The sequence below is a fragment of the Haliotis cracherodii genome, unplaced genomic scaffold (genome assembly GCF_022045235.1).
Source record: "Haliotis cracherodii isolate W230 unplaced genomic scaffold, xgHalCrac1.p SCAF_4, whole genome shotgun sequence".
In the NCBI taxonomy this organism is placed as follows: Eukaryota; Metazoa; Mollusca; class Gastropoda; order Lepetellida; family Haliotidae; genus Haliotis; species Haliotis cracherodii.
Genome location: NW_027266297.1, coordinates 23,449,590 through 23,521,678, shown reverse-complemented (window position 1 = coordinate 23,521,678; position 72,089 = coordinate 23,449,590). Strand labels below are relative to the sequence as shown.

General features: G+C 38.8%; 2 protein-coding genes across 2 annotated transcripts; both read left to right on the top strand.

Moving 5' to 3' along the window:
• The first annotated feature begins 887 nt into the window (after positions 1-887).
• Positions 888-20,167, top strand: LOC139480359 (organic solute transporter subunit alpha-like). The gene is made up of 9 exons (XM_071263421.1): positions 888-935; positions 11,664-11,750; positions 13,347-13,399; positions 13,982-14,136; positions 14,777-14,850; positions 17,862-18,020; positions 18,224-18,335; positions 18,851-19,103; positions 19,867-20,167. Exons 2-9 carry the CDS (start codon positions 11,728-11,730, stop codon positions 20,082-20,084), a joined length of 1,047 nt encoding a protein of 348 aa, XP_071119522.1. The 5' UTR covers positions 888-935; positions 11,664-11,727; the 3' UTR covers positions 20,085-20,167.
• A 23,524-nt stretch (positions 20,168-43,691) lies between these two features.
• LOC139480382 (organic solute transporter subunit alpha-like) lies at positions 43,692-54,503 on the top strand. The gene is made up of 8 exons (XM_071263447.1): positions 43,692-43,747; positions 46,120-46,175; positions 46,435-46,589; positions 49,484-49,557; positions 51,626-51,784; positions 52,223-52,334; positions 53,274-53,526; positions 54,274-54,503. The coding sequence occupies exons 1-8, from the start codon at positions 43,725-43,727 to the stop codon at positions 54,501-54,503; spliced, it is 1,062 nt and encodes a 353-aa protein (XP_071119548.1). The 5' UTR covers positions 43,692-43,724.
• Positions 54,504-72,089: the final 17,586 nt, after the last annotated feature.

Sequence of the window (72,089 nt, the reverse complement as noted above, 5' to 3'; positions counted from 1 at the left end):
GGTTTCTCGCCCACAGGTGTGTAAGAAACAGGAAGGTAGTGCGCTGTTGCATAGACTCTCTTCCCAACGCTGACGACCTCTACGGTCAAGTGGATAGAGCGCCTGACAGGAGAGCGGAAGGTCAGGGTTCGATCCCAGGGCGCGTCATACCAAAAAACGTTAAAGGATGGTACTTGATGTTACCTTTCTGGCGCTCGGTTTTGAGGGGCTAAACAAGGACTGGTCGGCTCAGCTTCCGTATACTGTGTATGAGTGGGGCATGGCTTCTCAGTGGGCAAGCACTATAAAATCGGCATTAGTCCGGACTAGTACAAGCACACACGCACGGACGCACACGCCCTTGTATAAGCGTAATAATCTTTAATATAAGGGTTACGCTATTTTTCAGGGCATTATCATTTGCAGAAGCCCGAGGTCTTCCATTAACTGCCCGACGAAGGAGGGCAGTTGAAAAGACCGAGGGCTTCTGCAAAAGATAATGCCCTGAAAAATAGCGTTACCGTTATTATAGCTAAAATGGATGGAATTTGTTATCAAATAAAAAGAAACAACAATGTCGATTTTGAAACATTTACTGCAATCAACACGAATGTCACTGACCCACTTTTACAAATATGGAAACGTCATAGAACAAACCAGATGACGTCACTATTGAACGTTACGTCACCTATCCCTATCCTATGACGTCACCTAACAACGGGCGTGATAATGGCCCGTCGTCAAGTAATATGAGGGCATTATCAAGTTACAGTGGCCCGCTCATTTCTGATAACATGCGGGCGTTTTTATGATAATTCTGTCCATTTTAGCTATAATGCTATGTAAAATCCTATCCCACCTCACCTTAGCGTTACCTATCACTATTCCCAGGTGCTGGCTCAGACAACGCGGCCCAGGTCAAGTTGCCCTCAGCTTAATATATTTCAGTCCAGACGGTAAGTTGTAATACGTAAATTTGTTTTGTAACAGAATGCCTACATGGTTTAGATTCAATACTTATAACTAGATGGTTTATTTACTTATGTAGTCCAAACACACACACACACACACACACACACACACACACACACACACACATTCTTTAACCGCGGTTAACTAGGAGATAAACATACTGTTGCAATGTAGGGCTAGGTTGCCTGTGGATTTAACTGCGCTAAATTGAATTTGGAACCGAAAGCGGTTAAATCTATAAGTAACCTAGCTCTAAACTGAAAACACAGTATGTTTATCTCCATTCTGACATGACAAAATAGAACTCATTAGTGTTAACAAATATATTGAATGAAGCGGCATGGGTTGAGTCCAGTGTTTTCAGTGGCTTGTCGATCTGAATTACGGAATCACCGACAACAGCATTTAATGGCGCTGTATATGCTCAAGCAGTTTGTTTACACCGAAATAATTAACTCGAACATATGACAGGCATTGAAAACATACAAGCACAGCAACTTGATTTGCTAAGATTAGGTGAGCACCCCTAAAGAAAACTAAGCAAAGCTTTTGTTCTTCACCGCGCGTCAGCATTTTGACGTCATATCGCTAATTGTGACGCAAAAGATAGGACCTCACAGTCATATATAGAAAAGCGCCAAATTGCAAGCTATCTATTGTCCCCAAACTTGAGATACATACACGAAGAATCATGTCACATAATAGATCCCACCAACCTCGCTCTTCCCTCAATCGCTAACATTTACCAATCATAATAGGAGGGCGTGGTTTGATTAACGTGAAGGCTCTTCATGATAGAATTGTATTGTGCACCTTTGCACACATTTATTTGTCTGATGATCCTTTTGTGAAGCATGTCAAGACTTATGATGAAAACAAGGCATTCCACAGTTTTCTTAAACGAACGAAGTATCCAGGACATAATCTCAATGTCAATGTTGATGGTGATGTACTGCTGGACAGTACAGAATTGAGTGTGAACCAAGCGAAATGCCAAATCAAATCGGCCCAGACTCCCAGTTTTCCAAGGAGAGGCTATCTGAACGACCACTGCATCGAGTTATGTGCAGTGTGTTGAGAAGTTCAGCAGCCCCGCAGAGTTCTTCGCTTGGATGATGTCGGCTGGCCTGAAAAGTGAAATGGATGGCTTTCTGTTTGCTGCTCAGGACCAGTCACCTCCTACTCGAAACCGTCATGTTTGATTTTGCATCAAAATGTAAATATGAAATGTAGATTATGCAATGGATTTAATGAGACTGTCCAACACATGTCAGTGGATGCCCAGCTTTAGCACAAACACAGTATCTTAAGCGACATAATGGTATGGCTCGATCATTTTATTACCGATTTCGCAATGCTTGTTGTTTTGACACACAGGTCCATCCATGCTACGACCCAGAATATGTAAAGGGCGTCATGCTTAATGATAAATCCAAAATTCTTTGGAATAGACCCGTATACAGCCTCAGACGTATCCAGGCCAACAAACCTGATCTGGTCCTTTTTGATAAAGCCAATGAAATCATTTATAGATCATTGAATTTTTTGTCCCTTTTGACACTAATGTGATTGACAAGATTGAGGAAAAACATGGCAAATATGCGGACCTCGCTTTCGAAATGTCACGCTTGCATCCCAAGTACCAAGTTGTCCGACTCCCCATTGTTCAGGTTTGGTAACTCCCAATCTGTTGGCTGACATTGGGAGAGTACCCTGGTTTGCTATCAGGAATACAGCCCTTCTGACAATCTGAGTAATGCAGATGGCTGTAGTGTTGGGGAGTCTTCACATTCTCCGAAAAATTCTGGATGGGTTTGACTAGGCAGTGCTTTCTGGGCGAAGTCCCATTCGCTGTCTGGGCTGCGTGTAGTGGGGGCAAGGGCCCTGAGCTGATGATGAGCCTGACTACCAGGATCACCCAAACACTCGTTGCTGCATTTTTTTTTCTATCTGAAAATAATAATAATAATTTGGATCATTATACCTATAATGTCGGGAACAAGCAAAACTAAGTATGTCGAAATATCATCGCCTTGTCTACAACCTCTAGAGTTAAGTAAAAAGTCTGAAAGATGTCCACTTTGGATAACACAGGAAGTGGCATATTTAGTTACGAGAGAAATCCATTTTATCATGATCGGGACGAATTCAAATTAGCTTAACGTTAAGCTGAGAAATTGTTTTGATACTGTTTCAAAAGCCTTCTCAAAATCTACCAACAGCAAGAGACCTTGTTTTATTTTATTTTCAACAGATTGTTTGATATAGCTAAAAATCCATGTTCCCAAATCATTTCCGATGACCTTGAAGAACTCACAAGAGACTCGTCAATACTTGGACTTTTGTTATTTTTCATTGACTTTCCAGGAAATTTCATCCATACTGATTGTTTTGTCTACTTTTTTTCATGATAGAATTTGATGGTTTGGGGGTAATCATTTCACACCAGGTATTTAATAGTGATTCATAAACACATGATATAGTCGGAATTGTACAATCGACTCTGTTTGGGGCAGATATGAGTATCGAAAGGGTTTTGTCACTTTTATTCTCAATATTTATTCTCACTTTCACCATCACTCGTATTATTACGAGAGTATAAGTTTTGATAAAATTATTTTTGTTTATCTGATATCAGCTTTCCGTCAGTGATAATATCCCCAATTTCAAAAATAAAAACAAATTTATTTTCCAAAATGACAACAATATTTAGATGTTTCTTCTCCTTACTCATACCTTAGGATTCAAGTTCTTATCTGTATTCCTCTTCTCTCGTCCTTTTTATTCATTTTCATGCGTCGACAAGTCTCCGAGAACCAGTGAAGATTCCGGGAGAGAATAGGTCTTCAGCAACCCATGCTTGCCGTAAAAGGTGAATATGCTTGTCATAAAAGGCGACTAACGGGACCGGGTGGTCAGGCTTGCTGACTTGGTTGATGCATGTCATCGATCCCAATTGCGTGGATCGATGCTCATGAAATTAATCACTGGATTGTCTGGTCCAGACTAGATTATTTACAGACCGCCGTCATATAGCTGGAATATTGCTGAGTGAGGTGTTAAACAACAAACCAACCAACCAACCCAGAAGCAGTTCATCAATATTCTGTAAGTTACTGTGAACTGTATCTTCTATATCCCCTTTGTTCCTCTAAAAGGTCGATCGTCTTCCTTCTTCATGGGTTTCCCAGATGTTCTACTGTTGAGTAAGTGGGTCAAATATATTATGCTATTCACCTTTGCACATCAGATTCTGTTTACTGTAGGACTTGTAACATTCAACATAGATGATGTTGTGAGTGTTGTACCAGGGTCTATGTCAATAATGCGTGTGTGTACACTGACAAGAGGTTTTCAGATTTTTGTTGTGTTGAGTAAGTTATGCTATTCACCATTACACAGCAGATTGTATATACTGTAGGACTTGTAACATGAAACATGATGTTGTGAATGTTGTATCATTACAAAAAATGTGTGAACACTGATAGGGGATTATAAGATTTTGTTACTCTTACGTAAGTGGGTATTCTTTTTATTCCCTAGTATTGCTATTATATCATGACACAGCAAAATCTATTTACTGTAGGACTTATAACAGCAAATATAGATAATGTTGCAAGCAATAATATTAGGTATTTTTCTGGAACATATAAACCAAAAAGTTGTAACATACACATGTAGTCATGAAAATGGTAACATTGGGACACAAATAAATAAATACGCGTTTTCCCATTACAAAATTGGGATCTACGGGTTTGTGCAGATATACATTTGAAGTGAAAAGAACTCAATGATACAATTTCTATTTCTTCATCTCCAAATTTCCAACATTTACATTTTTTCAGAGGTCCATATTTTCTAGGACAACTATTTTAGTTTGATCAATATTGACCGATAATTTCCATTTATCACAATATGATTGTTGAGTATTCAATTATTCTGAAATCCAAAAACGGTGTCAGAGAAAAGTACCGTATCATCTTCAAATAGTAATATCATCAACTCTATAACATCTGGGTAAAGCTGCGTTCCCCAATCACCTTTTATATTCAATTCGTTTACTAGTTCATTATTATAAAGGGAAAATAACAACGGACTGAGGATACAGCCCTGTCTTAAACAAGCTGTACAATCAATTAGTTCATAAAATAAATTATTTATTTTAACTTTACATTTTACACTGTCGTAAACTGAACGTAGAGCATGAAGTATTCTACCAGAAAGACAAAGTTTTTCAAGTAAAAGAACGAGGCGTTATCTATCAACTGATTCGAATCTTTTTTTTATAATCAATAAAGGCCACGTAAAATCTTCCTCTGCGTTTAGATCATTGCATTTAACACAGCTGTTGTGTGTTGTAGAGTAACCTGATCCTAATCCAGCTTACTCCCCAGATATATTTTTATATTCTCTAGCCCATGTTTTGTTTGTTTGTTTGTTTGTTGTTTAACGCCGCACTCAGCAATATTCAAGCTATATGACGGCGGTCTGTAAATAATCGAGTCTCGACCAGACAATCCAGTGATTGGCATCATGAGCATCGATCCATGCAATCTCGCCCATGTAGATAACCAATCATTACAACTTAAGTATATAGCTTACTCATAACACTCATCAGTGTAATGCCTCTATAATAATCAGGATTATTTCTATCTCCAGTTTTATATATTGGAAGAATTATAAAAAGCGTCCATTGCTGTGGGAATATCCCATTTCAAAAAATGTAGTTGAACGATGTGTACAGGTAAATACGGTTTTCCTGCCTTAAACAAATTCACTTATAGGTTTGTCATGCCCTGGTGCCTTTCCTACTTTCAGTTTATCAATTGTCTTTGTAATTTTCTCAACAGTAATATCATCATTATTTCGTGTACTATTCATGTACTGTCGAAAATGTATCCTTAATATCCTCATTATCTTGATTTTCTGAGTAAAGTGCACTGAAATGAGTGAACTATGACTGAACAAAACATTTAACTAACTTCGCGGATTTTCCGAAGTTTTCACCAAAACGTTGTTAAATCTTCACTGAGACGTTTATCTAAATATGCAGCTGTTTTGGGTTTTTAAACTTCTTTTTATTCTTCTCAATGCATTTTATCTATTTCTAACGTTATCATAGATTCAATAATTTTCTAGTGATCTGTTACTTCTAAGTCTACTTAATGCACGCCTCTCCCTCCTTTTAGCCACTCTGCAGTCATTATCAAACCATTTACCCCGGTATTTACGTGTCTTAATACTGAAATCAAAATGTTTTCGCAAACAATACCCAGCTTCTATAACTGTATCGCAAAACATTTTTACAGATTTATTTATATTTTCACTAATCATATCCTTCGCAATTTTTAGTTTTCCCGAAGTCTCAATAGAAACATGACAGAAAGACATCTTTCTTTTCCACATCCCAAACTAATTTATCAAAAGAAAAACTATTTGTAATGAAGTTGCAGTTTGATACTTCAAATGCATCACCTGCAAACAGTAAATGTGATTCGGATCTCCTATCAATCGTGAAACCTTTGATGTATTCTATTAAATTTGTTGATATCAAGCACTAATCAATAAGGCTGGATATCATATTTCCAAAAAAGGTCATTGATCAAATCAATGCATTCGAACCCAAAACGAACCATTTACTCTATAGAAACCAAATGCACTGCATATGTCTGAGAGTGACCCACCTTATCTATTTATCCTGCTATTTTCTATCAAATACAATATCCTCTGTGTTTTCATAGTTATGTCATGGTGACTGATTTACGACACCCATTGTCTGAAGAACATTTGATTGCAAAGGCTCATTACCCTGGAGCCATGACATCTATATGCCTTGAAACACTTAATAGCTGTTATTTATTAGATGCTAATCCTATTTGTTAATCCCCATTTTTGTGTACATCGACCGTCTGCCATCCTGAACAGGATGTGCAAGTATGTCACTGATGATTTACTGTTTACATTTATATTTATTACTTACTAAATGTCAGGTGACCTTGGCTATATAAGCCTTGGTCCGGAGAGAAGAAAAGGAGAAAAAAAGGTCTTACCCTTAGCCTAGCTAGGGTTAGGCTGGGTGCTCCGGGGCACCTCGACAACAACCACTACCACTATGTGCTGACCAGGCACATACTGTCTTTTGTATGTATATATCAACATGTATAAAGTAGAACTGTATATTCCACAAGCCATCGTCTCCAAGTTGTCACTTCCTACAGGAACCATACGTTGGTCCCTTGAATATACGAGTATGCAAATTGTTCATTAATCAACGCCGGACCCACACGCGTTGTTAATTTGGTGGAGCTATCGGGTATGACAGACTTCTTAGTCTGTCCTTTCCTGTACCTCTTTGCAGCAAGTCATATGGTTCACAAAACTGTAGGAAGTGACAGTCTCTTATTAAAAGGATATACTACCTTCCTGGAGGCCAATCACCAAGAACGAAGAAATGGCCTTTAACAAGATTGAAGAAAGAACAAGAACCTCTCCGATCAAGAACAAGTTCTCCGATCCCAAACCTTCCCTGCTCGAATATCTTAGCAACACTGCTAAGACTTCCCCTTCAAGACATCGTTCCTGCACATGACCTAAGAAAAGAAGTATACACGCGTATTCCACAGAGATCCGACCACAGCCATCTTCATGCAGACCCTGCACAATACAGAAACCGCCTCACGGGCACCTACAAGATGGACACTGTGTAAAGATATCCCATTGGGACTGACAAATTTGTGTTTACTTACATGGACTCAATCAAGGATATTTATTGTGTGACTGTTGAATAGTGCAACCAGGTATGTTTAATCAAAGCCAGTATTATGAATGCCAAAATGTGTCTTTCAAAATTCAGTTTTGTATATGTGCAATATACTCCAAATTACATCTTTAGTCAAGCTAGATCTTTGAAGTTGTTGTGTAGGGAATCTTTGAAATGTCTCCAGGCCACGCCAGACATATAGTTGCAGCTAGGGCCCAGACAAACCTAAGCTGTAGGGTTATCGAGTCACACCTTAAAGCTCGACTCGTAATTTCAAAAATCTAAACGACAAAATTTGTCATTTGTTACAAGTAATTAATGTGCACATTTTGGTACAAAATTGAATGTATTGTCTAGGACTTTGAATTCAGATTAGGGATATTCTTGGGTGAGCCATCCCTACACATATGTTTATTGTATGTCAGTATTAAGTAATTAACAGCACAGCAGTATTCAGCATTTCAGAGTTTTGATGTCGGAATTAAGGATTTTTTTTCTTGGGCATCGCACCCACAATATCTGGGCAAGCTCCGTCAAAGACACGGGAAGAGCACCCATTGTTCTTAAAAGGGCAATAGTACCCACACGTACCGTTTGAGTCACGCGGTAAAGCTAGACTCCTGGTGTCAAATTTCTTTATGCGAAATATTTGCTGAGATGTTTAATTTGTACTTTTTATGACATTACTCATCATTATTTGGTACTGAGTCGCACCGCCAAGCCACTAAAACAATTTACTAAAACAATTTCTTACAAGCACTGCAATGCCACCTGAGTAACACCTTTTGAGAAAAGGGTTCTGTAATTACTAAAGTAGCTATAAATATAAAAGTCATCGCCCAAGTTTATTGATATTGTCCATAAAATCAGTATCATCGATTTTATGTAGGAGTCTTTCTATATCCCAAAAGGCAGAAGTTTTTTTTTACTCTTCACGGTGGCCGGACCGAAACCCTATGTAAGTCCGTTTGGCTCCAAATGAGAATGATGATTTGCAAAATCGAGAAAGTCTATTTTGAAATGCCAATACAGTACATGGTAATGAATACCCTGTACCCAACAATATCTGTTGTTTGTTATTTTTATTACAAATACTGAAAACAAATGTTTAAGAAACTATCATGTTGACATCCTGAACGGAGGGGGCACAACGGTAGGAGAAACAGCGCAAACACGTACTGAACGTGCTACATAGTATACGTCGTTGTTGACTGAGAACATGCGCTACTCAGTTTATGAGAAAGTTGATTTTTAAGGTGTATGATTTGTCTCAGTATGAAGCAGAAAGGGGAAACCCATTTTAAGCCATTAATAAGAAAGTGGAAGGTGCTTCTAAAGCCCTTGGTATGTCTCCTGAAAACAAGCTGAAAACTGTTGTCCGTCGACGGAACTCAAGCAATCAGGGAAGCAATTATGTAGGGGGGATAAATTAGACAGTTTCAGAAAAATCAAGTCCGACGTGCAATTGTTAAACTGCATTCAGAAATAAAGTACATGTCACATAGACTCTTGAAAAAATGCCTTGAAATTGAACATGATTTCATTGACACAAAATACAAGTTGTAGTAACTTTTGCACACATTTGGAAACAGATATAAAATGATGAGAGGTGTAAATAGGGCTGTGTTATGTGAACGATCTGACATCTTTCGTCTCTGTAATCATTATCTTCGAACTATCAATCAGAAACGTGAAGAAGGATATGAGCCTGTTTTCCGAGATGATATGTGGGTAAATGACTCTCACAGCAGTCAGTGGGTACCCGGTTGGGACTTAAGAAGCCTGGGAGTAAATTATCAAAGGGAAATGTTGAAAGGCATATCGTTCTCCATGCTGGCTGTGCTAGTCAGGGTTTTGTCCCAGGCTGTGACCTCTTCTTTCGAACCAATGTCAAGGATAACAGGGACTACCATATAGAAATGAACGGAAAGGTATTTCGGAGTGGTTGAAAAATAAATTGGTCTCCGCATTGCCTGCCAAGTCCCTTATTACCACGGACAATGCACCATATCACAGTATTCAGGATCCAGACAGTAAGGCCCGGACGTCTAATAGCCTGAAAGGAGATATAGTGGTGACTTGGCTGCAACGGATATACATGACCATTCCTTCCAGGGCTACAAAACCACAACTCTATGAGGACATCAAATCTAATAAAAGCCCGTGTATATGGTTGACAATTACATCAAAAGTCAAGGTCACGACTTCTCCCTTTCCACTGCGATCTGAACCCAATGGATTTGATATGGGGTATCGTCAAAGGTGACTTTGGACGATTGAATGTTGAAATGTTGGATGTTGAAATCCTAGTAAATGAATCCTTTGGCCGGGGAACAGAGGAGACATGGCAACTGGTTACGTGATGGACTTCAGCAAGCCACAGTCCCACCTACAGATGTGGCCATTAGCAGTGACACAAGCAATTCCGACGACGAATAGTTTTGGTCATACGCAGCACAGCATTGTTTCAACATTGATTCAACATTGTTGTATGTACTTGAATAAGTTGACTATCTCGACCGATTGAGCTGTCATGTAATTTGTTTGTGTTGTCACCAGCTGGTGAGAGACGAAATGTTTGTGTATATCTACACAGTGACTGTGCATTCAACAGCTGATAGCGCAATCGTCATGAGGGTTACACGAGTGTTGGATTACAAAGTTATAACACTTCGTCATTTTCGAGTGGACCATCAACCTCTATGTGCAGTATACGTTTACCCAATTTCATATTGCATTGATGGTTCAAGATATGATTTCAATTTATTGTATGGCCTGCTTTTAACATTTTTTTGTTTGTCATCTCAACAAAGTTTGATTTATCTCTAAATAAACCCCCACACAATTATTTCAACGTGCAAACAGTACGTATGAAGGCACTTTACTGTGTAAATACGCAGATCCAAAACATTCAGGCAGCAAATTTGTAAGCGTGTACTGTGTGATAACTGTCCATGAGTAGTTTAAACACATATTTACTTAATATTTCAATTCATAATAGTCATACTATTATTATTGTTTAGTACTATTATTAGCATTGTAGTCCAGCCAATATGTAATTGGACCATAAACTATCGAAATAAGATTTACAGATTTTCCGTGCAACTTTTCGGATATTTTTGTTCGGCGAGGGACGTAACCCTCCATGCTGTCCTTGTCAACAACGTAACGTCGAGACATCGCGGCACTGGTAATGATGCATTTGACCATACTTTCCAGTCTCTTGTATAGGTACTATCCAATGTACAGCTCATAACATATCTGAATCCACTGTTTTTACATTTTACCAAAAAAGATATCAATCATGCCATTTGACATAATATTCATTGTGTGTGCAATGAAAACGGCTGACGGCAGAGGTCAGATAAAACATAGTTTGAAATCTAAGGAAAATTGGTATCCAAGCTATGCTAATGGAACAATTTTAATACTTTATTGTATATAAATTATCATGAATATGTCAAAATCACGCGAAAGTGATCAATTTATGCACTTGAGTCTAACAAATAAAAAATCTATGGAAGATCATACTCGACACAATCTCTAATTTGTTCATGTGATAAGTAATTGCTTGTTTCAAAACCCTAAACGTGCAGATGCTGTTTTCCTATAATCGGAGGTAATGTAACTTTGTATTTGATGCAGTCATGTAAACCTCTATATCAGCCTGTTATTGCTGAACTGCACATCATCTCTACAAAGCCATAACACTAGTTATATTTATAACAACATTATTCGGGATATTTTACTTCCAATTTGGTTTTGCTGACATTTGCTGAATATCGGCCTTTGGACAGGCCTGGATAACTCCCTGATTTGATTGTGGTTATTGTGGGTAGATTAGTGGTTTCCTCATCTCTATAATTTAAAAAGAAAACTGCCTTAACCTCTTTTAAGAGATACTTTGTGTGATTACCTGTTCAGTGAAAAACCTTTGTATCCTGAATTCCAGTCACTGTTTTCCATAAGGACCAGGTGGTGCAACTGTAACAAGTTCTGCGACTTGAGACTCAAATATGGGATCTGAAGCCCCAAACACGTAAGTAAAGTGACAATTTCATATACCGTTGTCCAGATATCTAATTGGAATCAAAATATTCCTGACTGTCTCTTTACATGATTTTTAACTGGATTAAAAAAAAAGTTATTAATATGAAATGTCTATGATAGACAATAACATGTCCAGACTAAACAGAGTAAAATTTGGCATAAGGGGCAAAATAGCTGTGAAAATTATATGAATTGACCAGCGAAAATCAGTCATGACACCAGGTGTTCGCGAAAAGGGTAAGCATGTCCTGCCCTACAGGTAGCACCCACCATTCACACATTTTAAAAAATGAGAGTCAGCTACCATATATAACGCGTATGTCCCCCGTTGGAATCGATAGCGGCCTGACATCTCCTGCCCATGGAAGAGACGAGTATGCGCATAACATCCTGGGGAATGGTAGCCCACTCGGCTTGCGACGCAAAAACCAACTGCTTCAACGTCTGGCGTTGTGGTTGACGTCAGCGTAGCCGTCTATCCAATTCATCCCACGGGTGCTCTATCGGGTTCAAATCCGGGGATCTGGAGGGCCAGGGGAGAACATCAACGTTGTTATTGTGTAGACAGGCTCTGATCCGTGCTGTATGCGGTCGAGTGTTGTCCTGCTGGAACACACCGTTGCCGTTGGCTGCATTTGGGAGGACGTGTGGGAGGAGAATTTCGTTGATGTATCGTTGAGCCGTAAGACTGCCCTGGATCTATACCAAACCTGTCCAGCCATGATGAGAGATATCCGCCAACATCATAACGCTGCCCCCAAACCTGTACACTCCCTGTACGCAGGTTCCGGCGTAACGTTCTCCTCGACGTCTGTAGACCCGTGCTCTTCCATCCCCTCGACGGAGGGGAAATCTTGATTCTTCGCTAAACCAGAAATCTCTCCATCGCAGTTGAGGCCATACCCTGTGTTGACGACACCAATGCAGTCGTTGTTGACGATGTTGTCGACGCAATATGACGTATGACGCAATCTTTCTCGTAGACCTGCTGCTCTTAAACGGTTTCGTACGGCCTGGTTGGAGATTCTGCGCAGTCCGGGTATTTGGGATACGGTTGGGGTGGCTGTGGTCGTCCTTTCAAGTAGGTGGCGCTGTCGAATGTAGCGATTTTGGTTGGGGGTGGTTACTCTTGGTCGTCCCAACCTTGGCCGATCACGTGTTGACCCACGCTACATTGAAAATCCTGGCTAAAGCTGATCGGGATTCCCCTGCCTGCAAGCGGCTTGTGACGTTGTTTCTTTGCACTTCTGTTAGTCTTGGCATGTTGTTGAATTATGACTGTTTGATTGACGCAGATGCCAGGCAATCAAAAACCCTGCAATTTAATACGTTCATAGTGCTGCTGCACGTGTGCAGTGCGTACAGCTCAATGGCCCTTTTGTTAGTGCTCTGGGTGCGTTTTTGCGAATCGTACGTGTTTCCCGACAAATGGTTTGCATGTCCTTGTTGTGATCATTTTGATTCAGAAATTTGTCACTGACACTAAAACACATTCTTGGTCCGCTAATTTTGCCTTTATGGCAAAACATATCAGTATTTGCGTTTCATTTTTTGAAGAGTTTATATGGTACATGTATGTTTTCAGTACTATGGCACGCTGTCCTTTTGTTGCACCAATCTCAGAAACCTACTTTGCAGGTAATTAACATCACAAACATTATTGTTACACTGCATGAACTTTTAATTTATCGATTGTATTTAGGAACTGCCGACTCTGATTATATAGTGCAATGCAAGGGACTAAGCCCAAAATATCTACCAGTATTTCTCTAGAATTCATCTTGCCGTTCTTGTTGATTGCAACCTTTTCCTGCCATACAGTATGTCATGTGATTTGAGGATTAACAGGATCATGTCAAAAATACAAATACGTGATGAAAGTATCTTTATTGCTTACAGACATGGGCTTAATTTGAGTGTCGAGTATTCACCTTTCAAATGCAACAGGTCCCTTGCGTTTGTTGTAAGATGCCAAAGTATGTTATATTTAGAAAATAACCAATAAGCGATGAATGGTTAAGGATCACCTACCCCGAGTGAATGAATAGTGTTATTCTCGAGTCTTTGGCGAGGGACATACAGCATTCATTCACCAGGGCGATATCTCCTATGGATTACCGCCTGTACAATCTCTTGGACATTTGTTAGAAGTTCACGACATGATGATTATACCCTTTTTTGTAAACAAAACCGCATGACACTATAATTTGTCTTCTGCAGAAATATCTACCGGGGAAGTGGCGGCACTTGCAGTTGGTGCAGTGATTACTTTAGCTAATGTCGTCATGTTTGTGGAGAGCGCCAGGTTTTTGGTCAAACACTTGCCTGTTCAGAAGGCAAACGCTTTGTCCATATGGTTGACTGGACTACCAACAGTAAGTTAACAAGATGTTTACCTTTCAGATTACCTGAAGTCCTTTGAAGCTTATCTTTATTCGTTATTTGACGCTGCACTCGTCTATATTCCAGCTATAGACAGCGACCTGTACATAATCCAGTCTGGACTCAGCAAACCGGTGACTGATATCAAGATCAACAAAATACTCCATTAAGTCGCCCCTTACGACTAGCATAGGTTTGTGGGGACCAATTCCTTAATTGGTATCTCTGAAAGTTCCTCACAAACTTCTAATCTGAGACTTTTGTTTTGACCTTTATCATGTTAATCTAATACTGCAAATATTCCAGAAAAGATTCAGATTTAGCTACGTAGCCCCAAGGCTCTGTTTTAACAAGTATTTCTCACAAATGTAAACACATTATATCAATCTGCTGATGAAGTACTAATAGTAGTTAGTAGACATTATATTCATGTTGGTAGCATTATATTTGTCGTAAATTTGTTTATATTGGGCACTCAAACCATAGTAAATTGTCACATCAACAACACACACAAGTCCAATATCAGACGGAAAGCTTTCCCAATGTTAATATCTTCATTTCAGGTTAAATGTACTCACTTGATGCGTTTTTGAAGTGTAGGTGTATTTGACTACATGTAATTGCTATCAACAGGTGTTTGCAGTGACATCCTTGGTAGCTGTGTTAGTACCGCGATCTGCCTTGCTGTCGGATCTACTGGCGGCCATGTAAGTTAAATATAGGGATTTACTAAGGTCTTTGTATGCTTTTAGGAGGCAATATTTACATTGACCATACAGATATTGATATGTAGTGTCAGGGCGTATTTTATCACTTAAACAAAAAGTGAGTGAGTGAGTATGGTTTTACGCAGCTTTTAGCAATATTCCAGCAATATCACGGCGGGGGCACACCAGAAATGGACTTTACACATTGTAGCCATGGAAAATCGAGTCCGGGTCTTCGGCGTGACAGAGAAAACCACTGACTACCCGACCGCCCCTTAAACAAAGAAGGGAACAGACATAGCGATTAACTGTAACTCCTTGTGTACATGATTTGATGCAGGATGTTTGGTTGTGAGGTGCGTTGTGTTGTGGTAAAATGGGGTTTAACGTCGCCTTATAGGCTATTGCAAAGTTATGTAGTGATGTACATGCACTTGTGAGATAACATGCCGCTGTTTAACATGGATATCCCACTCAAACACAGTATAATGTTGAGACGACCAGTCCTATCTGGCCGAGTGCCAGGCAGGGTAACAAGTACAATCTGTTAGCGTCTTTTGGCATGACGCCACCGGGGATCGAACCACGGACCTTCCGCTCTCCACGTTTGGTAGTGAGAAGAACTGGAATGAAAATCTAACCTGGAGATACACCTGCTATGTTTTCACTTAAGAGGTTTTGAAGTTAGATTCGATCCCTGTAAGTTCCCTTTGAAACCAAATGCGTCAGCGAGAGGTTTTGAATTTGAAAGGTGTTCAGGCTTCGAACGCTTCGAAATGGTGATTGATGAGGCATCCCCTGGGTCAAATATTTTTAATAGGTCAGGGATCGTTTTTTTTCCACGAATGTTTGCTTTCATTCACTCAAACCACAACCCTCGCCATAATACTTAACTTTGTTCAGTGTGAGCAAATACAAACCTCGAGCGAAGATACCCTGTGAGAATTACTCTGACGATCCTCCCTTTAAAGTATGAGAAAATAAAGCGACCCTTTGCAATGTTTAGTTCCAATGTACACGTCACTGTTATGACATTATACTGTTCTTCAAACAACGGCCCCTAATTACTGTGACGCGGTACACTTGACATCACAGTATGTGACGGAGAAGCCCAAAAGTAAAGCTGTGGTAACGTTATTACTCCCGCCTTTGATATTTATATATATCAAATATAAGAGGATATTTTTGTATATCAATACAAAAATTAATGTAAAAACAATCTTTCGGACATTTGGATAACAGTGTCCCAGAAATTAAACCTATCTGAAACCCTGATGACGCGCTTTGAATTTGATCATAGGTTTATTTGGTTAGGATTGTGTTGATAAGAAAAATCAACAACACGTTGCGCTATTGTAGGCTTTGTGTCAACAGAAAGCGTTCAAATGATCATACTTGGGTCAGTGACCCATATGTCACATGATATACATGGGAGAAAAAGGACGTGGGAAGTATGGGACGTGTATATTATATTGACACAGTTAGTTTTTCTACGCCTGTAGCGGTTCATATGATTTGTTTTTTGGTTGGTTAAAGACGCACTCCCGTTACCAGGGACCTATTCTAAACCGGAATGAACGAGCGATTATTGCTTATGCTATACCAGCAGTCTTGTAGTTATTCACATCATATAATGAGGTCATGTTGGTTCGTTAAAGACGCACTCCCGTTACTGGGGACCTATTCTAAACCGGAATGAATGAGTGATTATTGCTTATGCCATATCAGCAGTCTTGCAGTTATCCACAACATACCATGAGGAAATTGAAGTGAAAACAAACATTGTTTAGTTATAAGTACCTATGTGCGGATATGTTGTGTGTTGTCTGTCATCCTTGGTTAACTTTTGCTTTATATACATCATATCGTAACTACAATGCCTGAAACTTTACAAGAATAATCCCGGCAATTGTGTCTCCAAAATGTGCTCACAAAATTCTGATCCGACTTTAATATGGCTGTCATATTGAAAACGTACTTTTTGCCTAGTTATTTCTGCACGCTTCATGTTGAAATTTAAAAGAGAATTATTCCATGTGGTATGACTGAAAATGTCACTTTAGATTTTGCTGTAACTTGTCACAACTTCAGCATCTGACCTTTGTACACTGCTGATGAACATGTAATTTGGCCTTCTGCATATAAACCAGTTATCTATGTCTCATTTGATACCTTAAGGAACATACATTGAAGATGTCTGTTAAGTAGAGACATCTGTGATTTCTTTAGCTCATCCTTCTTTACTCTTATGTGAACCTTCTGATCTTGTATGATATTTCAGGAAATCTCAGATGAGTTCCAGAGCTCCTTATAGCCTTTTTTCATATTTTTCCTCTTGGCAGCAACAATGGTAAGACATATGTTTGTATTTTGTTCATTCCGACCACCGACAATCTCATTAAAATCAGATCTTAGTACTCGCTACCGCTGAACAAAGATCTGAGGACATCCCATTACGGGTCAAGTCTGAACGACCTTTCGCAGACCTTGACCGACCACTGAAACGACTAACAAGAAGTCGACATCAGTCAATTAGAAAGCAGCTTTCTCGAGCTTTACGTCACTCGTTTCAACCTGGCTTGAAACATAAGTTGACACAATTCTCGATTACAATTTTGAAAATTGAACAAACGAACATTCCGGATTGTCTAATAATGGTTTAGATTGTTTGGCAGTGCTTCCCACGTACTGTGCAACGCCACGGAAGCGAGAGATAGACGATAATTTTGACGGAATCTGTCGTACGGGCCATAACTGTCGTTTGGAATACCTCGTGTTAACATTTTCGAGGTTGCATAATTAGAAAAGACATTCCGACTGTCACTTTCATGATCTGGTAAGCGACGCTTTGATTGGTCGGATGAAAGGTCTTTCTGACGTGACCCGTAACTGGATGTCCTCAGATCATTGTTTAGATCTGATTTTAATGAGATTGGACCACCGACACGGTGGTTTGGAAAAAAGGTCATCTAAAATATTTTTCTGCAATGTGTTTTCTATGCTTTTTTCAGCTACGCATCCTTCTGTGTGTTTATCTTCATCAAACTGCTGATCCACTACTATGGAGGGACGGAAGCCTACATCAACCACATGTCAGGGGAGACAATCAACCTGCGCAGCCCTCCCGTGGCCTGCTGCTGCGTCTGCTGCCCAAAGATAGCTGTCAATGAGTAAGCTGGAATGCTTGTCACTGTCACTATTAATTCAGGATTTTGCATGTGTCAACCTGATTGTAATAGTTCTCACATATCCAATCAATTTTCAAGAGAATTCCGACGTATATATTAATTGAGCTAACACTAAATTTCTTCATCCACAGTGTTTTAAAATAAGACTTTGGCTGGTTTCTGATGAAAGTATTATACTGTTTCAGGAAGAACCTTTTCAGAATCAAGATGTCTGTTTTACAATTTGCCATCATAAGACCGATCATGGTACTTGTGACTATTTCGGTGTGGTCGGATAACAAATATGTGAGGGGATTGGTAAGTAAACAAGTCTGTTTCAAAATACAACTTTCACCTGTCATCTTCCTGTTAGAAAGAACATCTCCTGTCCCCTATTTCGCTATGTTTCTAAATACATCCCATAACCTTGCTGTCGTAAAATACATTTCATTAATGCCATCTTTGCCTGTTTCAAAGAACATATCATACCCTCATCTTTCTCTGATTCAAAGTAATCTCATACCCACCATTTTAATATTTTTCATGTTGATTTGAAAAGAGAAAAAATCATCAGCTCTTAACATAAAATGTTTAACATAATTGGTTGGGTTTTTTGGTCAGATGGGCCCAGTTGACTCGCTGCAATTCGCTGTGAACTGTTGTGTCCTGATTATGTTACTAGGTTTGTCAGCTGCCCATGGGTTTCACCAAAGTGTCAAATGAGAACAGCAGCGCTTTGGGATTTTCCCTAACATCAAGCTGACACGCCTTGATATAACTGACATACTGCATTCAAAGCAGCGTTAAACAAACTCACACTGTCACTCTTTCAGATGATGCCACTTCAGGCCTTCCCGTACCTGAATGTGTTGAATGTTGCGTCCACAATGATAGCCATATATGGCTCAATCCTTTTATTCGGACCGTCTAGAAAACACCTTAAGGCGTTCAACATTGGCCCAAAGTTCCTCTGCTGTCAGCTAGTGCTTGTCCTCAGCGACATCCAGACCGCTGTCTTTGATAATCTGGCACTCAACAACATTCCTCCCTGTACACCAATACTGTCTTCTGCTACACGAGGTGACGGTACGTGTCAAATCTGCTGGGGGAAAGTAGTCCCTAAAGCCAACAATAATCTTCCTCCTTGTACTTCAATAATGTCCTCTACTGCATAAGGCGAAGGTAAGTGTCTCATCTGCTGGGAAAAATAGTCCATCTAGCCAACAATAATCTTCCTCCTTGTGCATTAATACTGTCCTCTACTGCACAAGGCGAAGGTAAGTGTCTCATCTGCTGGGGAAAGCAGTTCCAGTGAAACCCATCCAGACTTATAATCAGAGATGATGTCATACCCATGCTAAGAAAAGTGTTAAACATTAAAGACCTGCATCACTTTGGGCTTTCCTCACACATTTTATTGTTTGAAGCGGCATGAAACTCAACTTTATTTCGAGCACATCAGGATTTGTGACAGATGTCTTTGGAAAATCCAAATCAATTTGGCCAGAACTAGTAAATGTTTTATGGGCTCATCATTTTGATTTTCTTTCCCTGCCATACTGACTCTGTGACAGAACTATCTTTAACAACATAATTTATCAAATTAAGACTGAAGTATCATTTAATTACTGCTATAGTGTTTGGCTTGCAGTATGCAAACTTTGGAGTCAATTTAAATATTCTGCAACACTTCCACCAATATATAGAGCTTTGAAAGGGAGCCTATTCCACATTTTAAAAACTAGTAACGCCGATATTGAAATCAGTATCATCAGTTTGTTTCCTCTGATAAAAGGTAAAAGATGTAAACTGACTTTAAACAGTGTTAAAAAGCTGTTTTCAATTTCAGTTTGGAACCACCTGGTTATGATTGTGGAAATGTTCTTGATAGCTCTGCTTGCCCGGCACCTTTATCGCAGGATAGATGGATCACAGGTCATCTCAGACATTTGCTTAGAAGACAAAAACAAAGTACAGCACGAGAATTCTTCTTTGAAGAATAACACCAACATATTGAAGCACACCAGCAGTGAAAAGGAATCGGAGGACCACACTAATCACATGTAGATGTTGAGTAGAGTGGATACAGGAACTGCCATGTTGCAGATTGATGGAAACAGAGGACTGTGACACAGGGCACAGGACCGTGTTTCACAAAACGACTTGTGTTATTATACTTTACTTAGACACAAACAACATACGATGTATCATAATATCAAGGAATAATTTGAAGAAGTCTAAAGAGATGGGAAAACTGCTTCAGTAGTTAACCAATCAGTTCTATATGGTGTGCAGTTAAGTTGTTAGAAATATTGAATACATTTATTTTTTCTGATGAAGTTCTTTAATACTTAAATACTATTCTTGGCATGTTAATGCTTGGAAAGCTACGTACGTTTTGAAACAGACAAGAATGTCACTTTAGCTTATTGCACCCCTTGTGATCGTGTATGGCAAGCGATCTTTCCACAAAGGAAGTGAGCTCTTTCCTCAGCAAGAGGTAAGTTTGCAAACATTTCAGTGCAGTATTTTCCCAAATTACTCGAGTTATACGCATTTATCCAAAAACCTTGTCAATGCTGTAAAAGATATTAAATGAAGTACACGCAAACAAGTGTGTTCCTTCTTTAGTAAAGACCAAAATTATTTGGTAGTGATGGCAGATAAGTGTATGTTGTTTTTAAAATATCAGCGTGTATAACGTGTAAGAACTCGAGTAAGAAAATGCTGCACTGAAACGATGTTTGCAAACGTCGATACATTGTGGTCATTTACGACACAGGTATTACTACTCTGTACCCAGGTAATCAATATCTTCTTGTACCCAGTCGCACGATTCACATTTTATATGAAGGCTGTTTTGGTGAGATTGCTAAAAGGCCATCCAAAACAGTGTTGGCAATATAACAGCCATACAAACACCGGACATAGTGTCGAGTCTAGATTTGAGTGCACAAGGCTGTACCCGTGTAAATAGTTGTATGACATGTGGTGACAATCCGAATAGACTCACTCACTTGTACTAGTTTGGTATGCCTGTATTTATGTTGCACAATGAGTAACCAGTCACAGAAATAGCAACACAGTTACTCATCTACATGTTTTAATATGTCTGTTTGTAGTTCAATAGTCAGCACTATTCTAGCTAGATGGCAGATGCCAGTAAATAATTGCATCTGGACCAGACAGTCCAGTGATATTTTAAACATGGTATGATGACACATTATGAACCATCTATTTGGTCTCCTCTTACGACCAGCACAGGTTGCTGGGGACCTATTTTAACCCAGAATCCCACGGGTTTTACATAAAGCTTTCACTCAAACATGTCACAGGTATCAAGTCTTTTAAAGTTAGAAAGATATGCTATTAATAACAATATTCCCGCATTATCACTGTATAGTACACAACGTTTCTGTGTTTACGCAGAGACTTAAACATACCAATTCCCAAGTCTGATGTATACATATGCTTTTTGAGTGTTTTACCTAGAGGCCAGAAGACTGGGAACTTATGAAATAAGTATGCATATTGTGTCAATTACTTATGGACACTGATGTCTTTCAATTGGTAAACCATTATGTGAACTAAAAATGTTCGTGGTGATATTATTTTTGTCATACATGTGTATATATTTTTGTCCTCCAATACAAGTGTTATGAACATTAACGGACACAATCATGCTTTTACAGAAATCATATGGGTATTTGAACAAATCACCTCTTTTATAGAGTAATAAAACTTTATACATTCGGTTTTCAGTCTTTTGTAATGACCAAATCAAAAGTCTCATATTAGTATCATTATATTTCAATTTGAATCCTTCAGTGACTGTCAACTGCCTGTGGACAAACACCACTTCATGGATAGTCATCACAGAGTAAACATTGCAATCATATTTCATTTTCAGTAAAGTTGATACAATGACAATGTATATGACATAATACAAAACATATTTCTGATGCCTCTACAGTAAAGTATACACCAAAAGGTTGGCAATTCAGAATTCTTCCATGACATTGAAGATTGCATGATTCTGATTGGTTAAAACAGGTTTAAAAAAGTCTTTTCACACAAAAAACGTGTGTATGAATACTTCGATAGCCTACATATCGATTCATAAACAAATGACTGCCGATCGATCACCCCCATATGAACTGTAAAACGTATCGATATTTCTTCTATTGCACACTGGGTCTCCAATACAAGCCAGGTCTCTAATAAACGTGGGGTCAACAGCTCTCATGAAATTAATAGATGGTCTAGCATCTAATAGAGGGAATGCAGTAGTTTGATATCGGATGTTTTTGCCGATGATATCTTCTTTGCAGTAACCCTGACAGCTTCGATGATGAGATTACAAGACTTTACAAAGGCACATATTTTACATACAAATGAAATGTTTATGAAACTGACTCGAAACAGGCAATTTCCTCATATAAACAAACAACAATGAAAGTAATATATAACATTATAAAAAAAAACGTGTTTGAAGAAACTTTATTCATGACAACATGTTGTTCACAAATTTGGTGATCGATATTCATTGCCATCTCCCTCAACCACCACTGTAAGGATTTGGTAGGAGGGCATTTAAAAGTACATCCGAAAACACTCTTCCATTCGAAAGGCCATGGAAACAATGTCCTAACATAACTGAAGTCAGAGGACAGTCACTGGATCATAACATTTTGCCAAATCTGATGAAATTCAGAACACGCACAATCAATTTTCTTTCACACGCTGGTGTTGAATCCATAAAATTTTGGAATTGACTGGTCAAAATAGCTTGCTCGTCGTCAGCCTAAAAGGCCGCTGTTCAGTCATGCTCAAGTTCCGTTGGCAATCACATTGTACCGTCAGGCTCATTCCCAGTACATTTACAGGTTAATGTTGAACCACATCTTAGACAATGGTGTAAGGTGAGAGTAGATCAAGTTCTGCCACATCCAATTTCGGCGTGGACAGGCATTTATTTACTCGGGGTAATTGCTGACTAACTAATAAGACTTACATATATAAAATAAAAAGTAGAATGTTCATTCATAAAGTTTGTTGGAGAAATATATTCGTTTAGCAATTTAAAACTATTACTCCAACTTGTCACTCCTTCAATGAGAAGTGGCATATTCGATTTCCAAGAAATGACTTGTTGCGCTGATTTCCAAGAAATGACTTTCCAACAGTCCAAACAGTGCACAGCAGGTTGCGATGAAATTGAAACATATATCTTTGGACTGAGTTTAATGACTTATTTGTCAAGTTATATTTAAATAATTATGTGAACACTTTGTATAACTAGTCAAGACTATGGGTATTTTAATGTTGAACTTTAGTAGTATTTGTTACATGCAACCTCTTTTCAGAATGTTCTACGATAGCCTACCTTTGTACTGTGTGTAGTTACGCACTGCAAGAAAGCACCGTTTACAAAGCGCTGTTGCGTCAGGGTAGAATGCAGATTAACCCATTGTGTTTTAAAATTTGATGTAGTCCCACTGTAGAGTAGATACCTAAAGTCCCAAATAAAGATAAGAGGTATTTACTCTACAGTGGTTTTCATCTCCTGATGGTTCCACTAGTGCTGAGTTTAGTGCCACATCAAACATTGTTACAGTTGTGTGGTGCTACAAAAACAAGATGGTGATCATGACTACAGCATATTACTGCACCTTAGACAACTGGGCCATCCATGCCCCATCTACAGATATAATATAGGCACATGTGGAGGATATTTCACATACACAACACTGTTGATGGTTACAATCGTCCTGAACCTCTGAATTTTGTAACAAAGGCCAAATGGACCAGGGAATGAAGATTTTCCTTAATTGGGATTGTGGTGTACAATCAAAATCAAATGTTTTGACAGAATGGAACATGGCTTTTTTTAATAGATTACAAAAAGTCAAGCAAATCCATTAAGTTTTTGAGAATCCACATGGTATTAGTTCCACTTGTCTCAAATACTTTCTGTGAATATAAAGATAGTCCTTCCTTGATTGTATAAAGGGTTATAGGACTTGGTGGTACATTTGCTGGACCCAGCAATGTATCTCTCTGTCTATGGACTTCTATGGAGCTTTGGAATCCAGTACTAAAGAGGAATGGACATGTCTTTAGGTTTTAGAGTCAAGTCAAAAGTTGATAGTAGCGATGCATGGTTTTGGCAGATGTCACCGATGTCTTTCATACCACATAAAGAGCATATTATTATTTTTTTGGGTAGGATAAATTCTTAACAACCTACTCCAATTGACATATAGAATCTAAATTTAAGACAATGACACTAGTGGCATTCTTTCAATTTTGATAAATAACATTCAAAATTTCAAACGATTATTATTTGTTACGCCATTATCTTTAGAGGAATATTTATGATATACGTTTTGTATATCAGTGAAACATTTCATATGTCATTGTAATTATTGATATTTCTCTCGAAATGATTGAGACGATAATAAATGTAGTGCGGACATTTAGGACTATATTATTTTGCTAACACGTATCCAAGTAGTGGTTTGAGTTAGTGCCTCGTAGTAGATTGCAGAACCAACCAATAATCTGCAGGTGGTAAACTACAATTAAAAGTTGAACAATGACTCTCTGTGGATAACTTCATTAAATAGTATAAAGCTCATTTCGTGGTCACAATCCCTGCAATGCATTCTGTCCATCTGTGTCATTACTAAGCACATGCATCTCATTCGGTACAAAGGAAGCCAAGTAGCTGTTCATTTAAATACTCAATACCCCACTCCCCTCAGTCACCACCACCATGTCCTCTCCACTTACGTAATGAATGAGTATCTGAGTACTGGGGTTTGATGTCAAGTTACAAACATTCCCAATAACATCTCATCACGATTGGAATGTGTGTAAATAATACTATTATTCACATCACTTACAAACCTTGTGGACACAGTTGAGGCATTGTCCTTTTCATTTCCATAAATATCAAACTTGTGGAAACAGTTGGGGCATTGTCCTTTTTATTTCCATAAATTTCAAACCTATGAAAAGCATGTGGTGTGGTTTTACGCCACTTTTAGCAATATTCCAGCAACATCACGGCGGGTGTAATATAAAGGCATAGTTGCACATGCCAATATTATTTTCCATAGGTGATGTCGTCTATTGGCATAGAATCTAACAATTCCACACCTTATTCCAAACATGAGGGCATACAATTTCATGCAGTGTAAGATGGACAAAAACATGAAATTCAGATCTTGAATCATTTGTAAAGAAGGCAAGTGTCTCTTTAACTTCGAACATTCCTTCGTCCTTTGGACAGATGGCAGACAAATATGCCCGCAAAGGTTGAAATGTAGAACAAACAAGTCTGTTAAATATTTTATCTATCTCCGGGTCAGACGATAAGTAAGGCGTGCACGTTGATTGTGAAGTATATCTGGGTCGGTGTCTACAGCGTTTTGTCTTTATAAACATCGACCTTATTAAAACACATCCAAGAGGGTAGTTTGAAACCACACGCACTTCATGAAAAACTAATTTGCAGGGGAAAAAGCAAACTTGAACATGGATTTGACCATAACATGTAAATGTTATCAAACCGTTAATAGGCTGAAAACAGTCGCGAAACACTGCAAATATTTAGTAATGTGTAATCGCAAATTCTGCTCCCATTTGGAGCAGTATAACTTTCTTATTATTGTTGGTTCAGTATAAAATGTTTTGTTCCAGTAAAATATAACCGCGGACATGACATACCTGGTTTCGGTCCGGGCATAGTCCAGACTTAGGTGCAGTGAGATCGGGTACACGTTTACATGAGATACATGTACATACCTCCTGGACAAGGTTAAAACAGTAAACAATGGCATCAAGGACTGCATTTAGAGGCTCGGCGTCTATTCTGTTTCATGTTGGCAGTGTGGAAACTCACTATGCCTTACCAAACCCTACATTTGCAGGAAACGGTCATCATTATTCACGCATATTTACAAGCGGTAAAAGTAACTCTGCTTCATATAAAGTAGTGTAAATGTTCTGTCACTGAAAATCACATCGTAATAGCATCGTCATTCGTCTGATCAATGTTTTATCATAAACAATTTAGAGAATAGGTCTTCAGCAACCCATGTTTGCCGTAAGAGGCGACTATGTTTGTCATAAGAGGCCACTAACATGATCGGGTGGTCAGGCTCGCTGACATGGTTGATGCATGCCCAATTGCATAGATCGATGTTCATGATGTTAATCACTGGATTGTCTGGTTAAGGGTCGATTTTTTTACAGACAGCCGTCATATAACTGGAATGTTGCGTTGAGCAACAAACAAATCATCACAAATTCATTGACAAAATCCATACCTGGTAACACGCCCAAAGAGGGTTAGTGTAACAAACTAATTTATCAATGTAAATATCGGTGGTTCTGCTGCTGCCGAATGCGTCGTTTTCATCTCATCCCACACATAATATATGGGTGGGTAGGTGTGTGTGTGTGTGTGTGGGGGGGGGGGGGGGGGGGGTGAGAGAGAGAGAGAGAGAGAGAGAGAGAGAGAGACATCTGGAGAAAGAGACAGACAATTCCCATGACTGTGATGCCACCCCATACCATTACACTTCCACCCCAAACTTTAGCGTCGATAAAACGTTCTCATGGACGCCTGTAGACCCTTCCGCAATATTAGAGCTGTCCACACCTGGAAACATCTGCGAACAGTATACTCTCCCGGTCTCGTCTTCTGAACCTCAGATGCTGCCTTCACCAAGCTAGCCTGTCGGTGACGTGGAAGCATAAATGGGCGTATCGCAGGACGTCAGGGCCGGATGTTGTGCTCCCTCAAGCGTTTTGCGCCATTTCTTTTTGCAGCATATCCACGGCGCGTAGACGTTGATTTTCAGCAAGCCGTGGAATTGCATAAGCTTGATTTACAGTAACAAAAACATGTGTTATGAGCACCTGATAATGGAGATCATGTTTATAATGGAGGAAATACGGTAACCGGAGCCGGTTGTTCGAAAACCTAAAAGTGCATGTGTTGCTACTTTGATACCGCGATAGGTTAAGGGTTAATGCTTGTCGTACTTATTACTTACTTAAGTGCTTCGGACTCTCCGGGACTACATAAACATGACTCAAACATAAGAAACAGGCCAAAACACCAACAGTCGGTTACTGTAGGAGACCTACTTGTACCTTTCACTGCACAGCCTCACAGACCATCTATTTCTATTTTGCTAACAGTTGTTTTATTCAACAAGAGAATGATGTTAAGATTCATTGACTGGTTGAATAAATATGGAGTGAGTATGGTTTTACCCTGCTTTTAGCAACAGTGATATCATGAAGGGGGACACCAGAAATGTGTTTCACAAATTGTACACACAAGAGGAATCGAACCCGGGCTTTGGAGCGACCGCTTTAACCATTAGGATAACCCGTCGGCCCTTGATAAATAGTTTTAACGATTCAAAGTTCATTGACCCCGTGAAGATCCGGGGTAGAATGTGTCCCCGGCGCCCGTTTGTTAGTCGTAGGAGGCGACTAAATGGAGATTCCGTGTAAGAATTAGTCCCAAGCAACCTATGCTGGTGATAAAAGGATAAGGTTGTCAGGCTCAGTGACTTGGTTGATAGTGTATAACGTGTCTTGTCATGTGATGTTATTTAAGACAAAATAGCTAGATTAGGACATCCTCAATACTCATAATGAGCAAATTCTCCAGAAATCAATTAACCATATGCATGTTTCGGCTCATATTTAGAGTTTATCTTTAAATACAACCACCAGGCTTTTTCACTAAATTTAGTCATACTTATGTATTTGATCATGTCATAAGTCTAAAACTTACAGGTGTAAGATGGGGAAAAAGGCTGGTTGTCAGACATTTTAACGTATCTGCTAATTTTGATACCACAGGCTTTCCTGTACATAGATGTGATGGATGTCGCGTCCACACTTGTTACAGTGTACGGCTCAATCCTTGTATTCAGACGGACCAGGAAACACTCGAATGCGATCATCATTGGCCCAAAGTTCCTCTGCATGGATCTGGTGCTTGTTTGCAGTGGCCTCGAGGGCTTTGTCTTCAATACTCTGACCAGCAACAACCTCCCTCCTTGTACACCAATACTGTCTTCTACTGCACGAGGCGATGGTAAGTGTCACATCTGCTGGGTATGTCGTCCATCTGGTCAACGACAACCTTCCTCCCTGTACACCAATACCATCCTCTACCGCACGAGGGAAATACATTAAGTGTCAAATCTGCTGGGAAAGTAGTCCATCTGGCTAACAACAACCTTCTTCCCTGTGTTTGTAGGTATTCGTTAATGACATAAAGCAATATGTTTCTTTTCAGCACATCAAGATTTGTAACAGGTGATTATAGAAAAATACAAATCAATTGATAACAACTGGAAAATTGTTTATGGGTTCATCATTTTTGGGTTCCCGGCAATACTGACTGTGAAAGAACTGCCTATACCAACATATCAAATGAAGTATGAAACATCATTTAACTACTGGTATTCTGTTTGACTTGACGGAGTGAATTGAAATATCCTGCAATACTGCCACCAATATACAGAGCTTTCAAAGGGAGCTTATTCCACCATTACAACAGTAGCAACACTAATATTGAAATTTGTTTCACCTGATAATACTCAATAATATGACACCGTCATACCTTAAAGATCTGGTACCCCACACCTTGGAGCTGCTCATGATATAAGCATGCCTTTATTACTTATAAAGATTTCTGAATCCTGGTGTGCAACGTCCTCAATTAAACTCTGGAATACACTACCCTTTCAACAAAAGATTATTGAAACCTCTCGATTTATAGTCCGCCCGGAGAGCGTGAGGCTCGGGGTTCGATTCTGTGTCATACCAAAAGACGTTACCCTGTCTGGCGCTCGGCATTAAGGGTCTGAAACAAAGACTGGTTGGCTTGGAGGCAGTGTGCTGTGTCCGAATGGGGTATTCATGTTCTACTGCAGCATGGTATTTCAGTGGGCTAGCACTATAAATCGACATCAGTCCGGACTAGTACAAGCAGCCACACACTCGCACACACACGTGCATGCATGTCGCCATGTAAGTGCAATAATCTTGGACGCGACGTTAAACCCCAGTTCACCTCACCTCACCTCGATTTATACATAGTTTTAGAACTTTTACATGAACAGGTCCACCATATGTCTCATGTGGTCTCAGAAAAATTAACATTATACATATAAGATAAGGATTAAAAAGGGGATTTATTTAGAAAGGATTCAAGAAGGGAATCCAAACTACCGATGTTGCGGCCCATGTGAAAACTCACATATTTTGTCATTGAATGTCCGTTTTTTACGTCAGCTAGAAACGAATTGATCCACTCACTGTAGTTAATTGTGAAAGATACTTACGATGTTAATAGAGACTTGATGCGAGGTGACAATGCAGCTTTACCTAATCACGTTCTTTCTGTCATTTAATGTATACTGTAATGAAGTTTTGGGATCATGAATATGTTTGGGATATTTTTATGAAATTGTATGCTCAGTCCTCACCACTTTCTTTTGTATATTGATTTAATAAACATACCATTAGAGAGTGCGTTCTAAGTTGCAGGAACCTGTGCCCAATCCCTTTTATGACAATAAAATATGTTTTAACTAATTTAAATGTTTTGTAGTTGTACAAAGGAATAGGAGTGAATGGATAACATGTCATGTTGGCATATGATAACGATTAGATCTTAAAGATAATAGATAGGCGCATGTACTGTTGTATTGGCATCATAGTACAGGTGTTCAATGTGAGGTTACAATACGACATGTCAATGTATATACAAAGCTGCAAATTTGGAAGTAAAGTTTCTCTCTGTGAATATTTCAAACTCGTTTCATCATTTATGTTTCAACTGGAACACTCTTTCGATGAATACAACGTATGTACCTAACATCGTTTATATGCTCACTTTTGCAAACCCTTGTTAAACACAAGAATGCAAATGTATTCCTGAAACCAGGGCTTTAGAGCTTCAGGCAGTAGGGTTTAATGCCGCCCTAGTCTGTATCCCTGTGTAGGAGGGTTTGTGGGAGGGTTTAAATCTCATAAAAACTCGAGGGGATGTTCTTTATCTACGTTATGAATCGAAAAGAAAACCAAGAAAACATAGTTTATGTTTCAAACATACTTTCCATGACTCTTGGCAAACGGACGTAAAATATATCTTGCTAGCGAACATGTACTTGAAAATTAAGTGATTGTTAAAAGCATTGTGATTTACTCACAAGGCTACGGATAATTAGGTTGCCAGTTCGATCCATTAAAATGTTTAGATAACATTTGTCTTTTGATTTTACATCATTCCACACTTTTCCTTATGAACATTCCCGTACATGAGATTTAAACTGATTGGAGAACAATAGGATGAGGTCACTGGGGTTTATAAGTTGTAATACGGCAGTTTTGAGACGGTTGAATAGTGGACGTGGAGTTCATGCTCTGTATTCGTCAATGCGCCAAGTCCACAGTTCTCATTCCTAATTTCATTACAAAAAGTTAGTTGTCTTGTTCTGCTTAAATACCAATCATAGATTTCCTGATGTTTCTACAGTTTGAGCTGAGTGAGCAGTATTAAAGGGAACGGGAACATTGAGTAAAGTTAACTTATTCAATACATTAATACGTCCTCATTCACTGAATCCTCGATTATCCAATGTGTCATATCACGATTCTATAATGATAAATATCCTTGACCATTTCGCCCCAGTAGCCTCGTTTCTTCTCTCTCTTCTCTCTAACTTTGCACAACATTTCTCTCGCTCTTAAGAGTAATTTGATTGGACGGCTATTTGTTGCGTCATTTCATTCGAATCGGGCTCAGAACGAAGCTATGGTAGACAATGGGTTCCGGAAATTTATCGTAATAGAATTGAGATAGAATACACTGGATAATCGATTATACATGACAAAATTATGACGAATAGTTGCATAGATCCACGTGTACTCTTCGTCAAAGAGTGCGTTTGATATAACACCGCTTTGAACACTATTTCAGTTATTTTACAGTGTGTAAGCTTGATGTGGAAGGACTGATGCAGGCCTTAGCTACGATCGTGGGTTTGGCACTGACAACCCTAGAACCACACAATGAGAGCGAACCGGCACAGATTAAGAGGAGCATGAGTAAGTGAGTGAGTGTGTGAGTGAGTATGGTTTTACACAGCTTTTAGCAATATTCCACCAATAACACGGCGGGGAACACCAGAAATGAGCTTCACATATTGTACCAATGTGGGGAATCGAACCCGGGTCTTCGGCGTGACGAGCGAACGTTTTAACCACAAGACTACTCCGACGCCCCGACGGGTACATGAAGGCACACATAATTACAGCATATACCAGTGTTATCAAAGTTGTTATCACACTTTCAAGACTCAATTGGAGACAGGTAGATTCATTTCAAATCTCCAAGATAAAGAACTCATCAAGACCCTGAGTACACTAAGAATATCTGTGTCAAAACTTTAACAGAAATACATATGTTGCAAAAGGAAATATCATGTAAATGACGGTGTATGTCATAACTGCCAAGATGGTCTAATTCAAAGATGAATATTGTGTCTTCTTTGTCTGTCAAAAAAGTGAGTTGAGTAAATTTACACACATATAGACTTGTTCTTGGTTATTCATGTGTTGCGTCACTTTTATTAAGTGAAAAACTTATTGTTGTTACGACCCATTATCGTGAATCTATTGTTAGCCGTCCATACTGGAATCTCCCTTCCTTAACACCATATATAGTCAGGACAGGGTGTTTAATGACATAGTTTATTGTAAATTAAGAGAAATATGCATTAAACAAGACAGACAAAAGCTTGAAATTACGATCTTGCACCATTCGTAAGCCTAGTGTCTCTTAAACTTCGAACATTCCTTCATCTCTTAGGACGATGACAGACACAAATGCACTCAAAGGTTAAAATGTAGGACAAATAAGTCCGTTGAATAGTTTTTCTATCTAAAACGATAAGTAAGATATATTTGTTATCTGTTCGGCGGGCATGTTGATCATGAACAATATACTCATATATATCTGTGTCAACGCCAAAGAACAACCAGACCCAATCATTAGCCGGGACATATTCCTTTTGGCGGAACAGGCAAACAACAGTGAAAAACACACAAAATGACCTTCGAAAAACAGCGACGATACCAGGCGCCAACGAACCGGGCAAGCACGCCCGCCCCACTTCCAACACAATTTGCATAAAAAGGTAAGTGTATTTCCATTGCAAAACGCCGCACAGCCCTACTCCTGTCATACGACAGTGGCCAGTAAACAATCGACTCATTGACGATAGCACGTTTACTGATTTTGTTGAAACAAGAAACGATATTTTTATTTGAACATATTTCTTAAGATCACCATTTTTAACGTCTCGGCCCGAACATGCATGCACCCATGCAGCCTTAAAGTAGCCTTGCTGAAAATTTCAAACATTATTATTATATGTAATAATGCTTATATTCTGCCATTTCTTTCACCGTCTTCACAGTTTATTACATATGGATCACTGAAAATCAGTGATAATACAGGTGCTCACGAAAAGGGTAAGCGTATCCCGCCACACTGGCACCTGCCACTATTTTCATTAAAAAAACCACGCACTGTATTGGTGATCCGAAAAAGTAATAAGATGTCGATAACCTTGGCATAACGACGCTCTACCTGCACATTTTGTTGAGGCTCCCCATATTTTCATGTTTGTTGCGTGACATGGTGTCTGAAAAAAGGTATTATGCTGCACAGTCTGTTCCACATTTTCAGTCCAAGTCGTGAAGTGTCAGTTTAACTGTGAAACTAAGACATTGTCTCCGATAATGAGGGTTATCGAAAAATACTTGATTGAGTTGATGTTTGTGATGTTTGACTTACTGGAATCAAACTTTGGGACTGCCAATTTTCCCAAGCACAGCCCACCTTTAACAGCCCCCTCTACTGTGACATTCTACACGAAGGACAAGCCCAGGCCGGATCTTCACGGTGCATTAGTGTAAGGCATACCTGGGCTGTGTGATAAGAAACAGCTCACGCACGGTGAATGTGCATTTTCATTCGGCCAAGGGCAACTCCAGAAAGAAGAAGTAAATATGACGCCGCGTGGTTGTTCTCAAAATCGATTGAAACCGGTAGCGCTTGAACATCTGATTTGTAAAGAGCTATTTAATATGTTATGTATAGTTTATGACACATACATATCACGCAAACCTTGATATAATTAATCTGAATTTTACCGGGCGCGAAATAGTGTTTCCGATACGAATAAAAATAAAGAAAGGACACAACTGTTATCCATTGCTAGTATCTCGTGCGACCGCCCCGGGCCGCAATCACTGCTCTGCATCTCCTCGGCACTGACTGGATAAGTGTTCAAACTCTGTCCTGCGGAATTCTGCGTCATTCTGCTTGTGACGCGTCGGCCAGTTGTGGGAGTATCTACGGCGAGTTCTGGCGTTGACGTACGGCCAGGGCAAGGCGTTGACGTTGGCATCATGAAGGTAGTCTACCGTGACACGAGCTGTGTGCGGTGGAGCGTTGTCCTGTCGAAACAGCTCCCTCTGGCGATCAATGAAGGAGGTGAGGTCAAATAATGCTGTGGTGGACGTTGAAGTGGTGTGCAACAGAAGACTGCGATTCCCCTCTTTGGATACGTCCTGTGGTGATGTTCCCATCGGCAGCGCTGAGTCTCGGCAATGTTGACAACTGAATGACAAATTATTGGCTTATGCCTGCTTTTTTATAGCCAATACCACGAGTTACGAATGCAATAACTTGCACGTGCATTTTGCTTTACTGTTTTCCTCCATGACATTTTTGAACAAGTGTGAAAACAATGCAAATCGACAATGGCTGCGTTTTGACGCACCCTTTGTCGAATATCAGGCCAGCAACATTTTCCAATAGCATATATCAAATTTATATACCGGATTTTTTGTGTAGTCAGGTTAATGAACTACATATTACCTGTGCGTTTCTTTTTTTGAAGAGTGTATTTGTTGTTAACAGTTGATAAAACTTTTTATTCAACCAGTAATTGATATTCGGATTCATTGACTGGTTGGATAAATGGTGAGTATATGTGGTTTTACGCCGCGTTTAGCAATAATAGTAATGTCACGAATGGGAACACCAGATATGGGCTTCACACATTGTACACATTGGGGGAAACCAACCCGGACTTTTGTCGTGACGAGCGAACGCGTTAAGCACTAGCCTACCCAATCGCCTCTGAGTAAATAGGTTTCAATTAGTGAATAGTATGGAAGTTCATTGACCCCGTGGGGATCCGGGGTAGAATGCGCCCCCCAGCAACCGGTTGCTGGTCGTTGGAGGCGAAATGGGGATTCCCAGCAATGCTGGTGATACGAGGATTGGGTTGTCAGGCTCAGTGACTTGGTTGATGGTGACTTGGTTGACTTGAATCTTTGCTCATTAAACCAATCAACGAATTGTCTGGTGAAGACTCGGTTATTTGCAGGCAGTCGTCATACAACTGGAATATTGCTAGGTTTTTCACTCTTTGCTCAGCCTTGAATCTAAAATACTGCCTAACACTTAAATGTCAAAAGCATTGAGGAAAGGGTGCGATTTGAGGTTTAATTACTGAAGAAGTATCAAACAAAAGAAATACATGGAGGATTTTTTTAGGTTCTGTTTTTTATGTTAAATATGCGTATCAGATACACCACTGCTGAGTCCCGAATTCCCTCTAAATAGACCCCCGAATTCCTCGTACCAAAAGGGGGTTGGCAGCCTCATTCCTGCGTCATAACATCAACCATGTATTGCTCATATATATTATTAAGTATGATCAAGTATTCCCATGGGTTCAACATGCAACCTATTTATACAACTTTAAACTGGGTGAAGAAAAAAGCTTTGGAAAGAAGCCAGTGTCGTCGGCTTGCAGCCTATGTCACGTGATCTCGGGCAAGCGCTGGTCGGAGATCAAAATATGTTGACGTGTCGCGGAGGGTACTCGAACAGAGTTTCTTTCCCCATTGATTTCCAGTCTCTCTACGGAACTGTGAGTGGCTGATGTTAAGCTCAACAGGGAAATAGCCCGGCTACCGGTCGTTGATAACAGTTTATCACGTTTTAAGCGTACAACACAATACTCACGGCAGCGCTGCTGAGTGAGTGGGCGATTTGTCCCGATTTGAATGATAAAACTTAGCATGACGAGTGAACAATCTATCGTCTATGTTGATGTGAGGTCTTTTTAAGCCTTGGGAAATACCAAGTCTAGCCAGAGTTCATAATATCAGTTACATGTACATCAGTTGACTATGTCGACCGATTGATCTCCCATGTAATATGTGTGTTTTGTCACCAGTTGGTGAGAGACGATTGTTTGTGTAAATCTCCACAGTGACTCTGTATTCAACTACTGATTGCGCAATCATCATGAGGATGTTAGTGTTGGATTACAAAGCTATACCCCTCCATTGTTTTGAGTGTATATTGATTGTAAACCTCTTTCTGCCGTATGTTTACTCAGTGTCGTGTTGCGTTGATGGGTCAAGATGTGATTTTCATTTTTTGAATTGCCTGTTTTTTTGCCATCTTAAGAAAATATGATTTGACGCTAAACAAACCCACACACAATTATTTGAAAGTGTTACAGTCCGGATGAGGCCACCTTTCTCTGTGTATAAACAGTTTCAAAGCTTCATGCAGAATTCTTCTCCTTTCCCTGTTTGTTTGTTTGTTTAATGCCGCACTCGGCAAATATTCCAGCTATATGACGGCAGTCTGTAAATAATCAAGTTTGGACCAGACGATCCAGTGATTGACATCATGAGCATCGATCTACTCAAAAAACACACATAATACACACAAACCTGGACATACACGAGAGAGAGAAAGAGAGAGAGAGAGTGTGTGTGTCCATAAAATCAGTATAATCGATTTTATGTAGGAGTGTGTGAGTGAGTTTGGTTTAACGCCGCTTTTAACAGTATTCCAGTTATATCACGGCGTGTCAACTTAATGAAAATATATCTTGCTAGCGAACATGTACTTGAAAATTAAGTGATTGTTAAAAGCATTGTGATTTACTCACAAGGCTACGGATAATTAGGTTGCCAGTTCGATCCATTAAAATGTTTAGATAACATTTGTCTTTTGATTTTACATCATTCCACACTTTTCCTTATGAACATTCCCGTACATGAGATTTAAACTGATTGGAGAACAATAGGATGAGGTCACTGGGGTTTATAAGTTGTAATACGGCAGTTTTGAGACGGTTGAATAGTGGACGTGGAGTTCATGCTCTGTATTCGTCAATGCGCCAAGTCCACAGTTCTCATTCCTAATTTCATTACAAAAAGTTAGTTGTCTTGTTCTGCTTAAATACCAATCATAGATTTCCTGATGTTTCTACAGTTTGAGCTGAGTGAGCAGTATTAAAGGGAACGGGAACATTGAGTAAAGTTAACTTATTCAATACATTAATACGTCCTCATTCACTGAATCCTCGATTATCCAATGTGTCATATCACGATTCTATAATGATAAATATCCTTGACCATTTCGCCCCAGTAGCCTCGTTTCTTCTCTCTCTTCTCTCTAACTTTGCACAACATTTCTCTCGCTCTTAAGAGTAATTTGATTGGACGGCTATTTGTTGCGTCATTTCATTCGAATCGGGCTCAGAACGAAGCTATGGTAGACAATGGGTTCCGGAAATTTATCGTAATAGAATTGAGATAGAATACACTGGATAATCGATTATACATGACAAAATTATGACGAATAGTTGCATAGATCCACGTGTACTCTTCGTCAAAGAGTGCGTTTGATATAACACCGCTTTGAACACTATTTCAGTTATTTTACAGTGTGTAAGCTTGATGTGGAAGGACTGATGCAGGCCTTAGCTACGATCGTGGGTTTGGCACTGACAACCCTAGAACCACACAATGAGAGCGAACCGGCACAGATTAAGAGGAGCATGAGTAAGTGAGTGAGTGTGTGAGTGAGTATGGTTTTACACAGCTTTTAGCAATATTCCACCAATAACACGGCGGGGAACACCAGAAATGAGCTTCACATATTGTACCAATGTGGGGAATCGAACCCGGGTCTTCGGCTTGACGAGCGAACGTTTTAACCACAAGACTACTCCGACGCCCCGACGGGTACATGAAGGCACACATAATTACAGCATATACCAGTGTTATCAAAGTTGTTATCACACTTTCAAGACTCAATTGGAGACAGGTAGATTCATTTCAAATCTCCAAGATAAAGAACTCATCAAGACCCTGAGTACACTAAGAATATCTGTGTCAAAACTTTAACAGAAATACATATGTTGCAAAAGGAAATATCATGTAAATGACGGTGTATGTCATAACTGCCAAGATGGTCTAATTCAAAGATGAATATTGTGTCTTCTTTGTCTGTCAAAAAAGTGAGTTGAGTAAATTTACACACATATAGACTTGTTCTTGGTTATTCATGTGTTGCGTCACTTTTATTAAGTGAAAAACTTATTGTTGTTACGACCCATTATCGTGAATCTATTGTTAGCCGTCCATACTGGAATCTCCCTTCCTTAACACCATATATAGTCAGGACAGGGTGTTTAATGACATAGTTTATTGTAAATTAAGAGAAATATGCATTAAACAAGACAGACAAAAGCTTGAAATTACGATCTTGCACCATTCGTAAGCCTAGTGTCTCTTAAACTTCGAACATTCCTTCATCTCTTAGGACGATGACAGACACAAATGCACTCAAAGGTTAAAATGTAGGACAAATAAGTCCGTTGAATAGTTTTTCTATCTAAAACGATAAGTAAGATATATTTGTTATCTGTTCGGCGGGCATGTTGATCATGAACAATATACTCATATATATCTGTGTCAACGCCAAAGAACAACCAGACCCAATCATTAGCCGGGACATATTCCTTTTGGCGGAACAGGCAAACAACAGTGAAAAACACACAAAATGACCTTCGAAAAACAGCGACGATACCAGGCGCCAACGAACCGGGCAAGCACGCCCGCCCCACTTCCAACACAATTTGCATAAAAAGGTAAGTGTATTTCCATTGCAAAACGCCGCACAGCCCTACTCCTGTCATACGACAGTGGCCAGTAAACAATCGACTCATTGACGATAGCACGTTTACTGATTTTGTTGAAACAAGAAACGATATTTTTATTTGAACATATTTCTTAAGATCACCATTTTTAACGTCTCGGCCCGAACATGCATGCACCCATGCAGCCTTAAAGTAGCCTTGCTGAAAATTTCAAACATTATTATTATATGTAATAATGCTTATATTCTGCCATTTCTTTCACCGTCTTCACAGTTTATTACATATGGATCACTGAAAATCAGTGATAATACAGGTGCTCACGAAAAGGGTAAGCGTATCCCGCCACACTGGCACCTGCCACTATTTTCATTAAAAAAACCACGCACTGTATTGGTGATCCGAAAAAGTAATAAGATGTCGATAACCTTGGCATAACGACGCTCTACCTGCACATTTTGTTGAGGCTCCCCATATTTTCATGTTTGTTGCGTGACATGGTGTCTGAAAAAAGGTATTATGCTGCACAGTCTGTTCCACATTTTCAGTCCAAGTCGTGAAGTGTCAGTTTAACTGTGAAACTAAGACATTGTCTCTGATAATGAGGGTTATCGAAAAATACTTGATTGAGTTGATGTTTGTGATGTTTGACTTACTGGAATCAAACTTTGGGACTGCCAATTTTCCCAAGCACAGCCCACCTTTAACAGCCCCCTCTACTGTGACATTCTACACGAAGGACAAGCCCAGGCCGGATCTTCACGGTGCATTAGTGTAAGGCATACCTGGGCTGTGTGATAAGAAACAGCTCACGCACGGTGAATGTGCATTTTCATTCGGCCAAGGGCAACTCCAGAAAGAAGAAGTAAATATGACGCCGCGTGGTTGTTCTCAAAATCGATTGAAACCGGTAGCGCTTGAACATCTGATTTGTAAAGAGCTATTTAATATGTTATGTATAGTTTATGACACATACATATCACGCAAACCTTGATATAATTAATCTGAATTTTACCGGGCGCGAAATAGTGTTTCCGATACGAATAAAAATAAAGAAAGGACACAACTGTTATCCATTGCTAGTATCTCGTGCGACCGCCCCGGGCCGCAATCACTGCTCTGCATCTCCTCGGCACTGACTGGATAAGTGTTCAAACTCTGTCCTGCGGAATTCTGCGTCATTCTGCTTGTGACGCGTCGGCCAGTTGTGGGAGTATCTACGGCGAGTTCTGGCGTTGACGTACGGCCAGGGCAAGGCGTTGACGTTGGCATCATGAAGGTAGTCTACCGTGACACGAGCTGTGTGCGGTGGAGCGTTGTCCTGTCGAAACAGCTCCCTCTGGCGATCAATGAAGGAGGTGAGGTCAAATAATGCTGTGGTGGACGTTGAAGTGGTGTGCAACAGAAGACAGCGATTCCCCTCTTTGGATACGTCCTGTGGTGATGTTCCCATCGGCAGCGCTGAGTCTCGGCAATGTTGACAACTGAATGACAAATTATTGGCTTATGCCTGCTTTTTTATAGCCAATATCACGAGTTACGAATGCAATAACTTGCACGTGCATTTTGCTTTACTGTTTTCCTCCATGACATTTTTGAACAAGTGTGAAAACAATGCAAATCGACAATGGCTGCGTTTTGACGCACCCTTTGTCGAATATCAGGCCAGCAACATTTTCCAATAGCATATATCAAATTTATATACCGGATTTTTTGTGTAGTCAGGTTAATGAACTACATATTACCTGTGCGTTTCTTTTTTTGAAGAGTGTATTTGTTGTTAACAGTTGATAAAACTTTGTAGTCAACCAGTAATTGATATTCGGATTCATTGACTGGTTGGATAAATGGTGAGTATATGTGGTTTTACGCCGCGTTTAGCAATAATAGTAATGTCACGAATGGGAACACCAGATATGGGCTTCACACATTGTACACATTGGGGGAAACCAACCCGGACTTTTGTCGTGACGAGCGAACGCGTTAAGCACTAGCCTATCCAATCGCCTCTGAGTAAATAGGTTTCAATTAGTGAATAGTATGGAAGTTCATTGACCCCGTGGGGATCCGGGGTAGAATGCGCCCCCCAGCAACCGGTTGCTGGTCGTTGGAGGCGAAATGGGGATTCCCAGCAATGCTGGTGATACGAGGATTGGGTTGTCAGGCTCAGTGACTTGGTTGATGGTGACTTGGTTGACTTGAATCTTTGCTCATTAAACCAATCAACGAATTGTCTGGTGAAGACTCGGTTATTTGCAGGCAGTCGTCATACAACTGGAATATTGCTAGGTTTTTCACTCTTTGCTCAGCCTTGAATCTAAAATACTGCCTAACACTTAAATGTCAAAAGCATTGAGGAAAGGGTGCGATTTGAGGTTTAATTACTGAAGAAGTATCAAACAAAAGAAATACATGGAGGATTTTTTTAGGTTCTGTTTTTTATGTTAAATATGCGTATCAGATACACCACTGCTGAGTCCCGAATTCCCTCTAAATAGACCCCCGAATTCCTCGTACCAAAAGGGGGTTGGCAGCCTCATTCCTGCGTCATAACATCAACCATGTATTGCTCATATATATTATTAAGTATGATCAAGTATTCCCATGGGTTCAACATGCAACCTATTTATACAACTTTAAACTGGGTGAAGAAAAAAGCTTTGGAAAGAAGCCAGTGTCGTCGGCTTGCAGCCTATGTCACGTGATCTCGGGCAAGCGCTGGTCGGAGATCAAAATATGTTGACGTGTCGCGGAGGGTACTCGAACAGAGTTTCTTTCCCCATTGATTTCCAGTCTCTCTACGGAACTGTGAGTGGCTGATGTTAAGCTCAACAGGGAAATAGCCCGGCTACCGGTCGTTGATAACAGTTTATCACGTTTTAAGCGTACAACACAATACTCACGGCAGCGCTGCTGAGTGAGTGGGCGATTTGTCCCGATTTGAATGATAAAACTTAGCATGACGAGTGAACGATCTATCGTCTATGTTGATGTGAGGTCTTTTTAAGCCTTGGGAAATACCAAGTCTAGCCAGAGTTCATAATATCAGTTACATGTACATCAGTTGACTATGTCGACCGATTGATCTCCCATGTAATATGTGTGTTTTGTCACCAGTTGGTGAGAGACGATTGTTTGTGTAAATCTCCACAGTGACTCTGTATTCAACTACTGATTGCGCAATCATCATGAGGATGTTAGTGTTGGATTACAAAGCTATACCCCTCCATTGTTTTGAGTGTATATTGATTGTAAACCTCTTTCTGCCGTATGTTTACTCAGTGTCGTGTTGCGTTGATGGGTCAAGATGTGATTTTCATTTTTTGAATTGCCTGTTTTTTTGCCATCTTAAGAAAATATGATTTGACGCTAAACAAACCCACACACAATTATTTGAAAGTGTTACAGTCCGGATGAGGCCACCTTTCTCTGTGTATAAACAGTTTCAAAGCTTCATGCAGAATTCTTCTCCTTTCCCTGTTTGTTTGTTTGTTTAATGCCGCACTCGGCAAATATTCCAGCTATATGACGGCAGTCTGTAAATAATCAAGTTTGGACCAGACGATCCAGTGATTGACATCATGAGCATCGATCTACTCAAAAAACACACATAATACACACAAACCTGGACATACACGAGAGAGAGAAAGAGAGAGAGAGAGTGTGTGTGTCCATAAAATCAGTATAATCGATTTTATGTAGGAGTGTGTGAGTGAGTTTGGTTTAACGCCGCTTTTAACAGTATTCCAGTTATATCACGGCGTGTCAACTTAATGTGGGAGGAAAGCCCGAAGTGATGCAGGTATCAAACGTTTACCACTTCGGTGAAACCCACGAGCACGGGTATGGTGCTGACAAACCTAGAAACATAATCGGGGCGAACCGGGATTCGAACCCACAATCATAGGTTTCTGGCGTCCTCAAGGGACGCAACTCTGCACAGCGAATCGCGGCGCCTTAGACGACTGGGCCACCCATGCCACCGAGAGAAAGAGAGAGAAAGAGATGGAGAGAGAGAGATTGAGAGAGAGAGGGAGAGAGAGAGAGAGAGAGAGAGAGAGAGAGGGCCCTCCCCTAGAGACTGTCATATTTAACAGTGAAGCTCCCCAAAATCCATTACCAGTCCTTATTGCTGTTTTTCATTCTTGAAGAACTGCTGATGTACATCAGACGCGACTTGAAGCAAGCCACACAAAAACGTATGAGGTTATAGATATAAAGATAATATGTAAATGGCTTCTTATTCAAACAGAAGTAACACTAATAACATCACTATTAAACCGGTTCTTGGAAACATGGGTCGTTTAAGTTGAAACATGGATATTTGATATACATGTACACACATGCAAGAGTTGAAGAAATTTGGATAACAAAGCAAACTTGAGATACTTTTTATTGAACATATAAACAGTATTTATTGGAAATAATCACATTGTATCCGGGGTGTCGTGGTAGCCAAGTGGTTCAAGTGTTCACACGTCCTGCCACATGTTTTTTAAGCATTAAAACCTCTTCTTCTATATTGAAGTCACATTGACCAAGCCATAACATTAGTTAAGCTATTTTAACATGAATTGGGAAATATTCCCATTTGTCAATTTGTACTGCTGCCGATTTGGGACTGAATAGCAACTTCTAAACACTTCAATTTAAATCCCAATACTAGCGGCATATACCTTGACCTTGGACATTTCTTGTTAAACACAAGTTCTAGAAAGCTACTAGTCCTACTAATCTTTCACTTAAACCATGAATCGGGAATTCAAAAGAAAGTTGACAAGTCTAGCTTCTCACGAAAGCATCCCATCTGGGATTTAGGTTGGCTTTGTTTCACGACTAGTGCCTGTATCCACCTAGTTGCAACAATCATAGATAGAATCAGTGATTTTCATCCTTTGGTTAAACAATGATCATCTGTCACCTGAAGCATGGTGTCTTGACTAGCCTGCACCCAGGGTATATATGCTGTGAGCTGTGTCATTAGCAGGGTGCACAGAGTTTCATGAGTTGAATTCTCTTGTACAGAGGCAGAAGGTTAATAGATGCACACAAATATTCACCTGAATGGGTTTTTAAAAGTCAAGAACTGGCTAATGAATCTCTAACTAGTAATGATGACCGTAAGTGTATGTTTAGATTCCATCAATACCTTCATAACCTTCTAAATTGGTATTTGAGGCAAAATTAGGAAAAAGAAAAAAAAATCAAAATGAAAAATGGGCCGTTCATGTTTTCCTATTTTCAGAGGTAATTTAACATTGCAGTTTAACATTGTATTCGATGCAGTAATGTAAAACTCTTGTTTAACCAGTTATGACTAAACAGCAAGTCACCTCCACAAAGCCACAACATAAGTTGTATGTAATTGGGACATCGTTACTTCAAGAAAGGTTTCGTTGACATTTGCAGCAGACATGGCTAAATATTTGCATCTGAGCGGGTCTAGATAAATCACTGGTTTGAGTTTCGTTATTGTTGTTATATTTATACTTAATAAAGAAAATAACCTTTACTTCTGTGTTCAATGAAGAACCTTTGTATCCTGAATTCCTTTCATTGTTTCCCATAAGGAGCAGGTGGTGCAATTGTATCAAGTTCTGAGATTTTAAACTCAAGTATGGGATCTGAAGCCCCAAACACGTAAGTAAATTCGTTATTTCTGATATACCGTTTTCCAGATAACCAGTAGGAATCAGAATATTACTGAATGTCTCTTTACATCTTCACTACTCAAGTTTTAATAATATATTAATGGTGAGCCTGTGAACCACTGGTACTCTGGTATTAGCTCATACAAATCCAAGGTTGAAAGAAAGAATTCTGATAAATGATTTACAAAAATCATTTTTGGCTTTTCCAAACTTCAGGGTAGGATCTTCCATGTACCAACAATGTAAAGAACAAGGTGGGATAAGGGCCCGCGTACCCACAGAGTCTGCACAATTTCAGAAATGAGCAAACTCTACAGAAATCATTAAACAATGGTTTCCGATGTGTTTATAGGAATTGTAACACATTAAGTACATAGGTAGGGTTCAAACATATCAAAAGATAGAATTTGTGCGAAGTGTTTTTCTGATATTTAAACTTGTACAAGTCTTTTACCAAGGCTTATTTTTGTAGGAGATAAAATCAGTACAAACATATAGTGCAAAGTTTATGTTGGGTCACAAACCTGCTTATATTTAGATTTTCACTTGAGAATTAAAAATACATTTTCATTCAATTTAGTAATACTTTGTGATAGTATGTAATCATGCCATAAGTCCAAACTTACAAGCGTAAGAAGGGCCCCTAGACGCAATTGCCAACACCAACTAAAACGAACGTAATACAAGCCCCTATAAACAGCCATCTAAACGACATCTAATAATAGTAAATTGTGTAATAAACTATTTAAACTGAAAACGGACCACAAGGAAATTGTTCTTTCTTGGAAACCTGTGCAACAGCCGGAGCCATTTTCTAGCCAGGCAGCTCTTTTTAACTCGTCTCTTCGCTTTTAAGAACAACTGTTGTATGAATGCACATGGCTTCATCCCGGATTTATGGAACATTCTAGAGAAGTATCAACTTCTACCCTTCTTACATGCTTTCATGGTCAGTGGTACATTTCCCGTGCAAAGCTCCTGGAAGAAAATTGTAAAGAAATCCATTCATGACCATGAAGAGAAGGAATGGAATACCCGAATATCTCTAGATCAAGGCCTTAAACATTTCAGGAAAATCCATTCCACCAGAAAGCCCCACCCTGCCTGGTTCATAGCAAAAGCCAACCCAAACATTAAGAAACAGTGTGCGTTTATTGTTCATTTATGTGCCCTCTGGAGACCTGGCGTTGTTCAAGGAAGTTGATTTCTCTGTGGTCTACACTACGACGACCTTCTAACACACGCCTTGTGTCATTGTGAAACATTAAGCATGCATCGAGACATGTTGTGGTGTGACATCATCAACATTGGTCCGGTGGAACTCAGTGTCCATCTCCAAGATAGACCCGACACTGACCTTGTCTGCAGTCTCCTGTCCTGCCAGCCTCCTGTTTCCCTGTCCGATGAGGATCAAGAACTGTTCCAAATATCTGTGATAACCAGACTATATGATATGTGCAACTTCTCAAGTGACTCTCAATCCATGTAAAATCTCTGCTTTCCACTGTTAACTTATAACATGTTTTGTACTCTCCTATGGAGGAATAAAAGCATATATTTAAACTGAAAACGGACTACAATTAGTGTGCCTATATAACCATGCGCTATTATGGGAGCAGCTAAGTAGTAGAAGTTGACAATAGAACACACAGGAAAGAAATAAGGTGTTTCCTGCCTTTTGATGGAAGAGATGCAGGCTGTTGGTGCTCTTATGGGAACAAATAATGATGCATTTTTGACAGTGAACATGACGTTTGTTGAAAATCTGAAAATATAGATGTAGTGTGATTGCTACCAAAGTACAGGATTTATGGCGATGATGTAATTGAGGTAAACAATTCGTAATAAATAGGGCCTTATCCTACTTCGTCATTCGAGCTGAAAATAGAGCTAATCCTGCTCATGCCTTAATATTTATGGAATCAGGAAACATGGTAAAATCAAAATTCTTGTTTCATTCTTGCTCTCAAAATGTTTGTTAGATAAGGCCAAGTCCAGTCAATATTCAGGAGAGGTTGTTGAAGGGTACGGGTTCACTGTTTTACTTGTAATCCAGTTTTATCAAAGCTTGTAACAGCCGTCAACAAACCCACATTTAACATTGGGAAAATGGATGTTTCCACGTGTCATTTTGCTATAGCTTTGTGACCTACAAATTTGAGAAGCACCAGTCCTTAACAAGCATAACATAAAATAAAGTAATGAATGAAATCTGCTCCCCCAAGATAATGAAATAGTTGGCCCCTACAACTTTAAGAGGGTGTGTGCGTGTCACGTTTACCATAAGTATTTAGGCATTCTTAAGTTTAAGATTTATTTTCATATAGCATTATTTAAATGCGAAAACCTGTATGTTTTCAGTACCGTGGCACCAAACTGTCCTGATGTTGTACCTTTCTCAGAGAGCTACTTTGCAGGTAATTAACATCTCTAACACTGCATGATCATATGAATATGTTCTGTTTACAACTCTTAATCTTATAGATTGTATTTAGATGCTGCCGACTCTGATTATATAGTACAATGCAAGGGACTGAGCCTAGAGTATCAGTACTTTTGCGATATCTCCTGTGGATTACCACCTGTACAATCTCTTGGACATTTGTTAGAAGTTCGCGACATATTGATTGTACCCTTTGTTTGTATTCAAAACATGTTATGATTTGTATTCTGCAGAAATATCTACCGGGCTTGTGGCTGCTATTGCAGTTGGTGCGGTGATTACTGTAGTTATTGTCATCATGTTCCTGGAGAGCACCTGGTTTATAGTCCAACACTTCTTAGTAAAGAAGACAACAATTCTGTCCATATGGATGATTGGCCTACAACCAGTGAGTAAACAAGATATGCCTGTATGCACATTTTAGACCACACTTAGAATACTTTAAAGCTTGTTTGTTTATTGTTTGTTGCTGCACTCAGCAATATTCCAGGTATACACTGGTGAACTGTAGTCTAGTCTGAACTAGTCTGAACACAACAAACCGGTGACTGACAGTATGATCAACCACAAAGACACTCCCTTTTTAGTATGATGACACACAAGCAACCAACTGATCTATCAAATAGATCTTTATAGAAATCCACAGATTGTCCCTCTAACCACGCCTCTGTGGCAGCCTTTATGTCCTCGTCATCATGGAAACGTCTTTCACGTAGGGCAGATTTCATTTGCCGGAACAGGAAATAGTCACTGGGGTCTAAGTCTGGGCTGTAGGGTGGGTGATTTTACTGTTTGAATCCACATTCACATATGGCGGCCTGTGCAATTCTCGACTTGTAAGGAACTTTAGCATATAATGGGTAGGTTTCTCGGCAGGATAAAGCTAACGGATAACACGATATCCGTTGGGGTCATACGCGGATAGAGATGCAAATATCAAAGGTCAATTAGGGACTACTTTCCGTGTTTACAAACAAACATGGCATCGCCCTTGTCATTCGGCGATCGCGTCAGAATTAACCATCAGGGACCTGGATAAACTAAAGGGATAATTGTTATCATTATCAAAAGAACAGTCTGATATACTGAAAAATCAGTGTCTAACTGTGATGTAGCTAAGGCATTTTATAACTTTTGGCAACTTTGGAGATATAAATTTCGAAACAATTTTGCGAGGGCACGAGGCCTAGCCAAGCGGGATCAGTAGCCATATCTTTGCTTGTCGACCTCTGCGGCTTGAAACCTTTTCCACAAATTAAAATAGTTGGATTTGGCCGAAATATGTTTGAATTGTTACCTTGTTTCGTTTTGTCGCTGTGTGTACTTTTGACTTCACTTAACGTTATGACAGGACAGACCGACTGTCAACAACGTCTAAACGTGGATGTAACGTCTCATAGACTACGGTTAGAGTAGCTTCCCTTTGACTGATAGATTGCCGCGAAAGGCAAGTAAAAACAAAATTGTTGTTTTGCGTATATGTTGCTTCGCCACTGTATAAGAAACAGATTTTAGTTGGAGCTATATTGGCTACTGTCACTGTCCGACTAACACATCACTTACCCTGTGAATGCGCGAATTGATATTTAATACGTCACAGGGTAAGTGATGTGTCAGTCGGACAGTGACAGTAGGCACCCTTGCCGAACTAGGCTGGAATTTCTTAGTAATATTTTGGCTGGCCTGACCAAGTCTATGCATAGTCCGATCAAACATCGCATAACCAAATCGACATCTGGTTCATAAACAACATGGCAACTGCAGATATCAGTCGATTGCAGGATTTGCAAAGCATGTGTCTTGTCAATTGGGCATCGACAGATTTTTCCAAATATTTTCAATATGTGTTCAAGTGATTTGATGCACTTCGCGAGGTAGGAGGTACGTTTTTTCACAATATATATCATGATTATAGATCAGATCATGTTGTTTGAAATGCAAAAGAAGGGATATAGAAGGGGCATTTCTCGTAACAGCCACTGGTTGCGCTTCGATCGAGCCAGGAAATTACAGCCTAGTTAGACAAGGGTGGAAGCAGTACTTTTACAGATAACTCCCTTGCCTCGGGAAGATAAATTTAATACTTGATACTCAGTCAGGGACATCTAACACATCAAAGTTACTCAAGTCCTAAACATATCAGGGGGAATGCTCACAGTTTACCTCTGTTCATGATTCCTGTTAAAATCTGGGGTAGAATAGGTTTTCAGGGACCCATGCTTGCCGTGAAAGGTAAAAGGGATAGGGTGGTCAGGCTCGCTGACTTGGTTGATGAATGTCATCGTATCCCAACTGCGTGGATCGATGCTCATGATGTCAAACACTAGATTGTCTGGTCTAGACAATTATTTACCGACCGCCGTCACATAACTGGAATATTACTGAGTGCAGTGTTAAACAACAAACAAACAAACATGGACGCCATTGTATGTTTATAAATACGCAATTAAGGGTAATTAAGTACTGGATTAAGCTTTTGCGAATGATCACAAATCGATAGCCCTTCCAAAGTTATGTTATGCTTAAAGTATTAGACGAATGGAAAAGTCAGTTGGGCATCGTGTGTGAGGCAAATGTTATTTAATAGCGGTTTTACGTATGTGTGGTTATTCCAAGATGTTAGTGATAAGAACATGTTTTTATCTGCATTTAGAAAACGCTCAAGATACATATATATTTAGTACAACAGTATTACTTTTTAGTGCATTATGCTAATATAAAATCTCTTCTGCAACCCGAATTATCCGCAACAGTACTCAGAGACAAACGGTTAATTAGAACAATGTGTAAATTTCGAATATCTCTTCACAACTTTCGAGTCAACATTTTTCTTAAAAGGTCATTGTTAAATATACCTCATACAGAAAGTATATGTAAACAATGTGACCTTCATTTAGTTGAGGATGAAAACCATGTCTTTTTGTATGTAAGAATTATATTCATTTGAGAAATATTATTTTTACCTCATTACAGAAATATATTACAGAAATATTATAAAGGTAATATTACGTTTGCAAATTTATTTAAATCATGTGATATTAATGTACTACGCTTGAAAGCTTTTTATTTATGTAAATTATTTAAAATGAGATCGACAGAGATGAAACAGTCTGGATAAGTGACCTAAAATGTTATTTATCTTACAACTGTACTATAGGCCATGTGGCCTGAATTACGAAATTAACTTGTTGAACATGTCTTCATTTCAGGTTAAGTGTATTCACACAGTAGAACTTGATTGAAGTGTATGTCTATTTGATTGCATGTAATTGCCACCAACAGGTGTTTGCAGTGACAGCCCTGATAGCTGTGTGTATACCGCGATCCGCCTTGCTGTCGGATCTGGTGGCGGCCATGTAAGTTAGAAACAGGGATTTACTTGAGTGCATCTTTTGTCGTTGGGGATGGGGTTAGGGTGGGGTCCACAGGCTGTTGACATATGGCACGCTTTATTTGATTTCCAAAAATTGTTTTATTGTCATATCATTGCACATCCTCAAGAGCCTTCAGTCTATTATATATGGAGAACTTGGAGTATATTTCTTACAAGAATAGAATTGTCAGCTCTATGTAACATGCCGTCAGCAATTTTGATTAACTGTATTTGATTCATACAGCCAAACTACAAGCTATTGACATGTGGTGTCTGCACTAAAGCTAGAAGTGAATACACTACTCTTATTAGGGGATAAACCTGCTCTGGTTTTTAGGTTTTGCACTTAGATTCAATATCTGTACATTTCATTTAAAACCAAATGCGTTAGCTGGAGAGTTCGAATTTGAAAAGTGTACAGGCTTCGAACTCTTTCGTGATAGCGAAGTGATGAGTGATGGGCATCCGCTGAGACGAACATTTTTAATAGGTGGAATTCAGTGATGAATGACGATCGTTTTTCTTCCACGAAGGTTTGTTTTTATTCACTCATCATAATACTTAGCTTTGTTCAGTGTGAGCCAATACAAACTTTTAGTAAGTAATTTTCTGGAGATCCTCTGCACTGTTTATTTCAAGAGTACACATCAATATTATGACGTCATACTGTACTTCAAGCAACGATGCCTAAGCATTGTGACGTGGTACAAATGACATCAAAGTCTGTAAAGGAATAGCGCCAAATTTAAAGCTGTGAATTCCGCCATACAGACGTTTAGTCATTTTTAACTGTTGCTTATGATATTCTATTATCCCTTTGGTTGTCAAAGTATTTTCAAATACATATTTTCTTATATAGATTCAATAATCATGGCAAACAAATCAGAAAGTAGGGTTCTACTATTGATGTCATGGTAGAATAATATATTGAACTGCCGTAGTATAACAACTTTACTGCTTGAGACAAATGGGTTTAGGCCATTTTTATGATTTTATCAACTTTTATAGCACATTCTTGTATATCATTACAAAATTTGAAAACCATCTTGAGGACATTTTGGACGACAGTAAATGCCCCTGTAAATTTAACCAATTTGAAACCCTGATTACACTTTTTGAAAATGAACAGAGGTTTATTTGTTTCCACTACACTTGGCTTTTTGTCTGCAGTAAGCCTTGTAGGCAGACTTATATGTCACATGATGTACATATATATGGTGGGACTAGGACATGGAAAGTATGGGACATGTACACTACATTCTACAGTTAGGTTTTCTTCGCATGTCACGGTTCACCAAGGTATTAGTGCATTGCAATACTTTAATGTATTGTATTGTATTGTTAAGTCCTGTATATTTTGCTATAACTTGTCACAACTTCAACATTTGGCCTTTGTATACTGCTGATGAACATGTGATTTTGGCCATCTGCATATAAACCAGTTATCCATGTTTCATTAATGAACATAATACCTTAATGAACATACTGAGACATCAGGTATTCTTTTAGCATGTCCTTCTTTACCCTTGTGAGAACTTTCAGATCTAATATGAAACTTAAGGAAATTTGAGATGAGCTAAAGAGTTCTTGTGCTCTTTTTGTATTTTTTCACCTGGCCAAGAATTATGCTAATACATATGTTGGCATTTTCTTCATTTCGATCACTGATACTATGGTTTTGCGGGGGTGGGGGGGGAAACATCTTAGGGACCGGTAATTTATTACAGGGGTGAATGGGTCAGAGGTTTTTGATGCACTAATGAATTGAAAATAATCACCCACCCCTAATGCTTGTCATATTGTTTGATGACCCTCCCCACGTCCTTGTACATTTTTTCATTGCCTCCCTGAAAAGACAAAATGAAAAAGCACTTTACATTCTATTATCAAATATTTTCATGACCCTCCCCAAATATCCGTATTCTTTTCACACATTGAGACTGTCAAATTTTTGGCGACCCTCCCCTGATTCCCTCTGACCCACATACCTCTGTAATAATCGACGGTCCCTCAGACTGACTTTCTGCAGTGTGTCTTTTGTACTATGTCAGCTACCTGTCCCGCTGTATCCAGATGTTCCTCTTTCTGCTGATCCACTACCACGGAGGGGACCAAGCTCTCATCGATCACATGTCAGGGGAGACAATAAACCTGCGCAGCCCTCCAGTGGCCTGCTGCTGCGTCTGCTGTCCCAAGATAGCTGTAAATGAGTGAGCAGGTATATTTGTCACTGTCACTATTAATTCACCATCAAGCCTCTTGAGATGAACTTTTAAACCCTGTTATATTGATGCTTAAATAAAATACATTGATATGTAATTGATATTGACAGTGACAATTACATTGTGAGTACGTTGGGTTTAATGCCACTTTGACTAATATTTCAGCCGTATCTCAATGGGGTGTGGGAGGGATAGAACCAAGGTATTTATTGTAACAAGAGGACACTTCAACCACTAGACTACCCCAACACTGCTAGCCCCAGGAAGAACAATGTAATGTGTACTTTTATGTGACAACAACCTGATTGTAAGAGTTCTCACATATCCATTCAATTCGGACATATGTATTTGTTGAGGTAACATTAAACTTCTTCATCCATTGTGTTCTAAAGTAAAGCTTTGACTGGTTTCTTTATACTCTTTCAGAAAGATCCTCTTCAGAATCAGAATGTCTGTTTTACAATTTGCCATTTTAAGACCGATCTTTGTGCTTCTGACTGCTGTGTTGTGGGCTGATAACAAATATCAGAACGGAAAGGTAAGTAAATAAGTCTGTTTCAAGATACATCCCATGTTCCCCAATATTAAAGATACATTTCATAACTGTCATCTTGCTGCCTTATAATACATCTCATACCTGCTATCTTCCTCTGCTTAAACTATACATCGCCATGTTTCCTATGTTTCGAAGAACGTCTCAAACCCGCCGCCTTTCCTATGTGTCAAAGTACATATCATGCCAAACATCTTGCTATGTTCCAAAGTACGTCTCAAACCCGCCACCCTGCTGTGTTCCAAAGTACATCACATAACCGCCATCTTGCTTTCTTTCAAAGTACGTCTCATATCCACCATCTGGCTATGCTTCAAAGTACATATCATACCCGCCATCTTGTGATGTTTCAAAGCACATATCATACCCGCCATCTTGCGAGGTTTCAAAGCACATATCGTACCCACCATCTTTGCGATGTTTCAAAGTTCGTCTCATACACACCATCTTGTTATGCTTCAAAGTACATCTGGAACCCACCTTCTTGTTATGCTTCAAAGTACATCTGGTACCCACCATCTTGTTATGCTTCAAAGTACATCTGGAACCCACCTTCTTGTTATGCTTCAAAGTACATCTGGAACCCACCTTCTTGTTATGCTTCAAAGTACATCTGGTACCCACCATCTTGTTATGCTTCAAAGTACATCTGGTACCTACCTTCTTGCTATGCTTCAAAGTACATCTGGTACCCACCATCTTGCTATCTTTCAGCTTGTGTTGATTTGAAATCATGCATCAGCTCTTAATCAGAAAATGATTCAGAACGTAAAATGTTAAACATAATTAGTTGTTTTAGTTGCTCATAGGTTTCATCAAAGTGCAAATGTCTGAGACTTTAAGCTTTCCTCCCACATCATGTGACATGCCATGATATAAATAACATATTGTTCAAAGTCAACTCACTCACTCTCTCACTTTCAGATGAGTCCAAAACAGGCCTCCCTGTACATAAGTGTGTTGAATGGTGTGTCCACACTTACAGCCATGTACGGCCTGATCCTTGTATTCAGAGCGTCCAGGAAACACCTAAAGGTGTTCAACATTGTCCCAAAGTTCATCTGCATGCAGTTAGTGCTTGTCTTCAGCAACCTGCAGGGCTTAGTCTTCAATATTCTGGCCAGTAGCAACCTTCCTCCTTGTACACCAATACTGCCTTCTACTGAACGAGGCAGTGGTAAGTGTCACAATTGGCCATCAACAACCTTCTTCCCTGTACATCAATGATGTCTTGTATTGCACGAGGCGATGGTAAGTGTCACATCTCGCCCTCAACAACCTTCCTACCTGTACATCAATGATGTCTTGTATTGCACGAGACGATGGTAAGTGTCACATCTGGCCACCACCAACATGCCTACGTGTATACCTGTCTACCAATATTGCTTTCAACCTCACAAAGCAATGGCAAGTGTGACGTCTGCCATAGAAAGTGACATACCCATTCACTCGTGGAGGCAGAGATGATTGGTGGTAAACATAAAACATATGCATCACTTCTGGCTTTCCTCACACACTGTGGTAACTGAAAATATATTGTTCAAAGCTGCATGACACCCAACACATCTGGACTTTTGTATGTAAGGTGTGTATTCTTTTTAACGTAACATGTGGTAGTAAAAACAATACAAATCAATTTTGTCAGAAGTGGTAATTGTTTATGGGTATTTGGAGGTCATTTTGATATTCTTTCCCTGCAATACTGACTCTGTGACTCATTAATAACTGCTATTCTCTTTGACTTGCAGTATGAATACTTCGGAGTAAATAAACTGCAATACTACCACCAATATAGAGCTTTCAAAAGGAATTTATTCCACTATTTTGCGGTAACGCAATATCATCAGTTTGTTTCCACTAGTAAAAGGTGAAAGATGTAATCTGACTGGATAACAATGTAAACAACCTGTGTTTTCAATTTCAGTTTGGAACCATCTGATTGTCATTTTGGAAATGTTCTTGCTTGCGCTTCTTGCTCGGCGCTTTTATCGCAGGATAGATGGATCACTGATCATCACAGATGTTGATGTTATGAGCTCAGGTGACAAAGACAAAGCACAGAAGAACGGGAATTCTTCCTTGAACAATGACACCAACATATTGAAATACACCAACAGTGGAATGGAATTAGAGGAAAGCATTACTTACATGTAGATGTTGATGAGAGTGGAACGGTTATATACACAGGAACGGTTATATTGCTGATTGATGGCAAGAGAACTGTGACGCAGGATACAGGAGCGTGTGTCACAAAATGAATATTGTAACTATATTTTATCTCAGACTCACAACAGTCGTGGCAAAGTCAGGGCTATGAAACTCGTTAGCTTTGGGATTCACAGCCACTACAGACACTTCTTTTCTTAATAATTTTATTCTTTTATTGCATTTATCAACATTTTACAGGAAAACAAATAACAATGACCCCGGGTGATATGAAATAACATATATCTCTGTACATATTAATCAGCACGAGAGTGGAAACGTGTACACAGACTAACAAAATAGAGTATGACATGACGACCAGAATCTATTATAGAGGAACATTTAGTGATCATGTAGTATTGTTGTAGAATGGTGGCATAGTTTGGTGAAACTTACTTTGAAAAAAAATAAATTAAAAGTATGATAATAATGTTGATTGGATCATTGTTTCTCCGCCATGGATAACCAAGTAGTAAATGTGATTTTTAGTTTATCGCAAAGCCATATTTCAAGTTATTTCCAGATATTTTTTACCTTGCTGCAAACCCAGACTATATGAGTGATTGTTTCCATGTCTTTGGTACAGAAACTACAACTTCTGCTATCTACATATCCTATTTTTGACAAGAAATTATGAATTGGTAAGATATGGTGTGTGTTTAAACTAGTATCTTTTGTACATCTAAAAGGAAGTACATTGTAGTGTGGCTAATCGTTAGATATTGTATCATTTAGTCCCTTTTTGACGAGTTTTGAATTTTCTTTAGGAAGGGGGGGGGGGGGGGGGGGACATAACGTTCTTCTATTTGTTTCCTCTAAAATGTTGATAAATGCAACAAAAGAATAGACTTATAAAGAAAAGAAAGTTTTCTATTCTTCTACAAGTGGTGCCTGTGAATCCCAAAGCCAATGAGTGTCATAGCCCTGACTATGAGACATGGACCATTTTACAAAGCGATCCTAACGCTGGTCTGCAAAGCATTGTGATGCGATTTCATTGCAGCGATATCTACAATTTAAGCCTAGCGATATCACCCGTGTGAGCCAGTTTGGGATGATAAATAACAATAATGATATGAAATTAAATAACATGTATCTCTGTACATATTGAACAGCGCGAGAGTGGAAACGTGTACACAGACTAACAAAATAGAACATGACATGACGAACAGAACATATAAAAGGAATCTGTTTTAGAATCTATGAAACAGGAACATTTAGTGATCATGTGGTATTGTTTTACTTCATTCTGAAAAGTCTAGAATGATGGCATAGTTTTTGGAAACGTACTTTGGAAAGTCAATGTTTAAAAAGTTTAATAATAATGTTGATTGGATCATTGTTTCTCCTTGGATAACCAAGTAGTAAGTGTCTCAATGGTGTGGTATTACTTTATTGGAACAATTGTAAACTAGTATCGTTTGTGCATGTAAAAGGAAGTGCATTATAGTGTGGCTAATCGTTAGATATGGTATCATTCTGTAGGATGAAGTCCCATTTTGTCGATTGTTGATTTCTTTTGGCATAACGCAGTTATTAGCAGTATATAGCAATACTGAGTTCCTGTGGACATTTTCAATAGTTTGTATATGTGGGGGTTGGAGTTATGCCCCTTGTTATGCCAAGACGTGTGTTGATGCGTTCCGTCAAACAATCAGCTTAATGAGGTATAATGACCGAAATCGACCGAAGTGAAGCTGTAATAAGTGGTTGACATACCATCGGAGACCGAAGCAAAACAAGAAAAGGTGTCGATTGACGTGTCTAGATCCAGAGTTGGACTTTTCACTTAACCAAAAGGCACCCGGCAAGTAACACTTGACAAACATAGGGAGTATTCACCCACTGTCGTCGGGTCTGATAAACACTTCATAATTATTATATGTGCAATGATGTTTACCTTGTATATTGGTTTGAGCTATGTTGTTTTGAACACATGTGAAAATGTTGATCTGTCTTCATATTTACAAAGAGCATGTTTGTGAATTTGTTTACACCAGTGACGTTTCGTCATTCAAAATTAAATAGTCAGCTTGGCCATCTCAATCATCACCTGCTCCAGACGCATGCCAATAATCCGCTGCCCGTAGAGGTAATAACACATAGAATCCTGTGTGCTAACGACATCAAAAGGAATCTCGGACCACTGACCTTAGACGAAGTCAAAGATGTCATTTTGAAGGAAATCTAATGCGTGGCATGTGACCTCGGAAGTGAGATAACCACACTCACAAATCAGGTTCGAGATTTAAGTAACATATTTTATTACCTTGAATCAAAGATGACCAATCTTTAGAGTGACGTGGAATCCGTACAATACAATCAGAGCATAATGTTCGAGGATGTTGGTTTGATCTCCGACAAGATAGAAAACGGGGAAGAGAAACTAGCACAGTTCGATGGCGAGACGTTATTCTCTATAACGTGACAGAGGAAACAGGGGAGACGAACACTGATTCTAAGGTCAAGGTACTAGATATCTTGAACAGCAATGTTGGGTTATTGATGTCGGGGTTAGTGATGACGTCTTCCGTGCACATCGGTCACCAACGTGAGGATTATCTCTAAACCAAGATTAAATTACTGCTATCTGATGACAAGATTTATTGAAAGCTCGAACAACACTCAAGAATAACGGTTATCGAGTCTCAAGCGATTAACTATCCGACAAGGTCAACAACTTCAAGCTGTGAAAGATAAGAGGACTCACTCATTTCAAGAATGGTAAGCTTTATTGCCTACCCCCAATCGTTTGATATTGTGTGTTTATTAGGAACATTTATATCAGATTTCCCAGACTTAAACTGGCTACCTGGTTACCAAATGTACTTTGCCCCAGCAGTTAAACTATCGTGTTTAGGTAGATGTTCTGGTGGAGTGTGTCCCTGTGTTAGACAAGATGTTGTGAACCAGTGAATCCACCTTAGCACCGATAAAGAAAACCTCATATGTTTTAAATTTTCCAAAATCTGAAGTAATTTAATGTGATTAAATGTTGTTGTGTACATATGTCCCTCCGGCAGGTTCTACATTTTACAATGGGAGAACTGATTCAGGTTGTCTTATTGATAAACTAGAAGCTTTTATATTGGAGCATTGGTCTGATTTTACTTCTTCACATGTGCTACTCTGCGGTGAATTTAATGCCCGCACAGGCAACGAAAATAATCCCATTTATGAGGTCTGTGATGACTTTGGACATGATGATTTAAACATTCATGTAGACAATGTCCCTGTTTAACAGCGTGTATTTCACGATCGTACCATCAATACATTCGGACGCATTTTGTTGAATCTATGCTTTGTTCTTCGTTTGTTTATACTAAATGGGAGAGTTTATGGTGATAGAGCAGGCGAGTTTACATTTGTAGGTGATAATGGTTCCAGTGTTGTTGATGATTTCATTGCATCTGTTAATTTTTTCCAGTATGTGGATATCATAAATGTTGGTGATCGATTAGATTCGGACCATTTCCCCCTTGAGTTATCCTGCCATACGTAGTTTAGACCGTAAGGATTATGTCTCTATCAGAGTACATTGTCATGGAATGAATCGGTGGAATTCTTTTATCACAATGTAGAGGAGAGGATTACATATTTGGTACAGTATGTTCTGAACTCGACGTCCCGTAGGAAGAAACAAACTAAATATAGTGAAACTGAACATGATAAACCTAAGTTGAAAATAGCATGTAGGGCAGCAAGATCTGAATCCAGGAAGGCTCTCAGAAGGTATAGGTGTTGTCGCAGTGAATACAACCGGAAAGGATAGTATTACCGTAAACTGAGAAATGTGTATAAAACGTCTTGTAGAAATATGATCTTACATTGTCACGGCTAGTCCGACTTAATAACACTTTACACAGTCCGAAATGGTTCTGGAAAACTATACGTTCTATTCAGAGACATTCTACCCCCTAACAGAATGGTTACATCATTTTAAGAAGCTATTCTCAAAGGATGATTCTATATATTTCGTAGGCAATAAGTTCTTTGAACGTGATAATGATGGCGTCAGTTTAACTTATAGTAAACTTTTAGTGATGTTGACATGCGTCTGTTGACATCGCCTTAAAACAGGCAAATCTGCTCTGGTTGATTGTGTTATAGCTGAAATGCTTTAGAACTCATGACCTGACATCATGCCTTTTTTGGTTAAATGTTTCAATCGGATTTTTGATACAGGTGTTTTTCCTTCTGTCTGGTCAAAACCAAAAGAATGGAAACAGTCATGACAATTACCAGGGTATATCTCTCACTAGTTTCGCTATTTTACGTCAGTGATAAAATATATTGACTTTGTTGTCTACTTATACCTGGGCGGTTTCGGTAGGAACTCGGGATGACCTCAAAGGAAGCATTTATGGTTTATACTTCACTATGTTTATGTTTATATTTCATACAGAAAACTTTTTTCCATCCAAACCTGCAGTGTGCAAATATAAAATCTATACAATAGACAAAACTATACTTATTTAGTATGGCAAAATTATAATTTATGACAAAATACAAAAAGGGGAAATTTAAGATATTAGCATTCAATTGCAGAGGCTTAAATAATCCTTTTAAAAGGAAACAAGTATTCAGTTGTTGTTGTTTTTAAAAAAAGCCCAGATTTACTGTCTGCAAGATGTACATTTCCAGTTGATCAAAAACAAATAATTAAACAACAATGGGGGTTATAGAGAATGTTATATCTGTCCTTTTAAAAGCAATGCAAGGGGTACAGCTATTTTAAATTTTAACAATTTTGAATTTAAGGTTATGCATTCAATTATAGATAAAGATGTAAGTAACTTTGTGGCATAAGATGTTAGAATTGATGACAAAATATATACCATAATTAACTTATATAGACCAAATTCGGACAAACCAGAATTTATTTATTTTTAAAAAGAACTAGCAGTAGAATTAACAGGAGAAAGAATCATTACATGTGGTGTTTGGAATTTAATAATTGATCAAAACAAAGACACTTGTAATCATAAACATATTAACCACCCCAAAGCAAGAAAGGATCTTTTGGAGACAATTGATAGTTTAGATCCTAAAGACCCATGGCGAGAATTATATCCATCTGACAGAAGATACACCTGGCGACAACCCACACCAATAAAGCAAGCTCGTTTGGATTATTTTTTAGTCTCACACAATGTACCTAGTATAAATTCTGACCATCTTACTGTTTCACTCTCAGATATACAAAGGGGAAAAGGCTTTTGGAAATTTAATAACTCATTTTTGGTTAAATGGCAATGGTTAAAAAACAATTAATGATACTCTTGATCAATATGAAGACAAGACAGCTACAAATGAGAGAGTATTTACAATTGATGACCAACTACTTTGGAAAGTGATACTTTTAAATATTAGGGGAAGCTCAATATTATTCTCATCAACACGTAAAAAAGAAAACATAGCTTTGGAATCCAGATAAGAACAAGATTTAAATCGGCTTGAAAATAAGTTGGGATAACAAAATACAGAGAGAGTGATGGGAGAATTAATGGAACAATTAAATTCAGCTAACCTAGAATTGGAAAATTTGCACAGAATAAGAACTGAAGGCTCTTCTATGAGATCAAAGGCCAAATGGATAGAACAAGGTGAAAAACCCTCAAAATATTTTGTGAACTTTAATATAGAAACTTTCTAAACAAATTCATATCATTACTTGAAAAGGGAGATGGGACACAAATAAATAAACAAGATGAAATAATTCAAGAAGTTAGAGACTATTATCAGAAATTGTATGAAACTGAAGATTGCACACAGATTGATTTAGAAAACCTATTTTCTGATATCAATGTGCCAAGACTAAATGATGATATAGCTTCTTCTCTTGGGGGAGAATTGACTTATGATGAGGTACTTAAAGCATTGAAAACAATGAAAAATAATAAAAGCCCTGGCCCAGACGGGTTTTCAGCTAGCGCAAATGTAATTTACCTGGCTGATGCTGCCAATATTAACGAAAAGATTATTCCAAACATTAACAATAACTTTTGGAAGAAAGTTTTGTTATGGTGGTCAGTATATTGAATTGCTGTGATAATGTTAAAAAATCTGGTGAGGGTATTATGAGCAAATCTGTCTAGTATTATAATGAAATCAAAATTGATGGTAAGTCCATTTCCACAATGGCATCAAAAGGGTACAGCATATATAAATGACTTCATTCATGACACAGGGAAATTATATGATTTTGATGAATTTGTACAAAAATACAGTTTGAAGACAGACTTTTTGACCTATCAAGGAGTAAAACTATCAATAGTCTGGTATTTACAGAATAACAATATAATACATTGTGCTAAAGTTTGCCAAATACCTGCACTGCCATACAATGTATCAAAAATAACAATAAAAAGGGAAGCAAGGTATTATATGAAACCCTATTAAACCCTAAATTTATAAAACGTAAGTGTTGCAGTAAATTGGAAGATTTTCTATAAAACAGTTTACAGATACAGAGTGGACAAACTTTAACCTTATGGCAAAAGGATGTACACAAAGTTCTGAATTAAGATGGTTTCAGTTTAAAGTTATAAATAATATTTCGAGTACTAACTGTTATTTATCTAAAATTGAATATGTTGATTCGCCAGTTTGTGCATTATGTAATGAACCATCTGAAACAATTACTCATGTATTATGTAATTGTCACTATGCTGCTGATATATGGACGAAACTTTCAGATTGGCTTGGAAACTATACAGAAGGCAGAGTTAATTTTAGTAATGAAAACATACTGATTTAAAGAGAAGAATAGCAATTCCCCCAATGCAGTAATTATGGTTACAAAATCTATGCCGTATTCACTTAATAGATAAAAAGTCAAACCAATTTTTTTTTACAAATTCAAAAAGAACTACTTCGATATTATGAAATTACAAAATGTATTACATATTCAAATTGTAATTATGCAAATTTCCATGCCTTCTGGTCTTCTCTACATGTATTATTTAGAAACTCTGTATAACTATGATATATGATCTGTCCATGCTACAAACATGCTAATAATGTCACAATAAATCCATGCACACTCTATGTATGATATTGAAATGTAAAATATGATGGAGAATGGAATAATAAAAAAAATATCTCTCACTAGTATTCTTGGTAAAGCAATTACTTCTGTTATCAATAATAGATTAATACAGTGGTCAAATATGAGGGATTTGATTCCTGAAACACAAGCGGGAAGTAGATAGGACTATTCGACTTTTGACCACATGTTCACTTTGTATGCAGTCACTGAGAAATATTTATCCCACAGCAAACGTAAGTTATATTTGGCATTTGTTGATTTTCAAAAGGCATTTGATTCTTTAAATAGAGCCAAACTGTGGAGTTGTTTGAAAAATAAGGGTTTCGGAGGCAAAATGTTTGCCATTGTTAAAGCAATGCATGCAAATGTAAAATCATCTGTTCGCGGTGGTGATACTAAAAGTAACTTTTTTGATTGCCCGATAGGCTTACGCCAAGGATGTGTTTGTATCTTACACTCGTTGCTTGAAGTATTGGTGTAAATTAATAATAATGCCTGAACACTGCTTACCTTATAGTATCGGGGGACACGGGTGGCCCAGTCGTCTAAGGTGCTGCGATTCGCTGTGCAGAGTTGCGTCCCTTGGGAACGCCAGAAACCTTTGATTGTGGGTTCGAATCCCGGTTTGCCCCGATTATGTTTCTAGGTTTGGCAGCACCATACCCGTGCTCGTGGGTTTCACCGAAGTGGTAAACGACTGAGACCTGCATCACTTCGGGCTTTCCTCCCACATTAGGCCGACACGCCGCGATATAACTGGAATACTGTTCGGCGTTAAACCCCACTCACTCACTCACTCACTCATAGTATCGTGAAGTCACTTTGTAAAATAATTGTGTACACACACTTTGTAACATTGTCTCCACATTGTATGCAGCACATCTCTATAGCTGTGTTGCACTCACGGATATTATCACTTTGTACTCTTGTTTTGTACGGATGCCTTATGTACAATAAAACCTCTTGACCTTGACCTAAGAAAGCCTACAACATGCTTCTACACCTCGGTAATCTTAGAAAGAACACAAGGGCATCTTGTATACGTTCATTGCTTTTACACTTTGCCATTGATACGAGTATGTTGTATCAGAAATGGCATTCAGATATTTACGAAAGTTCAAGATATGATACTTGTCGTCAGTTCATTGTTTGAACCAGAATCTTATTTATCAAAGTTATGGTACAAGAATTTTCTTAACATCATTATTCGTTTTAAACTTGGCCTGTATGATCTAAAAATTAACACTAGGTGATTTTCATCTATTGAGAAATCGCTAAGGTTATGCCCATTCTGTGACATTATTGTCGAAGATGAACACAACTTTATGTTTATTTGCACTGTATACGAAAATCTAAGAAACAAGTACATAACGCAGTGGTCTATATCTCATTTTAATGCTTTAAGATTGTCTTCATTACTGCCCTGCAAGGATATTCTAATACAAAATCAACTGGCTTTGTACATACATCATGCGTTTTTGTTACGAAGTGAATTGTTACCTTGACTTTGTATCTTATAAAATATGTTATGTAACTCCGTTGTATATGGGCCTGTGTCCTTTCATACAATAATGAATTGCATTGAATTGAATTGATTGGGTTAAGTAGTTTTTGATATTGTTTCTGAATCTATTTTGCATTTCAAAAAGTATTGCTTTACAGAGTTAACAACGCCCATATATATGATAAAGTTTGTTTTGATCTCAAACCTTTTTTTCCAAATGTGTCAAATGAAGTAGTTTCACCTTATCATCGATAAGGTCACTTATCCAACGGACACCATAGATATACCATTCTTTATTTTTTTTTAAACACACCTTTTTCACAAATGTATATCTTGTTTGTATAATAAATACTTTCCGAAAGTATGTCATTACCTTTAACAGTGCTAAAGTTAATTTGAGAAGCGAAATCCCACCATGATGTAACAGCATATGTATCATATAATTTCGTATCTGTGGTAAAATCTTGTTTCTCAAGTATTGACAATTATGTTCAAGTATGTTACTTTGGCCAATCTTTGGAAGATTCAGTTCGAAAAGGGTACGACATTGAATTGATTTTGGAATTAACGTCTCAACATAGACATGTTTGGGTCTTGAAAGACTTCATTTATCTTCATTGATATTTGTATGACATATTATCTGAATCCTCTTGATCTTGTCAGGTTTAAGATTCCAAATAAATCGTTTATACCAGTTTTTTTAGGGTTCGGAAGAGAGTGAAACAGATTATTTAGGTTTTAGAATTAGAAGCGATTTTGAAACTGTAATCAACCCAGTTATAAAGTAAGGTTACGGGATGATAATGTACACAATAATGTTCTCATTTTCTCGATGTAATTGTCGTAAATAACATCGTCAAAATTTAAGATAAGTTTTAGGCTAAGAAGGTCAAAAGAATGTTGGTCCCAATTTAGTCTCAAGTTTATTAGATCCTGTCCATATGAGTCGCATTTTATCAATATTGACTTTTAAACCTGAGAATCTTGCATAGAAATAATTTAATACATTTTTTACAGCAAAATGACAACGCTCAGATCCGTCTAGGGGACATGTAGTATCATCGGCAAACTGTTGAAGCAAATATTCTATATTACCTATATTTATGTCTGTTATGTTCTTTCTTATCGGTATTGCGAGTATTTCAGCACATAAGATGAATATGTGGTAGCACGTGGTCCTGTGCACAGCGCGCAGATCACAAATCAGGTGAGTTTAAGCATCGTCGGTCTCGGAGAGTAGTTGGATGGGTGACCACGTTAAGCAGCTTGACTCCTGAGAGTTTCTAGGGCTTCGGTCCTGCCCCACACTGAAGCACATGTACCACATGTGGTGTCTCCTTAGGCAAGTGACTTTGTTCGAAATGTGCCTCTGTTCACCCAGCAGTGAGTGGGTACCCGGTACGATGAGGTGGTAATGTGGCTGTTAACCTTCTAGCGCCTCATAGGCAGCTTGGGTTGTATACTCCCCAGGGAGATGAATGAAAATCGAGTCCATACTGATCCATTGACCGGGGTAATAATAATGTAGCGCTATGAGCATCCACTTGGTGAATGGAATCTGGCGCATTATAAATGCACTTCTTCGATAGAACATTTTAAACCTTCTATGTATTGAGTCACCAAAATTTAAAAAAATAATAATGTTTTGTCTATGAATGTCCAGTCAACAGCATCAAATGCTTTCTCGAGTCATCAGTAGTAAAAGACCGGGAATTTCATATGTCTCTGTATAGTCCATAAAGTCATAATTTAATGTAGTGATTTCACCGATGTACCTGCCAGACATAAATCCCATTTGGTCTTCGTTTATAAGTAAAATCAAGAACTGACTTTATCCTTCTATATATAGTGAGAGATGCAACTTTATATAAGGCTGATAACAATGAAATAGGTCGCCAATTTGTTCTCCAGTTCTTTTTGCATATTTAACGGTCTGATTAGAAAATTTCTGTTAATCCAGACATTGTTTTAAGAATTCAGCAGTGAAGCCATCGGGACCTGGGCTCTTCTCATTCTTTAAACATTTTATAGCAGCCTGTTCTTCCTCATTTTTTAATTCGCCTTCCAAAGGTGATGAACTTATATTGCTTAATTTATGGATACCATATACTCTTTAAGCACGTGTACTAGATTAACATCAGTAGCTTCTTGTTTCGTATATAATTTGGACTGAAGGCTTTTAACTTCTTGAATTTTGTGTTGTTTTTCGATCACAATCACTTTCTAATCTTACAAATTATTTGTGAAGAAAGTTTCGTGAATCTAGACCAAGAAAATAGTTTGTGGTTGTTTTTTCCTTTTCAGTCCATACATATTTAGCTCTTATCATAAGGCCTAGTGTTTTTATCCTAGTGATTTCTTCGATTAATTTCGATTTCTTGCATTATATCTTAGGTCGCAAGCCTCGTCCATTCTTCGCGTTAATTTTTCTATATTTCTTGTTCAGGTAGATTTTTATTTTATTTTTCTCGGTTTTTTTATGGGATGGATATTTTATATTTTCTCCTCTAATCATTAATAATATTGTTTCGTAAAACAGCTGATCCTCAATACTAAATTCATTCATGTTATCATTTGTGTTTTCGTATTGAGGACCATTTTCAAAGATAGTATTTCTACCATATTGACATAGTCAGTATCTTCCAAGAGAGAAGTGTTGAATTTCTAAAACCCCTGTTTTCTGTTAGATTAATTTATATAGACATCGGCGAATGGTCCTATTTATGGTCCTTAATCGAAGAGATCATATTATGAGATACCAGAAAATAGTCCAGATAAGCTTGTTTTATCGGTGTTGGCTGTCGCCATGCAGATTGTCTGTCATTTGGGCATTTTATTCCGCCATTGACCTATCTATTCAATATTTTAACTGCATTATTCTCTCCCTTGCCTTGTGATTATTGTTGTTTTTATAATTATAAGTATCAATAAAATAATTCTGAACCACGTTCCAATCTCCACATACCACCACATGATCACTGTTTAGGGTGCGTATCAGTATATCTAATTTATCATTGAACCTAGGTCCGTCAGTATTTGGCCCGTATATTTGTATCATCTATAGTAATATCTATTGCAAACATATTTCAATCATCGTCACTTTTCACATCATCAAGGTTATAGTACAGGTTAAGTACTTGGAGCATAAAATGGTTACCCCTCTGGATTTACATTAAAATGAACGAAAATAACATTTCATACGTCTTCCTAAATTTGTTGTGCCATACCTTTAGTAAAACGTACATCATGAAGACAATATATTGTTGAACATTTTCTCTTTAAGAACCTGAACATTTGTTTTCGCTTTACCTTATCATCTAAACCTCTGCAATTTAATGGTTTAATCTTTAATTTATCCATTGTGAGTAGTTAAATTGTATACCTGACATGTATGATATATATCGTTCGGTATTGCAGCAAGGAAACGTACTACTACATGTAAACTTAACTTACATACTGCAATATATCTTATTTCATGTGGGGGCAGTCGGATAGCCGGGTGGTTAAAGCGTTCGATACGAACTCTTGCTCAGAAGTTGTTTTATCAAGGTCACAACATTCAGGGCTTCAGTAAAGCTTTAAAAAAGTTTGATGGTATACATGTGGAGGATAATTCCAAATTTGACGCATCAGTGACAAAAATGATATCCGGTGCAATTCCCTTTTTTGACTTGTACCATGTGTTCCCATGTTTTTCTCAGGTGAACACTTGACTTGCCTTTGCGTGTGGTTGTGACCGATGCCACCGGTGGGGCAGGATACGCTCACCTTTTCGCGAACACCTGGTATCATTACTTTTTTATAGTGATTCATAAACATGCTCATGATATAGTCAGAATTGTACAATCGACTCTGCCTTATGCAGAGATTTCTATTGTTTCTATATTTCTGTGACATTCACATAGCAATGTGCATGCACGTGTGTGTGTCTGCCTGTACTAGTCCGGACTAATGCCGATATTATAGTGCTTGACGAGTGAGATACCATACCGCAGTTTAACATGCCGACCCATCCTTGTTTTATCCCCTTAATCCCGCGCGCCAGGTTGTGTAACAACAGGTACCATCTTTTAAACATAAAGGAACATGACACATATGGAAATATTATTCTTTAGCTCAGTAAAAAAGCTTTTGTACGTTCTTAAAACTTCTAAATCCAAAAGATGACTCTCAGAAAGGACCACATGGACTTTGCTTTCCATGCTCCGGTATTCAAATTTCATGCATAAAACAAAAATGACTACAATTAATCAAAGGAGAGAGAGTTTGATCCGGAGTTCAGTTACATTATTGCGCTTATGTGGGAACAACGCTCAAAATGATGCAGGATCATTGTCTTTTACCACTTTGGCAAATCCCACAAGCACAATTATGGTGTGGGACGACCAAGAAAAATTAGCGTGATTTTTGTTATTCTAACCAATACCTGAAGATCCTGATATGGATAGACCGCCTCCGTGGTCTAGTGGTAGAGCGTCCGCCCTGAGAGCGAAAGTTCGGGATTCGAACCCCGGCCGCGTCATACCAAAAGAAGTTAAAAGATGGTACTTGTTGCCCATTCTGATTTCCCTCTTCCAAAATGGTACGGACATGATATCAATTCAGCTGATAGATCAAGGAAACCGAACCATGTTGATTGCACAGCCGGGACCTCGGCAGTGCGAGTGAACGACTGTTGGTCCGATATTCAAAGCGCGGCGCTCATGTGACTTTTCAAAATTTCTTGTTGGTGTCCTGCGTAGAAAGAACATGGCGCTTGAATTACCAAAGTTGAATTCTTCAAAAAGGATCTTGAGCCTCGGTGCTGTTTTGTTTGCAAACACAACTACAGACGCAGGTTGTTAATGCGTATGCATAGAAATGTCAACAATGCCCATGTTTGGGCGTATATCAATATTCATGCGCAACCAGAATTTGCAACCGGTTTCAGTTTAGTCTGTGAACGAACGAAAGTTGTTATGTATTTACACTTAAATATATATTTAACGTGGGTAATAAATAAAATACCACACTCATTCTCGTTAGGTACTATTTTTACGAAACTTTCGCTCGGTCCGATACCATAGAAAGTCCACTCGTTTCGTAAAAATGGTATCTAACGAGAATGAGTGTAGTACTATTCTCTATGTACTATGACCTTGTCTTGTTTACTACAGATGTTCAATGTGAGGTTACAATATGACATGTCAATGTAAATCCAAAGCTGCAAATTTGGAAGTGAATTTCTCTCTGTGAACATTTCAAACTCGTTTCATCATTTATATTTCAACTATTTTCACTCTTTCGATGAATACAATTCAATGCATTTTTAAAGTGTGTACGTGATATTTGATTCCCTGTTGTCCTCCTATTGACTTGATACAACTCGAATGAGTGAATACATAATATTCTACATAATAAGCATATATACGTATATACCTAAAATAGTTTATATGCTCACTTTTGCAAACCCTTGTAAAACACAAGTATGCAAATGTGTCCGTAAAGCCAGAGCTAAAGAGATTTGACTGACTTCAGCTCCCGGGAATAGGGTTTAATGCCGCCCACTATCCCAGTGTAGGATAAAACACGTCCGAGGGGTGGTATTAGCCCAGATGTTTTATTCTGAGGATGGGTGTTTTAAATCTCATGAAAACTCCACGGGGTGTTCTTTATCGAACTCATGAACCGAAAAGAAAACCTGGAAAATATGTTTCATGTTTCAAACATATTTTCTATGAACATTGGGAATCGGGCGTAAATTATATCTTGATAGCGTACCTGTACTTGAAAAAAAGAGTGTTAAAATCATTGTGATTTCGATCCATTGAAATGGAAAGAAAACATTTGTCTTTTGATTTTACATCATTCCACACATTTCCTTATGAACATTCCCGTATAAAGTCGACTGTTCACATAATTCACTAAATTCATTGTAAATAATTGGCTTTGACTGCTTAAATATAATTCATAGAATTGTTTGTCGCACAGAAATCATATTCGGATGTAAAGGAAATGTCAAACGCTAACCTAGTAAACCTTTGCCATCTAATTCATGCTCAACCACGTGAGGTAGCCTTTGACGCACAATGTGCAACGGATTATGCAGGTGCAGGGGCTGATGTTTCTTCAGTTTGCCTTGGTACATGTGAGCCAGTGGCGGTAGTGTGAGCTGTATTTGTAACGGGAACAGTGAGCAAAGTTAACTTATTCACTTCAACACATTAACCTGTCCTCATTCACTGCATCCTCGATTATCCAATGTGTCATATCACGATTCTGTTATGATAAATATCCTGGACCCAATTCGCCACCATCTCCCCTCTCTCTTTGCACAGCATCGCTTATGAGAGTAGTTTGATTGGACGGCTATTTTTAGCGTCATTCCATTCGAATCGGGCTCAGAACGAAGCTATGGTAGACAATGGGTCCAGGGTATTTATCATAATAGAATAAATATAGAATACAGTGGATAATCGATTATATATGACAAACGTATGACGCTATTTCAGTTATTTTACAGTGTGTAAGCCTGACGTGAAAAGAATGATGCCGGCCTTAGCTACGATCGTGAGTTTGGTACTGACAAACCTAGAACCACACAATGAGAGCGAACAGGAACAGATTAAGAGGAACGTGAGTATGTGAGTGTGTGAGTATGGACGCCGCTTTTAGCAATATTCCAGCAATATCACGGCGGGGGACACAGGAAATAAGTGTCACACACAGTACCCATGTGGGAAATCGAACCCGGGTCTTCGGCGTGACGAGCGAATGCTTTACCCACTAGGCTACCCCACCTCCCCGAGTGGTACATGGAGGCAGGCATAATAACAGCATATGCCAGTGTTATCAAAGATGCCATCACACTTTCAGGCCTAGTTAGAGGACGGTAGATACATTTCAAATGTCAAAGATAAACAACTAATAACTACACTGAGTACACTAAGAAACTCTGTGTCACAACTTTAACATAAATACATATGTTGCAAAAGGAAATAACATGTAAATGATAATGTACACTCTTCAAAAAATGAAACGCACAGGTAGAGTTTTTTAGTAAATTTATTGTACCTCATAAAGTCATAAAGTCGATATATTTAATATAATAGATACAAATACGAAATTTTAAAGCTCGATAGTCATGTTGTCGTTGTACAAAGGCACTGGAAACTATTCATTGTCATGTCACATACGGCCATAAGGTTGCGCTAAACTCAGTATCTCGTGTGACCGCCCCGGGTAGCAATCAAGACTCTGCTTCTCCTCGAAACTGCCTGGAAAAGTGTACGAATTCTGTCCTGCGGAATTCTGCGCCATTCTGCTTGTAACGCGTTGGCCAGTTGTGGGAGTGTCTGCGGCGTGTTCGGATGTTGACGTACGTGTGGATCGAGTTCATCCCACAGGTGTTTGATTGGGTTGAGATCTGGATGCATTATGAAGGTAGTCTACCGTGACACGAGTTGTGTGCGGTGGAGCGTTGTCCTGTCGAAACAGCTCCCTCTGGCGATCAATGATTGGCAGAAGGTGAGGTTGAAGAATTTGATTCATGTTGCGATTTGCTGTCAAATTTCCCTGAACCACAACCAAGTCAGATCTCGTGGTGTAGGATATGGACCCCACACCATGACACTACCGACACCGAAATTGGCGAATTCACGTACACAATGTGGGGCGAAAGGCTCATTTCGACGACGATAAACACGTTGTCTTCCATCTCGCCTTTGAAGAAGAAATCGTGATTTATCGTTGAACCACACTCGTCTCCAGTTTCTCAAATTCCCAGGCTGTAAAGTATGGCACCAACGCAAGTGTCGCTGTCGATAGATCTGTTGCAAAACAGGGACGATAACTGGTCCTCTTTGTCGGATGGTTCCTGGCCTCCTCAAACCAGGGATGCGTCCTGCAGTCTCGTTAGCTGTGGCATAGCGATGACGTTGGTGGAACAGTCGAATGTAGCGATCCTGTGCAAGGGTGGTAACTCTTGGTCGGACGGTTCTCGGACGGTCTGCAGTGGAACTGCGTATCGGTCCCAAGGGCGGCAAATGGTGCTCTGGTGGACGTTGAAGTGGCGTGCAACAGAAGACTGCGATTCCCCTCTTTGGATACGTCCTATGGCGATGTTCCGATCGGCAGCGCTGAGTCTCGGCATTTTCGAACATTGAGCATTGACAAATTATTGGCTTATGTTTGCCTTTTTATAGCCACTACCACGAGTTACGAATACCATAACTTGCACGTGCATTTTGCTTTACTGTTTTCCTCCATAATATTTTCAAACAAGTGTGAACACAAATTCGTTTAAGACATTACAAATCGACAATGACTGCGTTTTGACGTACCGTTTGTCGAATATCATGCCACCAACATTTTCCAATAACACATATCCAATTCATATACCGGATTTTTTGTGTGGTCAGGTTCAATGAACTACATACTACCTGTGCGTTTCTTATTTTGAAGAGTGGATGTCATAACTGCCAAGATGTCTAACTCAAGGATGAATATTGTGTCTTTGTGTATGTACAAAGAAGTAAGTTAATTTACACATAGGTAGAGTGCAAAGCCAAAATTAAAGAAAAAAACTTTATTAAGAATATAGACTTGTTCTTAGGAATTCGTGCGCTGCATCACCTTCATCTCTCAGGACGCTGACAGAAACAAGGCACTCAAAGGTTGAATTGTTTTACAAATAGGTAATTTGAATAGTATATCTATCTCAGACGATAAGTAAGATATATTTGTTGTATCATGAACAATAAACTCGTATATATCTGTGTCAAGGTCTGTTCCAGAATCACCAGCCCTTGAAGATGTGTAGATATAAAACGTCAACGCCAAAGAACAACCAGACTCAATCATTAGTCGAAACATATTCCTTTGGCGGAACAGGCACAATAACAGTGAAAAACACACGAATTGGTCTTCGGACAGCGACGACACCAGGCGCCAGCGAAATGGGCAAGCACGCCCGCCCCACCTCCCACACAATTTGCATTAA

Bases quoted from the DNA above. Each gene is read 5' to 3' on its own strand.
- LOC139480359 (XM_071263421.1), top strand. From the start codon at position 11,728: ATGGGATCTGAAGCCCCAAACAC. The intron at 14,137-14,776 runs GTAAGTTAACAA...TGCTATCAACAG, and splicing joins GGTTGACTGGACTACCAACA to GTGTTTGCAGTGACATCCTT. The intron at 18,336-18,850 runs GTAAGTAAACAA...TCACTCTTTCAG, and splicing joins ACAAATATGTGAGGGGATTG to ATGATGCCACTTCAGGCCTT.
- LOC139480382 (XM_071263447.1), top strand. From the start codon at position 43,725: ATGGGATCTGAAGCCCCAAACAC. The intron at 51,785-52,222 runs GTGAGCAGGTAT...ATACTCTTTCAG, and splicing joins CCCAAGATAGCTGTAAATGA to AAAGATCCTCTTCAGAATCA. The intron at 52,335-53,273 runs GTAAGTAAATAA...TCTCACTTTCAG, and splicing joins ACAAATATCAGAACGGAAAG to ATGAGTCCAAAACAGGCCTC.